The 72,089-nt window shown below is 38.8% G+C and overlaps 4 protein-coding genes across 4 annotated transcripts in view; all 4 read left to right on the top strand.

Annotated features, from left to right (window-relative positions):
- Positions 1-5,515: 5,515 nt before the first annotated feature.
- LOC149070633 (uncharacterized) lies at positions 5,516-6,886 on the top strand. Its single transcript, XM_089248888.1, has one exon. It carries the CDS (start codon positions 5,516-5,518, stop codon positions 6,884-6,886), a length of 1,371 nt encoding a protein of 456 aa, XP_089105014.1.
- A 14,108-nt stretch (positions 6,887-20,994) lies between these two features.
- On the top strand, positions 20,995-28,097 carry LOC149070634 (uncharacterized). The gene is made up of 2 exons (XM_089249123.1): positions 20,995-21,155; positions 27,296-28,097. The coding sequence occupies exons 1-2, from the start codon at positions 21,144-21,146 to the stop codon at positions 27,890-27,892; spliced, it is 609 nt and encodes a 202-aa protein (XP_089105249.1). The 5' UTR covers positions 20,995-21,143; the 3' UTR covers positions 27,893-28,097.
- Positions 28,098-33,185: 5,088 nt separating this feature from the next.
- Positions 33,186-42,746, top strand: LOC149070635 (uncharacterized). The gene is made up of 3 exons (XM_089249119.1): positions 33,186-33,293; positions 37,121-39,899; positions 42,533-42,746. The coding sequence occupies exons 1-2, from the start codon at positions 33,258-33,260 to the stop codon at positions 39,824-39,826; spliced, it is 2,742 nt and encodes a 913-aa protein (XP_089105245.1). The 5' UTR covers positions 33,186-33,257; the 3' UTR covers positions 39,827-39,899; positions 42,533-42,746.
- Positions 42,747-60,338: 17,592 nt separating this feature from the next.
- Positions 60,339-72,089, top strand: part of LOC149070636 (uncharacterized) — a 23,222-nt gene continuing 11,471 nt past the window's right edge. Inside the window, exon 1 of the mRNA XM_089249106.1 lies at positions 60,339-60,511. Within this exon, the coding sequence (XP_089105232.1) occupies positions 60,440-60,511 (72 nt within the window). The 5' untranslated portion in view covers positions 60,339-60,439. The remainder of the gene's footprint in view (positions 60,512-72,089) is intronic.

The raw sequence follows: 72,089 nt of genomic DNA on the forward strand, positions 1-72,089 counted from the left end.
GGGATTTCTTTTTTGGCCCGTAATCTCTAAAAGGTGGAAGAACCTTGATCTATGATTAAGTGATTAATTCTATTAATAAGTAAGAAAAACTGAGACGCGAATATTCGCGTCTTATATCACTCTCATGATGGACGTAACACTTGAAAATGAGATGCCCGAGTATACTCGGGAAAAAATCTTTAACCGCTATTAAAAGAAATAATAAAATAAAATATTTAATTAATTAATAATTTAAAAATTAATAAAATAAATTTTCTGCTGATCGGAGGTTGCGGAATTCTGTAATACAATATCAATTCACACTTTTCAATGAAGGCTACACAAAACGATAAAATGTTCTCCGTGAAATATTTTGTTTCTTGTTGAGAAAGATTGTGCAATGCATGCAAAGCGCAGGATACTCTTCGATAAAATTAAAAGTATCTGATGGATTTTGTTAATAATTTTATCCAAGACCAGAAATTATGCATATATATATATATATTTTAGAATATATGTGAGGTGAGAGTTTCATAAAAACTAAAACCTCAAAGAAAAAAAATTTAAAAAAGTTGAATTTTACGTGTCTCAAAGGTATAGGCAGAGAATCAAATTTATACAAATTTCAATATACAACGTAGATTTACGTCACAAAACGGTGTTTCCTCATTGTTGCTACATGAACCTTGAATTTTATCGTGACTCAAGCACCACGCCGAAATCCACTCAATCCTCGAAAAAATATTATGGACTTGTGGAGTATTGTGGATATATATGGGCACTGAGAGAGAGAGGTCCCAGCACGCGCATCCTCTCTGGCCCTCGAGTCGTCTCGCGCGCTCACGTGTCTGTCCGAGATTCTTATGTACCTGTATAATATTCTAGTCTTCGTCTTTTGTAATCGTCGGTCACTTAAGTTATCGCTCTCAAGTTATTTAATAAAATGCCAATTATTTTTTTAACTTGCGCATACTATTTATGTCACGGAATATTCAATGACGTCAAATAGCTAAAAATTAAATGGATTTAAACTAGGCATCTATAGAGTGCTAGCACGTGGTGAGATCATTATAAACCAAGATCTCGAGACCTGGAAGACCACGAGTGACCAGTTAACATGACGACAGAATGCGAACACTGGTTCTACAATAAAAACGCTCTGCATTTAATATTCCGAGAGAAATTGTTCGTATATGAATTCACACAAAGTCGGCTATTTGCAAAAGGGCAACATGATTCGTGTGTTCAAAACATCCGCATGCAGTCGGTGGACTGGACTACGTACACTCTTAAATGATGAAAAGAAATGGAATTTATAGCCGCACAGAGACGGTTATTATTGCTATTGGCATATGATCTAAGAAAGATCCATAAACTTTTTTCAGTACACAGCAAGGTGGGAGTTTTGTGATGGTATAAGGAGCGTTTGGTTATGATGGGCAAACCTCTTTAATGGTTCTCAGAATTCAGAAATGTGTCAGGAAACACTTGAAAGCCATTTATTACCATTTTGGAGAAATGTTAGATGTTTCAAGCTGGACTTTCCAGCAGGATCATGCTTCCATTCACATCTCAAAGTCAACGAAAAAGTGGTTCAGAGCTAAAAGCGTCTCGGTTCTGGATTGGTCAGCCTTCAGGCCAAACCTCAACCCCATAGAAAACCTATGTGGTACCCTTACATGCGTAAGGGTACCTTCTATGCGTAGCAGAGGAAAACAATATTTTTCTGTTTCAGTACTGAAAAATGCAATTGAGAAAGCATGGTGTGATTCGTCTAGATTTAATAATGTAAAACTTTGTGCATTCGATGAAAATACGCGTATCTTATATATAAATGTGAAAGTATGTATGTATGTATGTTCTTTATACAAATCTACAGTTTTAGACGGATCGTCGCCAGATTTTGCATATATACCAAACAGGACCGGGATTGAACCGTAGGTTACTTTAAAAGTTTATCAGAGCTGGGCCAATGCCCGAAATGGGCAAAAAACTGTCGGGCAACAATGGTTTTGGAGCCTCAACAATCACTTACGGAAAGTTTACTTTGGTTACCGTGGTTTCCAACAATGCGTTTCAGACGGGAATATATGCCTTTACAATGGTTTGTCACACCTTTAATTCTGTTATTATAACAGTTTATTCCTTTATAACGGTTTGTCACTTTTCCAATCCTCCCAGTAATTGAAGAAAACCCGGGAAGTACCGGGTATTTCAGCTAGCCTATATACAGGGTGTTCTGTAAGTGATACTGCGGCCTTTATCTTATCAACTGCCCATCGTATAGGTATAGTTTCAATTTAAAAAACTCTGGCACAAAATTGACACTCTGATACGAAGTTAAAAAGTTATCATTATCCACCAACATGCGAGTTCAACTGCAAAATGACTCAGCACTGCTATCATTTTCACGTCAGTTGATCAAACTTGGCAATGGAAGAATTCCCGTAGACTCAAGCACTGGACTCATTCCGTTCCCAAATGGATTCTGCCAGTTGTTAAATTCAGTTCAAGAACTTGCAGACAAAGTCTTCCCAAACATTCAACAAAATCACCGAATCCATGAGTGGCTTTGTGAGACAGCGATTCTGGCAACGAAAAATGACAGTGTGAACAAAATCAACGAAAAAATCCTAAAAATTATTCCGGGAGACTCCACATCTTACAAATCGATTGACACTGTCACAGACACAGCGCAGACAGTGCTGTATCTGTGGATATTCCGGGTGTGCCACCACACAACTTGACCCTCAAAGTCGGAACCCCTATAATGCTTTTAAGAAATTTGGAGACACCGAGACTCTGCAATGGCAACAGACTCTGCGTGAAGAAATTGCACACTTACATGATTGAAGCAGCGATTCTAACTGGATGTGATGGAGGAGAAGACGTCTTCATTCCACACACCCCAATTATCACTGAAGAAATGCCATTCACTTTCAAGCGATTTGTTCCCGATTCATTTAGCTTTTACCATGACAATCAACAAAGCGCAAGGCCAGTTGTTAGTAGTGGCAGGTATCAACCTACTTGAGCCCAGTTTTTCACACGGACAGCTTTACGTCACCTGTTCGCGTGTTGGTAATCCTAAAAATTTGTACATCTACACACCAGATGGACAAACAAAAATATTGTGTATCCACAAGCGATTGCCTGAAGTTTTTAATTAAAATTATATTATTAATATCATTAATAATAATAATTAAATTAAAATAATTAAAATTAATTAAAAAATGAAAGTAATTTTTTCTTACTTAATGCAGAAATATTTTGATTAAGAAATAATTAATAAGCTATATAGATGTAAATTTTTTACAGGGCGGGCAACGTCGCCGGGTATCAGCTAGTCTTATATATAAATGTGAAAGTATGTATGTATGTATGTTCTTTATACAAATCTACAGTTTTAGACCGATCGTCGCCAGATTTTGCACATATACAAAACAGGTCCAGGATTGAACCGTAGGCTACTTTAAAAGTTCGTCAGAGCTGGGCAAATGCCCGAAATTGGCGAAAAACTGTCGGGCAACAATGGTTTTGGGGCTTCAACAATCACATTCGGAACGTTCACTTTGGTTACCGTGGTTTCCAACAATGCGTTTCAGACGTGTATATATGGCTTTACAATGGTTTGTCAAATCTTTAATGCTGCCATTATAACAGTTTATTCCTTCATAATGGTTTGTCACTTTTCCAATCCTCCCAGTAATTGAAGAAAACCCGGGAAGCGCCAGACATTTTTCCTTGCCTATATACAGGATGTTCTGTAAGTGTAATGCGGTCTTTATCTCATCATCCGCCCATCGTAGAGGTATAGTTTCAATTTAAAAAATGCTTAAAAGGCGTTTGAATAATATTCGCTGCACAAGCTGGACGCATGACGTCACTAACAACAGAGAACAACAACTACGGCGACAAAACTGAGAATAAAACTGTTCAATGCCATCAGATGAACTCAATGCTTACCTCAAATCATCAACACTCTGGCACGAAGTTAAAAAAATATTATTGTTCACTAACATGCGAGTTTCAACTGCAAAATTACTCAGCACTGCTATCATTTTCACATCAAACTTGGTCAAACTTGACAATGGAAGAATTCCCGTAGATCCAAGCACTGGACTGATTCCGTTCCCAAATGGATTCTGCCAGTTGTTAAACTCAGTTCACCGAAACCATGAGTGGCTTTGTAAGAGAGCGATTCTGGTACCGAAAAATGACAGTGTGAACAAGATCAACGAAAAAATCCTAAAAATTATTCCGGGAGACTCCACATCTTACAAATCGGTTGACACTGTCACAGACACATCGCAGACAGTTCTGTATTCTACAGAATTTCTGAACTCTTTGGATATTCCGGGTGTGCCACCACACAACTTGACCCTCAAAGTCGGAGCACCTATAATGCTTTTAAGAAATTTGGAGACACAGAGACTCTGCAATGGCACCAGACACTGTGAGAAGAAATTGCACAATTATATCCTTGAAGCAACGATTCTAACTGGATGTGCCAAAGGGGAAGACGTCTTCATTCCACGTATCCCAATTATCACTGAAGAAATGCCATTCACTTTAAAGCGATTACAGTTCCCGATTCGTTTAGCTTTTTGCCATGACAATCAACAGAGCGCAAGGCCAGTTGTTAGTAGTGGCAGGTATCAATCTACTTGAGCCCTGTTTTTCACACGGACTGTTTGCATGTTGGTAATCCCAAAAATTTGTACATCTACACACCAGATGGAAAAAGAAAAAATATTGTGTATCCACAAGCGATTGCCTGAAGATTTTAATTAAAATATTTAAAAATAAAAGTAATTTTTTCTTACTTGATGCAGAAATTTTTTTGATTAAGAAATAATTAATAAGCTATAAGTATATACATTTTTTACGAGGCGGACAACGTCGCCGGGTATCAGCTAGTTTGATGTATAAAAAACATCAATCATTGTTGTAAACAAAAATCATCGATCATCGATCATAAAACATTTTCCTGCTGGGGCCTTTGCGTTTCTATTTGTATAAGAGGCTTTTGAGGAGGCGATATATCTCGTCACTGCCACTTAAAGGGTTAAATCTCGAACGCGGGAACGGCTTTCATCATCAACGGCATCAAAACATGGCGATCATATAAGTAACTAAAAATTGTTTTTCATGATTTCTAAAAAAGTATTTAAAATTTATTCTTAAACTTTTGTGGCAGAAATTTTTATAATGAGACAAATATTCAAGCTTTCTATTTAGTTTTTGTTATGTGGTATTCATTTATCACAGAAGAAAAATAATATTTGCGTTAAATAACTTTTAAACTTAAAATTAGTGTTGTGCCTAAACTTTTGCGGCACACTGTATGATTGATCTTTAAAGTTGGGTTTTTCTATTGCATTTACTACTGCGTTTTTTTATCGAAAAAAGAGGTTTATAAATAATTATGAATGTTGGTCATTTTTGCTCTGATATTTTTGCCTTTATTTCTATTTGCTTTCATATTTTTATGTCGATCAAGGATAAAAGGTTTCATTTTTCTCTCTTGTTGCAGATGCAGTGGGTGTTGTGTTTGGTGTTTGTGACGTTGATACACGCAGAGGAGTTATCCCAGGAGCAGTACGCGGGTGACGGATCTGGTTATTCCGTAGGAAAAGAATCATATGGTGGTGGATATGGGATTGGTCACGCTCACGGCTTTGGTGGAGGATACGGATTGGGAGGTGGTCATGGACTCGGCAAAGGCTTCGGACATGGTTTGGGAAAAGGATTGGGCAGTGGACTTGGCCATGGATTCGGTAAAGGAGCTGGATTAGGCCATGGCTTTGGTAGTGGTTTGGGACATGGTCTTGGGAAAGGAGCGGGTATTGGACACGGACTTGGAAAAGGGATAGGAATCGGGAAAGGTATTGGTCATGGACTGGGCAAAGGAATAGGCAGTGGCATTGGCCATGGATTCGGAAAGGGCGCAGGCATCGGTCAGGGTTTTGGAAAGGGTGTAGGTATTGGTCATGGCCATGGTTTCGGAAAGGGCGCAGGTATCGGAAAAGGCATCGGTCATGGACTTGGAAAGGGAGTGGGGATAGGGAAAGGTATCGGACACGGTTTCGGTAAAGGAGCTGGCATCGGAAAAGGCATCGGTCATGGACTTGGAAAGGGGGTGGGGATAGGAAAAGGTATCGGACATGGTTTCGGTAAAGGAGCTGGTATCGGTCATGGATTTGGTAAAGGAGCTGGTATCGGTCATGGATTTGGTAAAGGAGCTGGTATCGGTCATGGATTTGGTAAAGGAGCTGGTATCGGTCATGGATTTGGTAAAGGAGCTGGTATCGGTCACGGATTCGGAAAAGGCATAGGCCATGGATTCGGTAAAGGAGCTGGTATCGGTCACGGATTCGGAAAAGGAGCTGGTATCGGTCACGGGTTCGGAAAAGGAGCTGGTATCGGAAGTGGATTGGGACATGGACTAGGAAAAGGGATTGGAATAGGTCAAGGTGTTGGTTACGCTTTCGGAAAAGGCTTAGGCTATGAAGTTGAGAGTGAAGGCCTGGGAGTGGGACCATCAGGTGGTTACGCCAGTACAGGAACGGATCACGAAGAAGGAGGATACGAAGTTTCCAGCCAGGAAGGATATGGAAACGGTTTACCTATCGCCTCGTTACAGCCTGTGCCAGGGTATGGCAATCCCAGTTCTTATACCGAGGACCACCAAGATTCTTCGGGATACCAATCTGCCGGAGTGAAAGACGGCGCCGGCTACGACGACGAAAGTGTGTCCCATGGCTCCGAAGAACAGGGGCATTCGGCAGCAGGGTATCACAGCGGTGAGAGTGGAGAACAGGGTTACAAGAACGCCAACGACGACTCTTCAGAATACGCTGTCAACAATCAACCAGATACTTACGATCTCAGGTGGCACATTTAAAGCTGAAAAGTGCGAAAAGCCTCGCCTGTATGGTTCGAGCTGAAGTAGAATGCAGACGTCGGGACAACGCTGCGCTCACGGTGGCTCTGGTACCGTTGCCACAACGAAAAACAGCTACAGCTCGATGGCATATCCACCTGGAGCCTGATTTAATTTTACAGTGGAAAGTAGATTTCCTGGCTTGAATTCTTCAGAAGCAAAGACGCAAAGGAATATTCAAGACCCAAATGTGGCTAGAATTCGAAAGATCTGTTCGTTCTGGAATTGAAAAATCATGTCGAGCGATGAAATGAATTCTTATAAACGATTTGTATGTCAGTCTAATAAATTATTTTTTCTTGTCATTCATATTTGACTTATATATAAGTTACGTTGGGGGTAGTATAGTATAGTATAGAACCGAGCACGCCCAGGCTCTGTCGCTTTTGCGATATAAGCTCATTGATCGTGAGATCATGGGCGTGCAGGAAAAAAACTCAAGCCGGCCGGGACCAACATCCACACCCCCACACCCAAACCCCGAATCCCAGGGCACATCACCGCTCGACAAGCCAGGACAGCACCGCGCGTGCAATTACCCCTCAGCCCCACCGACGTGGCCCACAACGCCCCAACACGCCCCGCGAAAGGAGACTCCCGACCATTCTGACGAACCTCCACCCCGGACACGAGAGAGAACCTTCCACAGGACGGGGACACCACCCCCACCAAGAAAAACACGGACGCCTCGCAACAAGGGCCCCAACCGACGCGCCACTCCCGACCACGCACGAAGCCACCCGACCGCCAACACCCATTCCCGCCCTCCCTGCAACCCCCCGCACCTCCGGACGGTCCGCCCCCTCACCCGAGGAGCCACATGCGGGCGCGACAGTCAAAGCCGCAGTTTGCCAAAAGACATGTGCCACATCATCAAAAAAAAAAAATAAAAAATACTAAAGATATATTAAATTGGTCCTCTGCAGCCATTGCCGAGAGAGGTATTCCGTGAAGTGCTGTGAACTTTGACTCTTACGGGTTCTCCGCATCATCATCTTCGTCGGCGAGATCTTGTTCTGCATAATCGACTCGTCTGTTGACCAGTCTGACAGATCGCCTTAGTTGGCCCCTGTTTGCTGATGTTGTCTCCTCATCTGGGTTGTTATCTTCATCCAGTTTGGCTTTTCCTGGGTGATTTTTCAGGAATCTGACCCATTTCCACCAGCTTCCTTGTAGATTCAGGTCTATCAAGGATTGCTTCGATCCAGGCGGTCTCGTATTGTTCATCTGGAGCCTGGAAGTGAAAAATCCTTGTGTTCACAGGTTGTAGCGTAATGCCATATAGAGCCCGTCGACCCACAACTGCACTTGTCATTCGGGATCAGTTTGAACCTCCTCAAATATGCCGAAAATGGCCCGTGCCCTGTGATAAACATTGTCACTTCCCTTTTCCAATTGCTATTTTTCAGACCCACAGTTTTCAGCACCTCGTGGGTGGAGCGACCGTTGGCCTCCGGGTTGTCCCATCTAGTTTGCCACTTCCCGAGGAGGTCCGCCCTTAGCATCGCTTTGGCCGCTGAGTGTGGTAGCTTGACCGTGAACCATTCAGTTCTGTTTATGGTGGCATCTTTTGCCATTTGGTCAGCTACCTCGTTGCCCCAGGTGCCCTCGTGGGCTTTGACCCATGAAAGTTGGATCTCTGGATGTCTAATCAGTACGTTTCTGGCCCGCCTGACCATTTCGTGTTCTGATATAGGGCTCCTGAGGGCCAGTAGGCTGGAAAGGCTGTCCGTTCTGATGTGTGCAGGGACTCCTCTTATTGCTGCGTCCTTGACTGCTTCCAGTATGGCCAGAAGCTCCGCCTGGAAAACTGTGCTCCTGGACTTCAGCTTGGCCTTCCAGGTAGCGATGATCTCCTTGCCTGTCGTGATGACGTATGTGGCCCCTGTCGCCTACTTTAATCTAGACCCGTCCGTGTTGTAAATTCTGTTTTGAGTTATGTGAGCGAGTTGTTCCGCGGAGATCTGCCCGTTCGGCAGATCTTTGCTCGGGTGTGTAGTCCAACCCTTCATCTTGGCGCTGAAGTCACCTGGAGACAGCGTCTCTCCGTCTATTTCTATGGACTTGTGCAGACGTAAAAGCCTTGCCGCTTTGGCTTCGTATTCGAAGCGAAACCTAAGTGGGGGGATGCCCAGGATCACTTGGAGGGCGTTCGTGGGCGTCGTATTATTATAGGCCCCCGAGATGTGTAAGAGGTGCGGCCTCTGAAGTGAGTCTAACCTGTCCTGTCTTACGTTGGGGTAATTCTCTTGGAATTCTCACGGCATTGTTTCGGTGCGCTCAAATCTGCAATCCTGCCAGTACACAACCACAAGTGTCTCGAGTCGAACGATCCGTACATTTATGATTCGAGTTAAATTTTCCACTGACGTCCCAGAGAAAAACAATAATCCTAGCTCCTAGGATAATGGTTCACAACTACCTCACATTGTTCTCCGTGGGATTACTACTGGTTCAGGGGGAACTTTAGGCCTCAGTCCCACGAGAGTGGGCTAGAGGACCCTTGGTAAGATAATTAAAGTTAAAGATAATAAAAGTCTTTGTCAGGGTCCGCGGTCGTCTCGGGCCTCGGGGAAGCAATAATTTTTATGGATTTCAATACAAAGGCAGCGGAACGAGCGTCTTCCTTTGTGAATGACCGAACAAGTACGAATTACTTCACGCCGGCTGTGGTTTTTGCGTAGACTTTTATTAACTTTAATTATCTTACCCAGCGTCCCCTAGCAAACTCTCGTGGGACCCCTGCTTTATGGTCCCTTCGCATTATGACTGGGTCCAGTCATCCTCCTCGGGCCTCGGGGAAGCAATAATTAATGGCTTTTAATACAAAGGCCATAGAACAATGACGAAACGGGAGGTTTTTCTCCCCCACCAAGCGTCTTCCTTAGAAAACTTCCAAAAAAGTACAGGTTTTCTTGACGCCTGTTGCGGTTGCTGATAGCATCTGGCGGTTTATGTCCAACAAAGACTTTTTATTATCTTTTACATTAATTATCTGAGGAGGATGGCTGGACCCAATCATAGTGGGAATTAGGGGGACGTCCAACGATTCCAGCGTCGTCACGCGGGGTAGAGAAAGGTAATAATATGTATGTTCGACATAAACCCCAAAATCCTTCAGGACAGCACTAGACAGCGTGAATAAATGCCGGGCTCCTTCGGTTATTTTCAAAGAAACACGCTTGATGTGGGGAGAAAAAATTCGGAGAGTGTCTAATAGGTTCAGTATGTTTATCTGCAGAACAATCTCTTTTCTATTCGCCTCTATCGTTTTTGGACACCATCCTCCGCTACCCATTTCGAAATGTCTGAACGTTCCCCGTTGTTAGCTAGATGTATCCTCCCGTCCCCGTCATTATTTTATGGCCTTTGTATTGCATGGTAAAGCCATAAAAAGTATTGCTTCTCCCGAGGGCCCTTTCACATATACACCGGTTTCGTCCGGACGGAAAAATACCTCCAGTTTGCACTCCGGTCGTTGTCTTTTTTTAGTCGGTAACAGTAGTTTGTACGTCGTTGGACAGACTGCATCGACATCACCGGACGAAAAAAATCTGTTCTCCGTCCAGGTCACCATTCTTTCTTCAGTTTACTGCCCTCCCCACTCCCGGAAAAAAACTGGCATTTTTCCGTCTGGATGTAACTGGTGTGTGTAAAAGAGTCCTGACTCCAGGCATCGTTGAACGCGGCCTTCAGAGCAGTGTTTTTCAACTTTTTTCAGCCCATCGGCCCCACTTTGGACAATATTCTCTTCTCTTGGCCTCCTGTCTTATCCAGAGCCTTCTGCCCTCCTCCAAGATCGAGACCCTTTCTACTTATCGAATTCAATTTAATCAAAACTTGATTTATGGCTAAAAAAAAATTATAAATCAGATCGATCTTCGGAACCCGGACCAGACACAAATCCAGAGGGGGAAGGTGATCGTCCCTCCCGAGAGCCGAATTAAATGGGAAAAATAGGTCTGTGCACAAAATATGGGACGATCCACCGAACTTAAAATCGGTGTTTCCGACACATCACTTTGGGTTACGCCTACCTCCTCTTCACTTCCCGGGGGAGAAGCTAGAGTTTGATGAGCTTCCTTCTTGGGGGAGTTAGTTACATGCATAACCGTCTCAATATTATGGGTCTCCGAGCAAAGTGATGTTCTGGGAACTCATACCTACATAAGTAACAGCTTACATATTTCATACTTACATTATGAAATCATAGTTTTAGATTTCATCATGTAGGCCCTTTATAGATATGAGGCCCCGGGATATTGCCTTATGAGCCCATATGTTCAGATGACCCTGGTTCTATGGACATCCCTGTTGGATTCTGAAAAAGAAGTCAAATTTCCCCCCCCCCCCAACATATTTCACAAGAAAGCTTTTGCTTCTTCACCCCTCTCTCTGCGGCTCCTTAACCACTTGTGGTGGCTCTCTTTTCATTTTATTTTCATCCGTGGCCCCCAGAATATCCCAGGACAACAACAGCTCAGGATTTTTCAAATCGCAATCTGAAAATAGAGACCATCATATTCTCAGAGTTGTACCACCACCACTATATAGCAGAAGGCCTCCACGCGAAGCTCTTGACGTCACTGAAGAAGGTCATCTCGCCTATAGCCATTGCTGTAGCTGGCCGACGCATTCGTCATCTTTACCCCTTTTTTGTAGTATATGAAATGGCTATAGGTGAGATGACCTTCTTCAGTGACGTCACGAGCTTCGCGCGGAGGCCTTCTGCTATAGATGGCGTTGAATGTACTCACCGGCACGAGTTATTGAGAGCAACCTGGTTGGGTCGACTTCCAGACATGTCACTACCCCCCCCCCCACCCTACGTTAGGTTCATGTTTTTATGAAAAATTATGCACTACCACAAATCTCACGAAGAGCGCATTAAATAATTAATTTACGTTTCTTCATCGCATGCAAGTATTTGTCTCCCGCTCTCTCGCCGCCCATTTCGTTTATTCAGTCGAATCAGTTTCGGTGAACCACGGTGCAAAACAGAGCGTGCATTCAAATCACTTTCAATTAAGACTCGAAAAGATTTAAAAATTATGGTTATTATTCAGGACCTTCCAAAGATTGATCTGAATACTCATTGGCTGTTATCATTGAAGTCAACAACCAGATAATTTTTGTTTCTCTAACGCCCAGAGCGAAATAATAGTTTTTTTTTGTTCGCTTCCGCAACAACAACGTCTAAAAAGTGTCGAAAAGAAACAATTTCTCGTAAAGAAACAACTATTTTACTACGTTAAAGTCAAGTGACGCGTGACTAGCCTTCATATTAGTTGCATTGAATGCGATCCATTCCGTGGCGTGTGGGAATTTCGAGACATTCCTAATACGACGTGTACAATTTTCTTCTTCAATCAGAACTCGTGTGAAAGCGACAGTCAAATATTATATTCATCAAATAAGTTGTTTTTTAATTGTATTTTTCATGAAAGTATTAGATTCATTATTACTTAGAACTGCGAAAAAAACATAACGGACAATAGACGGAACTGATTACATAGTTCCTTGGTCCTAAACCAGGGGTCCAGTGAACATGGATGACAACAGAATTAACTCTTCAATGTTACGAAATATACTAGATATTACTCTGAAAAATGGTTTTCATTCCAATGGGAACAGTTAAATTTCAGAATATAAAATATGTACAAGGACATACACCACGGGGGACGTCTTCAACGCATGTCCCGTGGGCCACATTTGACCCTCGGCGCATTTTGTTGTGGCCCACTAGCCATTTTCAGTAAATGGTTGAAAACATTGAAAAACGAATGATTCTGGAATAAATGAAAGAAATAATGTTAAAACAAAATTGATGAAAATTCAGAATTACTGAAAGGAATAATTTTAGATTTTTTCGAGGCAAATAATTTCAGGATTAGTGAAAAAAATAACTAAATAAATTCAATGAGAGAAATAATTTCACAATCAATAAAAGAGTTATTGTTTGATTATTCTTTCAATGAAGGAAATTATGTCAAAATATATATTGAGCGGGAAAATAACTTCGCAACTATTGAAATAAATAATTACAGAAGCACTTAAAATGATTTAGATTTGAATTAATTTCAGAATTAATTAATTTAATCATTAATTAATCAAAAACATTTTTCAGAATTAGTGAAAAAATATTTCAGAATTAATCAAAATTGATAATTAATAAGAGAAAAAATTTCAGGAGAAATAAGTTTCCCTAAATATTTTTTCTCCCTGTTCATCAACTCAGGGCCCCATTGGTCAGTTCTATTTAGATGTCACCAAATTACATGAGTTGGTGGGCCGCGTTCTTCGTGGGAAGTTTCAAATTCGTCCGCCGTGTCTGAAAGGTTGAAGACGCCTGAGATATACAGTATTCCCCTCCCCCTGCCCACATTAGCCGGCATGTCGGGAAACCAGCTTGCCGGAAAATTCGAGTCACATTTTGGAAAAATTCTTAAAATACCCGGACTTGAATCGATTCAATTTCCTGATTTGAACCTTGTTCGCAGCAGTTTAGGATCCCGTTGTGTTTTAGGAACTACGTTGGAAATAGTTCGAATTTCACGTTTCCTTTTGCTGCCATTAGTTTATTGCAAACGTCGCGTACTAAGCATATTCATTCCCGCAGGTTACATGAGCTAAGTAGGAAAATTAGGAGACTGCGAAGTGGCTTTGTATTCGTTGATAATGTGTTTCAGATTCATGGCAAAAATGTTATAGAATCACATTGCGAAACATGATGTATCGTAACATTAAAGCGAAAACATATTTCTTGAAAATAAATATGCAAAAAAACAAAAAAAAAAGTAGGTTTCCTGTGGTTCCCAACTTCCAGGCGCAAATGCGGGTTGATCTCCCCGTTGAAAAGTCTCGCCAAAGAGAGCAACAGGCCCACAACGATAGTTATTCAATCATTACAATTCACTCATAATTAGAAAAAGTGATGGCAGATGGCTGCACCACACACAACAAACATTACACAGAAACAAACTTCACGTCAGGTTCATAACACGTACACGCACATTCCAGCATGTACCAATTCGTTAAAGGTTCCTCAGAGGAATATGGACGAATTGCATGTGTGGTTTTTATATAGTAGTAGTAGTATCTGTATTTCCGTATAAGAGGTCATTCAAGTATTACGTCAGCATCGAGGGGGAGGGAGTTTCGGATTTGCTGACTTTTGCTGACGGGGGGGGGGAGGGGGTTTGAAGGTTGCTTACGTCATCAACTACCCCTTTTTGAAGATATGAAACATTCTAAGCTGCTGACGAAATTTTGCTTACTGGGGGGAGGGGGGTTCAAAAATGGCTGAAGATCTGCTTACGTAATACTTGAATGGCCCCTAAGGCTGGCGATAGTTACGTTACAGCGATGAATAAAAGCTTAATTTTTCTTATCGTTCTAAAATTGCTGGACAAAACACGTTCGCTACAGTGAAAAATATCAATTTATTCCAATTCGCGCATTTATTGAGTATGTAATATATGCAAGCTGATTGCTCAATGCCCATTGTCGCATTTTACTGGTGAACCTAGAGGCATACTTCCAATTGGGAAAAGCATCCAAATAACGTGTAGATCTCAAATGCGTCATTCATGCTGCGAGGGGTTGTTTAGTTATTAAAATGAAAAATTATCTTTTCATACCTTGTCCCCAAAAACCCAATTAGAAAGTTGTTGTCCTATCAATCCTGAAATAGTTGAATAAAAAAAAAAAGGAGAAAAGGTGGGAAAAAACAGCATAAAGATGAGAAAAGAAAAAAAAAACGCTTTTCGTTAGTTTTTGCTTTTTTTTCCCAACTTTCCTCCGATTCTTGAATTCAAATATTTTCACTTTCACATCACTTTATTTATTGTTATTACGAGACAAAAAAGGCGAAGAACCAAAGAAACACGTCAGGCGATCCTATAGGAACCACGTACTGGTGGACGTATATCCATATTTCAGCGAATATTTGCACTTAGAAACATGGGAATATTTTTTTGTTGGCCTCAGGAGAGACAGGGCAACAACTTTCTAACTGGGTCCTTGAGCACAGGGCGTCCGTATGAAAAATTATTTATTTTATTTTATTTTTTAATAACTATACTAGCCCTTGCAACATGAATGACGTACTTGTCTAAAAATGTACTAAAAATGTACTAAAAATTTTGGAAATTATCATCAAAAGGCAGTTTGTGAAGTGGATAGACGAGAATAATGTATTGTCGGATAATCAGCATGGGTTCAGGAAGGGGAAGTCATGTGTAACTAACCTCCTTTGCTTCTATGATTACGTGACTAAGGCTTTGGGTAAGAGCAAAAATGTCGACGTTGTTTACCTTGATTTCCAGAAGGCATTCGATCGGGTCCAACATGGCAAACTCTTGAAGCGTTTAAACGAGATTGGAATAGGGGGCAACTTGCTGAATTGGATAGAATCGTGGTTAAGAGATAGGTCGCAACGAGTTATGGTGAACGGGGAATTCTCTGGTTGGACAGACGTCACAAGTGGAGTTCCTCAGGGAAGTGTCCTTGGCCCCATACTTTTTTCACTTTTTATCGATAAACTCGATCAGGGTATCGATGGAATTACTAGCAAATTCGCAGATGATGTGAAGCTAATGAGGGTAATCGGAAATGAAAGCGATAGGGAGTTGCTCCAGACCAACTTAAACAAGATTGCAGCATGGGCAAATGAATGGAGCATGACGTTTAGCGTAGATAAGTGCATGGTCGCTCATTTTGGTTCGAACAACCCACGGTTCTCTTACGAGTTGAATGGTGTCACTATCCCGGATGCAACTAGGATCACCGATTTGGGAATTCTCATTGACGAGCGACTTAAGTTTTCTGAACATTGTTCAGCGGTTGTCAAAAAAGCGAATAGAATGCTTGGTCTCATTTTCAAAAAGGTCTCTTCGCGTTCTCCTAAAGTCATTCTTCCGCTTTTTCGAGGCTTAGTTCGCCCTGGACTGGAGTATGCTGTAAGGTTTTGGAGACCATACCTACAGAGGGACATAGACTTGGTTGAAGGGGTGCAGAGAAGAGCTACGCGTGTCCTTATTGGCACACAGGGCTTGAGTTATGAAGAAAGACTTCATTTTTTGAATATGTTTACATTGGATGAACGCAGGTATCGAGGAGATATGATCGAAGTGTTCAAAATTTTCAATGGGATGGATAGGATGGACCATGAACTTTTAGTACACCGCCAATCGACTGCTTTTACAAGGGGACACCAGTATCGATTGGTGAGGGACAATGCAAGGTTATGGTGTCGCAGGGAATTTTTCTCCAATAGGGTTGTTAATAAATGGAATAGCTTACCCCCGGAGGTAGTAAATTGTAACACAATTGACACGTTTAAAAAGAAATACGATAAACATGTTGGGGTAAATCGAGAAGCTATCCATTCTTAGAATAAGACAACCATAAGTATTCTTTATGGGCATTGTATAATATTTTATCATGTGTATATATTGTTTGTAATTTGTGTTAATTGCATTTTTAATTGGGTTGCTGTATTTTTGAAACATATGACAACCATATTTTTATGGGCATCTTTTTATCAGCCACCTCGTTGGGCATTTTGCCTGTTGTGGCGTTGTATTTGTATTTGTATTTGAGTTCTGTAAGTTATCTGGATACTTTTTCTAACTGGAAGTATGCCTAGGACAGGGGTTCTTAACGTATGGGTCGTGACCTAAACTTGGGTCCCCGGGGCTCCCGAGTTGGATATTTATCAAAATCTACTAACAACCAGGGACTCTGAGCTATGGGGTCCCGACTCAAACGTGATTCGCATTGGCTTCCGAGAAGAGCCATACAAATCCACTTGTAGCCAGGGATTCTTGAGCTATGGATCATGACCCAACCTTCATTCGTAGGGAATTCCGAGTTGGGCCGTAGAAATCCGTTAAACTAGGGACTCGAGCTATGAGTCCGTCCTAACCAGGTAGACTTGATTGCCAGGGGCTTCCGAGATGGGTCGTACAAATTCTCTTACAGCCAGGGGCTCTTGAGATAATGGATCACGACCCAAACGTGATTCGCGGGAGCTTCCGAGATGAGTCGCGAAGCTAATCTTATTGCTGATTTTGGATCACGAAGTTGATCTTTTTGCTGATTTTGGGGCACGGCTGTAAAAGGTTAAGAACCCCTGCCCTAGGACCACTGGATCGCCAGCACAATGCGGCAAGGGGTATTAGAAACCACCCTGTAGATTGATATCGATCTTCAGAGTGTATCATTTGAATCTTATTGCTCTTCCACGCATTTCGGGAATCAACCAGACAACTGCATTCTCCTCGGTAGTATAGTGGTGTTCCTGCCTGTCCGGGGTTGAATTTCCCGCTGGGGCGAAAAAATCCTTTACTCCCGAGTGGTGCAGTGGTAAGATGCTCGTCTTTCACTGTGAAGGTTACCGCCAAAGTCCACGGGTTCGAATCCGAGGGGAAAATACAGAAAACAAGTTCTTTACAAATACAAATACAAATACAATTACAACGCCACAACAGGCAAATTGCCCAACGAGGTGACTGACTTAAGAACATCATGGATCCCCGAGCCCCTACCTACTACTGCTACACCACACATGTACCCCCCCCCCCGCGGAACCCCCCAACGAATCGGTACATGCGGGAATGTGCGTGTACGTGTAGTGCAACCTGACGTAAAGTTTGTTTCTGTGTAATGCTTGTTATGTGTAGTGCTGTCATCTGTCCCCAGTTTTACTAACTATGAGTGAAGTGTTATGGTTGAATGATTTACCGTTGTAGGACTGTTGCTCTCTGTGGCGAGACATTTTTAACGGGGAGATCGGCTCGCATTTGCGCCTTGAAGTTGGGAACCACAGAAAACCAACTTCAGCCGACCACCACTGTGGGGTTCGAACCCGGATCCTCGCATCACGAGTCCGGCAATATAACCACTCGACCACCACAGCGGAACCTGTGGTTACCTACGGAACCTGGGGTGAGCACCAACTTCAACGGATGGAAATTGCCGTATGGCGATGTGACCGGAGTTGGTGTGCGCTAAAGTAAAGACAACAACATTATATGTAAAATATTTGGTATCCCCCCAATTTTTACGGCTTGCCATCTAAAGCGGGGAAGTACTGGGTATGTACTTACTGAACGCCACGAAAATTAGTCAAATGGATAGGTGGGGCGTGTCCCTGAATCAGAAATAACTGCCTTGAGAGAAAGAACAGAGATCGAGGAGTCAGTTGTAGCCGAGCCATGATCTCAACAACGACTATAAAATCACATTGTCTGAAAATAGCACTGGAAAATGGAGGTATAGCTTCTTTCCTCGAATCTACCGAGAGGCCATCAAAATTCATACAATCAGGGAAACGAGGCAATGGAGCTTCGCAAGACGTGGATTTTTACTCTGAAGAATAAATACATGGAGATCCCATATAATGCAATGATCGTTCCCGTCGCCCGCCCTCTGGATCTGCGCCTGAGTGAAACGCAGACATCCATTCGTTAGCTGCGAATCGAACGAGGGCTGGCGGATTCATGGCAATGTGTCGGAGAAGCGACTTATCGTGTAAGTACATCGGATCATCCCTTATTTTATGGGACAGACAAAATTTCCCCATAATTATAAGGCTCTTGGGAGGAGCGACCAACCCCATCGCGCTTGTCATCATTCCTAGTTTTATTTCGGGCGCTATTTTTTTTTTTTTCGCTTTTTCACCTCGGATTTGGTGCCCTTGTGTCTTACGAATAAGCTTGGTCTGTTAATGAACTGAAAAACATTTTTAAAAGGTGTTACGCAAAACCTATAGCTGCCAAGCGGCGTTATCACATCCATCACATATGATTAATGTGTCCTCCTACACGTCAGACACTGCAGAAATCTGGTAGTTTCAAATGGAGATTCTCACTTAGAATTTATATTTTCATGCAGCGTGTCGCAAAAGTATGTAGAAAGCATATTTTTTCGAATAAAATGAAATAAATTTGAATGAAAGAAATGAAATTCCTACAATACTTCGACGAATTGTGTACTTTAAAGTATTGCGATTGTGTGTGATATGGCGAAAAACTTCACATAGCGAAAAATTTTGGCGATGAACATAAATTGGTCATCCTTTTCTGTCGATATTTTTGGGCCGTCCAATTTGTTCCTTTCCGATATAATTGTGTATTAAATTTTTTTTTATGTTACTCTCCTTCATACTTTATTAAAAAAAAAAGTACTCATTCTGTTTATATTTTCAAGACGTACTATAATTAGCTGTCAAATCTCAAAATCCCTGTTCTATAGAGATTTTGAGGTATGGAAACTTGGGAAAATTTTGAGCTCCGGAATAGTTTTGTTTTTAGCGATACGGAAGTATGGGAGTTTTAATTGCACTCATTAGCCATTACCCATTCATAACTGAAATTTTTATGCTAAGAAATGAAGTGGCAGAATGTGTTGCATACAAATACAAATACAAATACAAATACAACGCCACAACAGGCAAAATGCCCAACGAGGTGGCTGATAAAAAGATGCCCATAAAAATATGGTTGTCATATGTTTCAAAAATACAGCAACCCAATTAAAAATGCAATTATCACAAATTACAAACAATATATACACATGATAAAATATTATACAATGCCCATAAAGAATACTTATGGTTGTCTTATTCTAAGAATGGATAGCTTCTCGATTTACCCCAACATGTTTATCGTATTTCTTTTTAAACGTGTCAATTGTGTTACAATTTACTACCTCCGGGGGTAAGCTATTCCATTTATTAACAACCCTATTGGAGAAAAATTCCCTGCGACACCATAACCTTGCATTGTCCCTTACCAATCGATACTGGTGTCCCCTTGTAAAAGCAGTCGATTGGCGGTGTACTAAAAGTTCATGGTCCATCCTATCCATCCCATTGAAAATTTTGAACACTTCGATCATATCTCCTCGACACCTGCGTTCATCCAATGTAAACATATTCAAAAAATGAAGTCTTTCTTCATAACTCAAGCCCTGTGTGCCAATAAGGACACGCGTAGCTTTGAACACTGCCGCTGTTTCATTGAAAATGAGACACAATGCCTTCACAAATGTGAAAAATAGATAATTATATTTTAATAACCTTAAGCATATTTATTGGATATGTGTACCCGATTCTTCTGTACATGCAAAACATGCAATTTTTTTTAAATCAATTTCTATTTAAATTCTTACAATAACGCGAAAAAAGGAATTCCCCCTTAATTGAATTATTTTAAGAAACATAGAAAATGAAAATTTCTGTACTATTATTCTACTATCTGCGGTGGACCGGATAGAACATCTAAGCGGGCTCCTGGTTTGCCCATCACTATCTTATGAGAAAGACACCGCAATTCTAATTACTTCACTAATTAGAACGAGGCACGTGTGGATGTGGCATAATTTAAAACCAATGAACATTTTTTAATCTAGTCCAAAAACAATGGCACAAATCTCTTGTTCTTTTTCGTCATCGTCGCATGACTTTTCTTTTTGTTTGTAATTTCTCTTTGTCAGGAAGAAGGAAAGTTTAAAAAAAAAAGATGTCCATGTGTAACTATTTAAACCAACCTTTTGATCTCGAACAACGCAGAAAAAAAAATAGAAATAAAATCTCTAATTTTAGTTTTTCGAAGCAGTTTGTTGCTCCACCCTCATGTCGCATCCTTCGCTAAGATATAAATCTCTCGAGAAGACAAGATGGATCAGGGAAGCCTCATGCCCGACACCAATTTCTTTCATGTATTTTTTTCCCCGTTCATGTTATACATTCATCCGACCCTTTTTTTAATTCCTCGTGGCTCTAGTGTGACAAACTGATGAGTGACCTGCGGCCATCTAAGAGATGAGCTCATATATGATCATACTGAGTGTATAACTCTCTCTGTCTTTTAACCCCATAACGAAGAACAAACAATGTGACAAATCGTTAGGACAGTTCTAGGAAAAATTAAAAAATAAAAAAAAAATAAAAATGTTTCAAAGGGAAACCTGGAATGCAAAGCGCCGTGCGAACCCGTGATAAGGCGGAAGAGCACGAGCTCAAGAAGCAAGTAAATGGATGGAGGAGACGAAAAAGACGAGGGCGGGTTGTGAGCGACCCACATGCGGACAACGTTATCCATTCAAAACCATTAGCCATGCGAATGCTCACTCTAGCGTGGTATATAAGGATCAAATCTCTAATCCGAGCAGATCATCAGTTCTTACAACCATCAAGTGGAATACAATCATCATGAAGTGCCTGGTAAGTGTTTTCAACATTTACATCGAATCGCTATGGATGCTCTTAAAACAGTGTTTCGAGTTGTTTCTACGAAGACATCTTTACTCGGTTACCGGTATAATACGAACAAATTGACTTAATCAATAAGAATATGCCAAAAAAAAAAATAATTAGAATATATTTTCCTCATTAATTATATATACATTCCTATGGAATATGTTGGTCGGAGCATAATAGTGTCATGTAGCTAATTACTTCATTTCAAAGAAAGAATATTATTTCTATAGACGTCTTTCTATACACATTTCTATAGACATACTGATACTTTATGCAAAGTTTATTTGCCATCTTTGTATCAGTACGAGCTTGTGGAAATACTGCTACAGTGGAACCTCGATAACGCGTCGACTTAAGAGGATGTCAAGTTAACGAGGCTTTAGTTGATCTCGCCCTCACAATTTTTTAATATCATTTATGTATGCACATGTGCTTGTATATAACAGAATCATCTATAAATAAACAAAAAAATTATTCGTAATTTGTTATAGAGAGTTTCCGAATAATCTCGAATTAGGGGTAAAAAGAGTGTGTTCAAGTAATTCTTTTTACTTGTGAATGAGCAGTGCAAGTGTCAAAAATTAGGAGACTTTCCCATTCTCGTACAAAAATTTTGAGATTTAGCTCTCTCAAACACCTCTTGCTCAAAAATTTCACAGATATCATTCACACGTATTTGCGACTTTTAGTCCACAGAACAAGTTTTCAGGTTTCAAACAGTGGGAAGTGATCCACAGTGGAAAGTGACCCACAGTGGAAAGGAGAATCTTCCTCATGAAAAAAAACAAAACAAATGAAACGAAGATAGAGAATCATGAGAGCAATTTTGTGAAAAATTAAGAATTTAACCAAGGTACAGGTAATTTCGAAAAATTAGTTGTGATAACAAAGCACAAAATTGTAGTCGACTTAAGCAGGGTTTAGCCATCTTGCGTCGAGTTAGAGAGTTTTCTACCCATTGAATATTATGCCACGTATTGTGCTAACCATGATGTCGAGCTATCGGGATAGTCGAGTTATCGAGGTTCTTCTGTATTTTGCATTGAAATGCCAATCTCGGAATTTTAGGAAAAATCCAAAATACATTGCGCGCCTCCTCCATATTATTTTTCTTTCAAATGAAAAAAAGAAGTGAAATCTTCATTTTATCTGTTATAAGAGCAAGAAATAGTTAAGAGTTTTCAGTTTATATTTAGTTTTATAGTAATTTTTTTTTCCGAGATTTGCAATTTTGTAAATTACACTGGATTGTGAGATTCCGAGCGGGGTTAATAATCCTCAAGTGCTAAGCGTGCCATTCGCCTCTATGGCCATTTTCAAGGTCTCGGAATCCTCACTGTTAGAACCATCTGATCGTATCTGTCTTTTCAACTACAGATATTTGAGGAGCTTATTTTCAAAAGGGAAAACTTCCACCTTTGCTAGATTTACAGCGAAAGTAAAAAAAAAAAACCTCTCTTTTTTCCGGAATGGACTTCTTGTCAAAATAGAAAATAGCCCATCAGGTAGCATAAGGGAGCGGTAATTTAAATATTATTGTTCTTGATCAATATTCAAGGGGGTTATCAAATTTTGGGAATCTTCTATTTTGAATGAAAATTAGTGGAAATGTTAAATTTAAATTTAAATTTGAGCTGATCAACTCTGAAAAATTGGAAATTTCTACGTCACCTGTTGATTCCAGAAGGTTTTAACTAGCCCAGAAAGGTACCCTTACTGCTCTCTCGTCATTAATATAAGAAACACGATCATTCTACAGTGGAACCACCCCATAAAGGACATTCCCGTTGGCGGACAACTCCACTGACGGACACAATTTTGAATTCAATTTTGAATTAAATCAACGGGACTCAATGTATCTCACTATCCATTAACGGACACTCCTTGTTAGCGGACAATATTTTCGGTCCTATGGGTTTCCGTTATCGAGAGATGAAAATTGAAAAAGTGTATGAAAAAGGTGGGCATGTTCCCTTTTGATAGAAACGACATACTTTAAATATTGTAATTTCTACCAAAAATATTCCCGCTTGAATAATCGCGGGTGCATAATCAGACAGAGCTTATCCCAAAGATTCACAAACCGTTAAAAAGTGCATTTCGAAAAAAAGTGCAAATGTTCCCTCCCTTTTGAAAAAATGAGCTTTTCATTTATGGTGGAATATCGAGACTAGGCCGTCGTTAGGTTGGCCAGCAGCAATATTTTTAAAGCTGCTAAAATCGTATGCACCTTTAGATTCTACAAAACTAATGTTTCAGGTTGCTCCCACTGTGGTATATTCGAATGATGAAATTAAACGCATTGAATTTGGCGGTGTTACACTTTAATTTGTGTGCTTCTAAAATCCCCGTGGAACGAAGCAATGCGCCATCTATCAGAACAAGCACAGTATTTTAAAGTGCATCATACGTAGACTGACCATATTTCCTTGAAAAAAATACGGGAAATTCAGCTTCGAAATACGGGAAAATACGGGGCATTGCCAATTGTCGCCAAAAATGATGCCAAAACGTAAGCACAGTCTTTATATATATATAATATATCTATATATTCTAGAAACCTTGAGCACAGTCTCCAACTCATGCTAAAATAAGATAAGTCGCCAATCGCGAAAAATAAACGTCACTTCAAATTTCAGTGAATTGAAAAGAAAAGAAAAACAAATGTTTGAGATGAATATTCTTGTTTGTAGTTGTAATTATCGTAATGCAATTTCTGAGTTAGAAAGATAATTTTAATCGTTGATTTGAAGAATAAATAGTCAAGTTGACTTCGGTGAAAAACCGGGACATTTTTGCAAAAAAGTCGGGACAGCCAAAAAAGCAGAATAAACCTGGACTGTCCCGGAAAATACGACCCTAATCATACGAATCATACGTTAAAAACATCGGAATTTCTTAGTGCGGATTATATTCCGCTGTGCATCTCATCTAAGGTTATTTTTTTCGTCTGAGAGGTTGGAAAAAACATAATTTCAAAATTAATTTAAGATTTATAGATAACGTATAGCTGTGTTAGTGACAAAAATTGACGTTTCTTCTTCAAAAACGTAACAAACAACCCCTTCCGTTTCTTAAGTCACCATTTATTGATGTATGAAATTTTTACAAATGAATTATACGCCGTTGCGGACTATACGATAATATTTTTTCTCAAAGTAGCAAAATTGACATCTGCGGACTATACTCAGGAAAGTCGGAACAATAATGTATTCTTTACTTTCCCGGGGTGATTTGTCACGCACATTTGAATCATATTGCAAAAATTTTTCCAGAAAGGGTAGATTCTGTATCATTTTATTTTATAAATACAAATACAAATACAACGCCACAACAGGCGAAATGCCCAACGAGGTGGCTGATAAAAAGATGCCCATAAAAATATGGATGTCATATGTTGCAAAAATACAGCAATCCCATTAAAAATGCAATTAACACAAATTATAAACAATATATACACATGATAAAATATTATACAATGCCCATAAAGAATACTTATGGTTGTCTTATTCTAAGAATGGATAGCTTCTCGATTTACCCCAACATGTTTATCGTATTTCTTTTTAAACGTGTCAATTGTGTTACAATTTGCTACCTCCGGGGGTAAGCTATTCCATTTATTAACAACCCTATTGGAGAAAAATTCCCTGCGACACCATAACCTTGCATTGTCCCTCACCAATCGATACTGGTGTCCCCTTGTAAAAGGGGACTAATATTACTTGAATACAACTTTGGGATGGATTTGTTTTTGAGCTTCGAACATTGTTTTGGCTTGCTGAGGAAAGTTCGAACTCAGTCCGGTGTATTGATGATAACTCAGGCGAAAAAATATATGCAGTCAACGCTTCTTAATGCGATCACATCGGGACTTCAGGTTTTAGTAATAACCAAATAACTATACCCGAAAAAATGTTCCGTTTGCCAGTACTTTGACCGTCCATCCCGTTTGGTCAAACTTGATGTATCGTAAACGGGTATCGTTTGAACAAGACAACTATTTTTATTTCCACATAATTGGTTGCAAAATGTTCAATCGTTCCATTTTTTTGGTTTTATTCTAAAACGGAGCTTCTTTTTTGCCTTTAAGATAAACGCTGCATTTTTTTATCCAGCCATGTGAGGTGTTAGAATGAATCTGTCGAGTGTGTATTACGAATCACGATACTTTTTATAATGTACGTTATGTTTTATACATTCCCTTAAGATAGTCTCTCGGAAAGAAGAAATTTGAATGTAGCCAACTGAAAGAAACTCATCAAGAACTAAACGGAAAAGACTTTTTGTCGAACATTTGCCTTCACTACAGGAAGGCTATTGCAAAAAGCGGCTCCACACGTACATGGATCGCAGCCAATACTACGGGCCGATCGCGACATTAAGTTTGTCAACAAGAGGTGAAGGAGATCATCTTCTCCTCCTGCATTGCCTTGCAGCGTGATAACTATAACTTATGGAGAGAAAAAAAAGTTTAGTTAAACCTTAGCTTCGAAAGCGCAAAAAAACTTTGGACGGGAAAAAAGTTGATAACATTATGCGAAGTCCTTCTAACTACAAACGTATTTCTTCCCATGTTATGATATTGGTCTGTTCCGTTCTTTACAAAAGTGATGACAATACCCGGATGATAATATTATCCATGATTATAATAGGTGGCGTCAAAGCTGTTTCAGAGAAATAATTTTATTCCCATTTTAGTTGTTCAGAATAAAGTCGTATCGGTGATAATCGGATTGCCAAGTACTCGGAGGAGCCCTTAGGGCTGCTCCAGGTTAATAAAAAAATCAGTAAATTTTATGAATTAAAAAAAAGAGGCTTACGAGAGTGTCTCCGCTGTAGAAATTATACATTAAAAGGACTCTGCGAGAAAAGTTGAGAACCGCTGATATATACCGATACCTTCAACTCCCTGAATCTCAACATTTTATGAGATTTGATTGACAGCATCAATCTATGGCTCCAGTTGATTTCTTTAGACTTCGAACTTCATATTGCAATCGCAAGTTAAATAAGGGCAATAGCGGATCCAATCAAATTGGAAATGTCTCACGTTACTTATTCATCACATTTTATACCGAATTCAGTGTTAGTTCGGGTTGCTTGTAACGGATTTGCTACTTTGAGAATCCGTATCATTGACCAAAGATTAGTGATGCATCTCTTAAGAGAATCGGCGATTTTATGGAAAATAAAATGAACAAAATTTGAATTTTAGAACTTTCGATGCCTTTGAAAGGTGGTCATTGAACATGCAAGAAAAAATATGCAACTATTCAGAATCTCGTCCATTCTGACAACTAACCTGAGGATTCCCATTTCATTTTTAAAAACTGTTAATATCTCTACATAGAGTAAGTAAGATGTCACTTCACTTGTTTATGGAAGACGTGTAGGAAACTGGAAGCATATATAGGCTCTAAGGAAGAAAAATCCCGCTGCTTCCAAAGTGTATTGGTAGTGAACTCATCCGGATTGCGAGAGGACGGTATGGCTCGATTCTCTGTTTTTATTTCCGAAAATCATAACATCTAGTTTCTTGTAAATCTTGTTGATATCTGATTGGTATGCATATATCTATCCATGTACCATGATTGGTATCTAACAATAGCGGAATTAAAGCAAGCTCTGAAAGCTCCACTAGGCAGCACGAATATTATTGACGGAATGCATTCTATCACACACATTCGAGAAAACAATAACCTTTTGCACTATTGACCTTAATATGCCAGAGCTTCTTTGACTATTAATTAATTTTTGTTAATTGCATTTTTAATTGGGTTGCTGTATTTTTGAAATATATGGCATCCATATTTTTATGGGCATCTTTTTCTCAGCCACCTCCATTTTGCCTGTTGTGGAGTTGTATTTGTATTTGTATCTGTATTAATTAACCTGATCCTAAATCAATGGCTCCCGAAAGGTGAGCCGTAGCAATTTACGATATCGTGAGATTTGTTATAGATTGCACGATATATTATGGGATGGATTATGTTTCAAGTTCTAACGGGGAGTGTAATTATAAACTGTGATGTCGCAATAATTTACTTTTTAATACCTCGTACCTGATACATTGAGCAATAATTTGATCATGTTTGCAATTACAGGTAGCAATCTTCTCAGTCGTCCTGATGGCCAGCTTTGCCAACGCTGGAGTGATCCATCACGGTCTGAGCCTGCACGGTGCTGCTCACTTTGGTGACGGACACATCCTGGACGGTGGCCACATCGGTGGTGGAGGAGGTGGTGGGGGAGGAAAAGTCCTCATCGCACACGAGGTTGGTGAACACATCGGCGGCGGCGGCGGCGGTCACGGTGCTCTAATTGGTGGAGGCGGACACGGAGCGGTCATCGGAGGTGGACACGGAGCGGTCATCGGCGGTGGACACGGTGCAGTCTTCGGCGGTGGACACGGAGGGATCGGCGTCGGTGGTGGTCCACACGTCGTCACTGTGCCACTCGTGAAGCACGTCCCCGTCGTCCGAAACATCAAGGTGGTCAGAAACATCCCTGTCGTAAAACACGTCCCCGTCGTACAGCACGTCACGGTCCTGGCACACGAAATCGGCAACGGGGGTGGCTTTAATGGAGGAGGAGGCCTCCATGGAGGTGGTGGTTTTCACGGGGCTCTCGGAGGAGGCAAAATCCTCAACGGAGGTGGTGGACACGGCGGAGTCCACGAAATCGGCGGTCACCATTACTGAGCTCACGCGAATGAAAACGTTAGAAAACCCATAGCTGGATCCCAATGATTCGCATCCGCGCGCTCTCGAACGGCGGAGGATCGGGTGTCCGGAGTTGGACACCATTGTATGATATTATTTGTACAGAAGATGTGCCATGAAATGTATAAAGGAAACCTCATTGTACACGTGAGACGCATTATATGTATTAAAAAAATACCATCACAAAAGACAAGCTTGTCATGTCGTTTTTTTCTTCTATGTCATTATTCCTTAGGAAAGTATCATGTTAATTTACATCGAGTGATATACGTACATAACTCATACATCGTATTCCAGGTTCCTACTTTTTCATGATGTCGAATCCAGTTCTAAGCCGGCGTAGGTGCAGCAGGCAAAAATTCTTATTCAAGCTACCTTTGCAGCGGCAATCCCGAGATATCTCGCCTAACTTAATCTGCTTTATTTCGGCAATCCCGAAATATTTCGGGTTCCTAAAACTCACATTTCGGCAACCTCAAGCCCCGATACCGGTGCACGTTTTCTTTTCTCCTTGTATAACATATTTTCCTTCCCCCAACCTATCAATCAACTACTAGTGGGCGGAGTCAGCTTTTGTTAAAAAAAGTCTGACAACAGAAGGGGAGAGAAAGGATGTTTTTTCTTTCTTTTCTAGGTAGCTATATATGATTAAGCGTGCAGCATAAGTAATAGAAAATGCTAGCTTTTTTCTCTTCCTTGTTCTATTATTATTATGTGTTGAGGGGGGGGGGGGGAGTATTTATCGGATCGCGCGCAATCAAAAAATATATATATATTTGAAAATAGGCGGAAATTTCCAGAAGGTTTAGTGATTTCTACTGTGGCAGTTATAATGCTGATCTGTAAAATTCAATAAACCGCTTAAAGGGTTAATATCATTACGTACAAGTCAAGAAGAAATCTAAATCACGTGCAACGTAGATGACGCACGCATTTGATACATGAGAAAATTAGGGCTGCACCTTGGAGCTACAGAGCAGATTAGCTTCCAGTTGCTGATAGATGCTGATCTTTCTCCATCGAATTAGCTCAACTGTGCCCTTTGAAACTTTTGCCTAGTGTAGTACCAGTAGCGCTGTTGAGATAATGTAAATCCTAAAATAAACAATCTTACTGTAGAAATCCGAACACATAAGGCATTATATGTCCAGTCGAGTCACATTATTGTGACCACCTACCATTTGACATCAGTTGCATGTAACTAATGAAATAAAAGATATACAGAAGACTGGATGTTGTGAAGATATTTATTATTTCAGATGTTAATTTTTTAAGGAAGGAAAAAACTCATTTCTGCCTCTACCGGGAGTCGAACCCGGGTCCCTCGATTGCCGGACGAGTGCTCTGACCACTAAGCTACAGAGGAGATAGAGATTTTCCTTCGCTAGAGCGTATATATGCCGAACGGAACCGTGCAATGGACGGTGAAACCGATCAGCTAATAGCTCATGGACGACGAGCCACCAGATGGCTATATATATGACATGAATGTCGCTCTCCACTTGTTAATACAAGATATACAGAAGACTGGATGTTGTGAAGATATTTATTATTTCAGAAGTTAATTTTTTAAGGAAGGAAAAAACTCATTTCTGCCATCTTGTATTAACAAGTGGAGAGCGACATTCATGTCATATATATAGCCATCTGGTGGCTCGTCGTCCATGAGCTATTAGCTGATCGGTTTCACCGTCCATTGCACGGTTCCGTTCGGCATATATACGCTCTAGCGAAGGAAAATCTCTATCTCCTCTGTAGCTTAGTGGTCAGAGCACTCGTCCGGCAATCGAGGGACCCGGGTTCGACTCCCGGTAGAGGCAGAAATGAGTTTTTTCCTTCCTTAAAAAATTAACATCTGAAATAATAAATATCTTCACAACATCCAGTCTTCTGTATATCTTGTATTAACAAGTGGAGAGCGACATTCATGTCATAATGAAATAAAGCAAGAGACGCGAGCTGACTTGGTGAGATATAGGCATTCAGTATGTTACTTTGACAGGTTAAACCAGCTACTTACCATGTTTAAAAAAGAAGCCGATAATCGTGATGATCACGTTATATGTCTATAACCGGGTGGTTTGTTGAATAATAAGTTTGTTGATTAAATGAGACGTTGCTCATGTAATCAACTCGCTAGACAAATAGCACAATTACGATTAATTATGAAATAAAGACAGTGGTCCACCATGTGCAGTTGATGTAAAAGGTGAACATCGTGCGTGAGAATGTGCGTAGAACCGAATGAACCACACAAAATCGTTTTTTATGAATATGAGATGGTGGTCACATTAAAATGATTCAACAGTGTACGAAGCAAAAATACAAAACTGCTAGTTTTTTCCGCAAATAGTATTAAAATACAACTTCTCGATAACGGACAACGCCATGATACCGAAATTTTTGTCCGCTAACGGGGGAATGTCCATTAATACACAGGTTGCTCCAAACTGTTTGCACAGCAAATATTTCTGCAATCGTTGACTTTAGAAACACGGCTTTTAATTGCGAATAATTTTTAAATTATGTGCGGGTAGTTAAAATTTCAAAATTCGTTTGAGGGGTTGTTCACATTACGAAATGAAGAAATTCTCTTTTGATACAGTCTTAGGCCGGGATTACGCTATAAAAGTTTTGTAAAAGCTCTTTGATAAAACACGAGAAATTCAACCATTGATCACGTGAAGATCACCGGTTGAATTTTTTCGAATGTAACCGATGCGCTTATTGGTTGAATTTTTTCAGTTTTATAAAAGATCTTTTATCAAAATTTTATAGCGTAATCCCGGCCTTAGTTATGGATATCCAGATCACATTCTGAAATTCCATTTGCAAAAAAAATTCATATCTTTAAATGCAATATTTATACATGCTGGGGGGGGGGGGGGGAGAGATATCAAATTTATAAAATCACTATGTTTCGCCAATTTATCACTGTGTTGGCAAGTTTTCATTGGCTCAAAAGTTGCCAGTTTTAGGGACTTTTCGCAAATAGAATGAACACAACTATTTTATTCAAAATAAATAACAATTACGTTTTCCAAATAACAATTACAATTGCAAAATTTTTACAACTTTGAATTTAATTTACGCTTCTCAGTTTGTGAACTACATCCCCCCAACCGTTGGCGATAAATGCTGAGAACTTCAAAGTCCAATATCTCCATTAATATAGCATTTCTAAGTGAAAGCAATTTAATAAGTTGAAAGGGAAGTTTGTTTTGTTACATTAGCCTATATAAAGTGAACCGGAAACAAAGCATTCGACTGTAAAAAAAGAGGAAACGAACAGAGATGTTTCTGGAAATGAGCTCGAAATCTTAGGATTAAAACATTGCGATTAAGATTTATATTTGTTGATTTTGTAGGACAAGATGTCTGGGAAAACATTTCAACACTTCGCGAGGATCTAAATCTCTCAAAAAACACACGTATTTATCTGACGCATTCAACCATTCATCCTGCAATTACTGTGTCGGAGCAATGTCGTACATGGATCGAGAGCAATATTTGCGTGAAGTCAGAATCGAATGATTATCACTCGGAAAATATAAATCGATGAGACGTCCGTCGTCACCTAAATTCAAAAAGACATTACCCTGATGACAAATCATGGTTCTAGTCTCGAAGAGACACAGAATGACCACTCGGAATTCTTGAAATTCACAGTGACACAGGAAATAAAATAGTACAGTGGCGTATTTATAAGGAATAGGAAGATTATCGGGCTACAGCCCAGGGTGGCAAGTTCGGAGCGGCGGCAAATTTGAGAAATGAGTAGTCGCGTAATTTTAACATTCCGCAGGTGAAAAAACTACCTCTCTACTTAGAGAGTGAGGAATTAGTTGAGTGAGTGACCACACGAGTGACCTAGAGGATTTGCAAGCGTGTGAGTGAACAAAAACAAGCATGAGTGGCCAAAAGAATGACCTAGAGCGTGTACAGGCATGGGAATGACCAAAAAGTGCTAAAGCGTGCGCAAGACCGGAATGACCAAAAGAGTGACCTAAAGCGTCTGAAAACCCGGATGTGAATGATTAAATCAATTCAGCTTGTGACTGATTAAAAGAGTGACCGTAGAGAGCTGGGGACCAGGTCATTGAGCGACCAAAAGAATGATCCAGAGAGTGTGTGAGCATGGAGTGACCAAAAGAATGATCCAGAGAGTGTGTGAGCATGGAGTGACCAAAAGAGAAATCTAGGGAGTGTGCAAGCATGTGAATGACCAAAAGAGAGATCTAGAGAGTGTAGAACATGTAATTGGGCTTAGAGCGTTTGCGAGCATGTAAATGACCTCAACAGTGTGCAAGCATGTAAATGACCTCAACAGTGTGCAAGCATGTAAATGACCTCAACAGTGTGCAAGCATGTAAATGACCTCAACAGTGTGCAAGCGTGTAAATGATCAAACGAATGACCTATACCGTGTGAGAATGGAGAGTGTCCGAAAGAGTGACTTATAGACACAGACACGTATACATTCATAAAATTAATCGTATAAAACGTATTAAACGTAATTTTTTCATTAATTCCGAAATCATTTTTTTCACTAATTCCGAAATTATTTCTTTCATTAATTCTAGAATTATTCGTCTTCATTCGACCATTTCCTAAAAATGGTCAGCGGGCCACCACAAATAGTTTCGAGGGCCAAATGTGAACCGCGGGCTCTGCACTGAAGACCCCTGCCGTATGTGGTGGACAATCCACCATACGGAGGAGCTGATCATTTTATACGGAACGAAGAGAATTAGAACTTATATCAAAGTGAATGATGTTAGATTCTCTTCCTTTTGGCCAAGCTGACGGTACTTATCTATCTTTTGTGTGTGTGTGTGTGTGTGTGTGTGTTGTATTTACAACCTCCACACACTTTACCTTCACTTTCACTAAGAGGAAACTCCAAAAACAAAACCGCGTCTTGACACTCCTAAGCCCGAGGGTTCACGGTTAGCAAAAAACCACGTGGCCGTACATAATGTTCGTGTTACCTATAGATAGTAACCGAATAAACGAACCGGTTACGCACATACCTGTTACAATACATGCTGTGTACAAAATCGAGAAGGGAAAGGGGGTGGGCAAAAGAGAAATGTATTCATTCATGGGAAAGTGATTAATCTAATATGAAAAGAGAAAAAAGTGATTCCAGAGGGGGTAAAAAAATAGTGGCGCTTCTAAATTAGGAATCGATGTCCGGTGTCTTTTCGATTATAATTAGAGTATCGGCAATTACCCAATCTTGTATACAGGAAAAAGTATATAACAGAAATAGGCGGTGGCACTCGCAGAGAAATTCATTTCGTCTCGGGTTCTTATCAAAACAAGGTGGTATCGCAGTTCAATGGCGGCGATGAACAAGATGGCTCCTTTGGCAATGGTGAGCTACTCTTTATCACTTTTGTCTGTTCCTCTCAATTATCAGTGCATCGTGGAAATTGCGAAGCCTTCGAAAATTTACACAGGTATTGCATGTATTACGCGGTGTGAAAATTAACTTCTTCCTACCCTTCATCTATATTTATGCATACTATGCTTGCTTGGATAAAGCGAAAGAAAATATCGTGTATCTCCGATGCGATGCCAATACACTATCGAAGTCTCTCCCTATGCGTACAGTAAACTGGGTTGACTTGAGTACAGATTTTGGACAGTTTTTGTATTATCTTCCTTAGGCCTGGATTACACTATAGAAGTTCGACAAAAGATCTTTTACAAAACTTGAAAAATAACCAATAAGCCTGTTGGTTACATTCGTTTGAACGTAACCGATACGTTTATTGGTTTTCAAGTTTTGTAAATGAACTTTGGTAAAACTTTTATTGTGTAATTACTCTTAGGAATTAACATTTTTTACTAAAAGTTTGCACCACTAGAAAGAAAAAGTTTTTGTTATTTGTATATGCATGATAATATTTTTGTAACCTATTATAATGGAGAAAAATGAATACAAAGTCGTGCCCAAGTCACTCCATTTGAAGGGATTGACCACTCTATGGCCTTGATATTTCACTTTTCGAAGCGTATACTTCCATCTCATCAAACTAGCAATGTTTAGGAACAAATAAAAAAAAAGTATAAATACATAAATTCTGTTTTTATTAAAAATGTAAATACAGGGAATTATTCTTTTTTGTCTACAATGCAAATCTGCTTACTCGAAAATGCCTGTTTTGGTGTTAATCTTTAAATGTATAATATTGACCTTTGAATAAATAAAAATAATAGTAATCGTTGCGTAGTTTCAAAGCGGGGTGTGTACGATCTTTCAATATTCGGTGAATATCCACATCAGCCCTCGCGTATACGAAAAAACTTTTTCACTGAACGGGACAGCGTGTGTGTCCCGTGTGCTAAACCTTTTAATTAGTGAAATGTAGAGCCTGTTCTGAAAAGTCATTTGCAAAAAATTCCATGTTTGAGATATTTGACATTCAAGTTTTCAGCACCAACGATCGAGGGTGTGATCAAAAATGTAAATTCAAAATGCGAAAATTCTGTTAAAAATGTAATTGTCGTTGTGAGTAAAAAAGTTAAAATATTTTCACTCTCTTCTCAATAATTTTAATACTAAAGCCTTTCCAGCATTGAATTGCTTTACAACGAAACGACTTTTTTTTATTTGCGTTCCTCGTGTAAGCAGTGATTGGGGCAAACTTTAACAGGTGAAATAAGACACCCCAATACAAGTATTTTTGATCATAGAATGTGCGGTCGAATCAAGATAGCAAAGGCGGTAGGGGATGTTTTTAGAGAATGTGCTCAACGGCACTTTTTTCATCAAAAGAAAATATGTAATATTCTTAAGGGGATTTGCTGCGGGTATGTGCTATCAAACCAACCATTGGAGGGTGCATATCCAGCTTCGGATTGGATTAGAGTTTGTTTTCTATTAGTGCAAGGACCCTCAAGTAAATGCTGCTCCAAACAATGATCATCCAGGGCCGTAACTAGGATTTTTGCCGCCCACACAACTTTAAAGTTCAACAATTTTATAACGGTGTTCTTTGTTCTCATCTAAAACGACCGCCCCTTAAATTTTGCCACCCCCCCCCAACTGGTTCCAGTTCTTGCTCTGATCAAGATGTATAATGACGAGGTAGGATTTGCGTTATCCAAGTTTCACCATGAGAAGGCCTGCTACATTAAAATAACCCGGCACCCTTTACACCCTTTCACCATACAGTGCATACTGTTGCCGAATGGCAACATCTACTTTAAATATGTTTCTTTTCCCATTGCCAATTGACAACTTCATGTTTGAGTCATTCATTATTCCCATTTTTCATTTTAGTTCGAAAGCCGTTCATAGATGGCACTAAAACTCAATTAAAAGAAGAAATATAAATCATCAACCGGTCAAAAAAGCTAATCATGCCCCGTGGGGTCAAAATGATTTATTTGCATTTCTTTTTTTCCTATTTTCTTTTTTTTACGTTGAAGTTCAACCATTTTTTTTTCTTTCTATGGTTTGAATCACGAAGAAGGTCGTTGTATATATATTTGGAAAGTGGTAATACTTCAATACATTTATTCTACATGCGATTTTACGTCCCTGTACGTCCTCTATAAGACCCTGTATAAGCATGAATGAATGAACGCCAGAACTTTGCCACTGGACTTATCCCGTTGCCGAGATCTCTTCCAGCCCAGCTTCGTAGCAGAATCCTCAACACTTTATTTTTAGTAAAAAAAAAAAGAAAAATAACAAACATACAAAATTTTTACAACGTATTTTACCCGGACAATTGCATACTGTCGCGATTAACGAATTTTTCGGTGATTGCAGATGAGATGGGGACCCTGTATGAGCAGTACAATTCGAAAATATTTTTCACGGCTTTCTATATGCGTCATTAATTATGGAAAAAATTATCAGTTAAAAAAAAAACCATGCATTGTAGGGTTAATGGCTGATTGCACTTATTGCAACAAATCCGTCAGAAAAATATATTTGCTTTTGGTGAAGTGCTGTTGTGCACTCATTAAAAAGCCCTCTACTGCCTTTGCTATTGCGATTCGACCACACCCGAAAATACTTGTTTGGGTGTCTTATATCATCTTTTAAAGTTTGTCTCATGAATTTAGATCACCCTGTAGACGCAGTTCATTTTTTTAAAATAGGTTGGAAAAACCAAGGTCTCTGCCCCATACCCTGGTGCAAAATGTTCAATTGAGAGTGTGAGCAAAGCAGAGGAGAGGATATGTTTAACACGCTAGGAGATCGGTAATTAACAAATATATATATCTCTGAGTTCATATGTAAACAGTAAAAGGGGGCCTTATGTTACATTCTCATCACCTGTGTTGTGGTGGCAGCAGGACCGTCTTAAGAGCATCATGGGCCCCCGGGCCAAGTGATTTTTCCGAGGCCCTACCTGTCAAATTCCCGAAAAATTCAACTACTTCTGGTTTTTTCGAAGCTCCCTCTTCTCTTGAGACCCCCGGGCCGTGCCCTGGTAAGCCCATGCGTTAAGACGGCACTGGGGGGGGGGCAGATCGGATCGTTAGACGGTAAAAATGATAATAAAATAGTATTAATGAATAAACATTCATTTTTTTTAGTTAATCCTTAAATGCATGATTTTTTTTTTCCGAGCTGATAATTCTTTGTTATAGTTACTGACACGTATAGAAAACCGGGAAAATCCTTTAGAAAAATCTATTCCGAATTGTACTGCTTATACAGGGCCTCAAAAACCGCATATAAAGTAAATGCATTCAAGTAACACTACTTTCCAATTATATAATTATCTTCTTTGTGTGTGATTCAAACTAAGTAAGGAAAAAAATTCCGATTCCAAACTTCGAGGTGAAAAAAGAAAAGAAATGCAAACGAAACATTTTAATAAATTAGTGAAATCCCATGCTCTGCGAGCAAAGAGTTGTTGGCGTTAATTGAAACATCCACCAGCAAATTCAAAATATAAAATCGAAATAATATGAACTCATCTTATGAGCAAAAGCATCTCTAAATTTTTATCTTCAAATTGGCTGCAATAAAGAAGTTTAAAGGACCCTTTGAACCAAAGGGATCATTAAGGGTCAAACCTAGTAGTTTTAACCCTTGTTCCATGGTATGTTTCTCCTACCTATTTAAACCTTATTTGTAATAAAATGGTATTTAATGCGTTGTATATATAGCATATTTATTTTTCTCTCATCCATTGCTGCGAACTTTATTTTACGCATATCTACTCGTTACAGATTCTATGGACGGTGTGCCTATCGAGTGGAGTCATGTCCACGTTCGACGTGGATTTTTCAGCCCTTCTATCAGATGATGTATTATCTTCTTTGGGGAACCTGCATTCTGATTTGGCAGAACTGCACGATTCGTTTCCAAAGTTCACGTCGGAATCACTCGGTGACTGGTCCGGATCTCACGGGCTGTCCCACTCGTCAGTCGATGGCATTTCGAACGCTTACGACTCGCCAAAGCTAGCCGGTTTCAAGCCTGGCCCTTGGGACAACAAACCTTGGCAGCCGATCGTTCCGCTTCAGAAGAGCTACTTGGAAAGCAAAAGTCCGTGGAGGCCTATAAAACCTTTGGGTGGCTATCTATCATACCTTAATGGCATCTACGATAAAGGGCTGCTTCCCGATTTCCCTAAACTTGACTTGACTTCTCTTTCGGTGCCATATCACATTGGTGGTCTGCTCTCTGGTGTGAAAGGAATTTCTTCTCTGCCATTAGATGCAGTCTCCGTTGTGTCGAAACACAAAGGCATCGAAGAATTGCCCCATCCGCCAATTAGGCATTATGACGATGATCATGATATCGATGATCACCCACAACCCGTAGAAGTTCATCACGAACATGATCCAGTGCCCGTAGTAGCTCACGACGATCATGAACCAGTGACCGAAATCACCGACCATCATCATGAACCAGTGTCCGTAGTTGCACACCACGATCATGAACCAGCGCACGTCGTAGCTCACCATGATCATACAGTAGCTTCCCATCATGATCATGACCCATTGCCCGTGGTTACTCACCATGGCCATGAGCTATTGCCCGTGGTTGATCACCATGGTCACGAGCCATTGCCCATTGTTGCTCATCATCACGAAGAACTGACTCCCACCGTGGTTGCTCATCATCATCACCATGAGCCGGTTCCCGCCGTAATTGCTCACCACGGTCCTGTACCAGTGCACGCAGTAGATGATCATCACGATCATCATGCAGCAGTGCCTGTGGTACCTCATCATGATTCTCACGACGTAGAAGATTATCACATTGATCATGTTCACGATGATCATGTTCACGATGGTCATGATGATGATGATCATGTTCACGATGGTCATGATGATGATGATCATGTTCACGATGATCATGATGACGATGATCACCACCACCACCATCATCATCATCATCACTCAGTCCCCGCCGTTGTTCACGGTCCAGCAGAAATCACTCACGATGTTCATCCAGCTGCACCTAAAATTGTTCATCATGAACACGTGCATGTATACGACGAAGGCCCAAAAATCGTGCCTCACCCACCACACGACAGACGTTACTTCAGAAAGATCGTAACCAAGCGCCCTAAAATCCATAATGCTGTTCAATACGACCCAGCTCCTAAGGTTGACCCACCGTCGCCACCACCAGTTGAGCCAGAACCAAAGTACGAGGAGAAAAAGAAGCAGGTCTCAGGAAAAGGAGGAATCCTAAGAAGTCATTTTGAACTCGGGAAACCACGGCCTTTGAACGCTGGTAGTCCTGCACCACCACCACCACCATCATCAGCGCCAGCTGTGCAACCAAGAGAGGAAAAACCAAAGTTCGAAGATAAAAAACGGCCAGTCCCACGGAAAGGGGGAATCCTGAGAAGTCATTTCGAACTCGGAAGACCAAGCTCTCGGAACACTGGTGCACCTTCACCGCCGCCACCACCTCCCCCATCACCTTCCAGGCCATCTCATCGAGCTCAAAGTCATTTTTATAATCACAGTCCACCAGAAATCCGTCAACCTGCAAGCAGAAAACCAGCTGAACACAACGTTGCACCTCAGCCTGGAAGAGACAGGAAAGGCAGGGTATTCAGCTACTTCAATAAATATCCGAGCAGAAGTGCAGGCAAAGTAGCTCCTCAAACTCGCAAAGCATTACCAGCACACCCTCGGGTTGAAGAACAATCTCGAGTGCAGTATGACATCTCCAGTGACGTGAGATACGAAGATAGCGCCGAAGAAAGCCCGTTGTATGACGAGCCCGTAGCTACAAAGACGAAAAGACCGAGGTATGGCCGGAGACTCCAACCCGAGAAGCCGGCACCTGTACAAAAACATGAAGAACATAGCACGAGCGTCAAGACTAGAAATCCTATCAGAAGAGGCCCCCCAAAAATGAGACCCACTTTGCCATTCGAAGAAGAGCCACGATCTGGTAGGAAAAGGTTGAGCGCAGTGCCACGTAGACCTCACGTACAGAACTATGTACCAACTGATTATTATCAGGAAGGCCACGAAGAGCCCAAGAAAGACCCGAGTTACAACAGGCCGCCACCAAGCAAAATAAACCTACCACACGTGAACGATAGAAGATACTTTCACATCTATCCTGGTGGTGTCGGTGCCCCCATACACGGCGGTGGATTAGATAATTCTGGTAGGCAAGTACCCCAAATCAGATACGACTCTTCCCCGAAAGACACCGGTTTTAAGGAGCAGTCTAGGACTCCTTCGAGGGCGGAGGAAAGTAATTATTCTCAAGAAAAGATCGACGACGACAATCTGTTGTCTTCGAGTAACGAAGAATCCGTGCAGGACCTCGAAGAAGACATGTCCGCCGAGGAGCCACAGACGTCTTCTCTTGACTCTCAGGCATCCACAGTCGAAGAAAATAGTGCCGAAGAAACAGATGCCTTCTCCGAAGACGATGAACAGCCACCGGCAGAGTGAATATCCTCTGCCAAATGTTGCGAAGTCGCAAATTTTTAGTCAAAATCCAATCCGAACAGGGAGGCTCTTCAAGGTAATGTTAGAACTAACCCTTTTCCAGTGTTTTTTTCTCTCGCTCTTTCTATCAATGAAATGAAATGTATTTTTTCTTCTTCCCCTCATGCAGAAATTCACTAACAGTGGAAACCGTATTCTGGGGAAATCAGGGGAAAAAAAGATAATTTTTAGTTAGACTAGATATTTTTTATATGCTTGCAAGTACAGTAGAGTATCGATAATCCGAGTCATTTCCCGTAAGTTCTTCGAGGTTCCGGATAATTCGATGCGTTGGAATTCTTCAGAGAATTACTTCTCATACCTCTCTTTCTGTTTTTCACAAGAGAACTCGCTTTATTTCATTTTGTTTGGTTCTTCGGACGAATTCGAGTAATTTCAGTTTTTAACCCCTTTTCAATCACGGACGTAATATTACGTCCGAATGCCTGTGGAATAAATTCAGACAAGTTCTTTGGGCTTTCTTTTCTCTCTCTTCACCATCGCGAAGCTTTATAATAACCCTATGTCAACTGAAATGTTTCTTTTTTCCCCCACCTTTCTTTCTATATACGACTGTTAATGATTTTTCCATATATATAATGTATCTTTATACTACTGTATATACGTGTAAGAGCGAAAGAGAACATGTAGGGTGAGGGCGAAAGAGGACTCTAAAAAACGCTCTTATATATTATAATGTTTTCGCGTTTTTTATATTTTTTCTTTTCCCCTTTTTCTTCTTCTAACATGTGATTAGGTTAGGAAAGATTAGTTACCAATAGTTACCAGATTTATCACCGATTCGTCAAATAGAGAGAATCCAAATTTATTGCCAAAAACTCGTATGTGAAATGGTTAAGGATCTTGATCCCACTCCAGAATTTTTCACAACATTCATATCGGGTCTCAGGGACATGGGAGGCCTTGTCAGCCTCGGACTTGGCCACTGTGGAGCTTGACAGCCTTCCATCGGAGACTGGGCAGCCATAATCTTAATGCACTAAGTTGTTGAACCAAGAATAAAATAGGTAAGAGTAAATAAGTACGAATGCGTCGATTTGTTTAAGACACCTTCCCCGAAAAGCAGAAATCGTTTTTCGGATTCAGTAATCCGAGGTGGCTTCGGTCCTGTTCACCACGCAGTAGCGCATTCAAGTCGGTCGAGGCCCCTGGCGCAAAAGAAAATATTGGACCCCCTTAAATTAGAAAAAAGTGTAAAGTTTGGTTATTTCGGGGACCTTCATAAGTCAGGGCCCGTCGTTAAATCCGCCTCTGTCACCAAGGGTTATCGAGATTCTACCGTGTAGGATTTACTTGCACAAACAGGTTTAATCGATTCACTATCAATAGACGACGTGGTACATGGAGATTGGGTAAAGTCCATGAATGAATATTTCTTCATTTACAGTAAGTAGTGATTTCCGGCCGTTGTTTAAGTGTTTTTATCATTTGTTTCTCGTTTCAAAACAAGCTTTTTTTTTTTAAACGAGATATTTCAAATCTTCTTATAATAAGGACTGTTTATATAGGAGGCTGTAAATAAACTTACACTACTCAGACGTATGTAGCGCCCATTCTGATGAATTTGAATGAAACTTAGTATATAAGATATATGGACCATGGGGGAAAAGTTTAAAGATTCAAGAAAAAAAAAAAATAATTGAAAAATATTCGAATATAATTCGAAAGCCACAAAGTCACTGGGAAAAAGTTTGAATTATTCGATTAATCTATCCTGGATCCGTAAAATGACTACGAATTGCAACATAATCATCAGCACTCACACAAGGGATAATAATTATCAATTATTTAAATTTTATCATCAGTTACGGAACTTTTTCTCCAAATTTTAATAATTTATTAATTATGATAATTGATCTTTATCCGCTACATTATTCCACTGTTCTGGAATCAGCATATATATTACTGCAGAATTTCTTGACAATGTTCAAAGCATGATTTACGGAAACAGCACGATCATCCGCTATAAAACTGGTCCCAAAATTTTGTTTATCATTCTCTTATGCTATCAAGGAAATATACTTTCATTAACGTACTGCAAGCTGAACATTCCGACACTTTTCATACTCCTAATGCCGACAAAAAGATTCAGATGTTGCGCCTTGAAAAGCATAATCGGCATTAAGTGTTACTCAGTCTCGAGGTGCACCACTCCACCTGAAAAAAATGTCAAAATGGGCATTAAATTAGCAAAGAAAGAGTAGAGAAAAAAAGAATTTTCAAACTTTATTTGTTTTTTGAAAACTTGTTGTTTAACAACTTGTTTAAGAAAATCAAAATCTGGGGGGGGGGGGGGGCTTTTTGTAAAATTATTCCAAACACTAAATTTGCTCACACAAAAGTCACGATTTTTCAAAATACAAACTTCGGATTATCTGAAACATTCGAAACAAATTCGAATTAAACAAGAAATTTTGACATTAATTTAAATGGAAAACTCAAGGGGAGTTCGTAAGAGTTCGAATTAACCAAGTTGTACTGTACGAATCTTGTTTCATTCTTAGCACTCCAGAGCTCTCTGAAATGATGAATTCATTTCTCACTAACTCTGTACGTTTGGTATTCTTTATAGAACGTGAGATGCCCTGTGTAGTAAAGAATGTTTGGTGATAACGAGATAATATTTAACTTTATTTTCTGTGTTTGCAGGTGCCAATGGACATTTCATTCTACGTACGTTCCGACGTCATGAAGTAAAAGGAAGCCAAATACGTGTTGTAAATAATTTCTCTCATACTTTTCGATTTTTTTTTTCCTTTCAAATACCAATGGATTGTTCATGTGTACATAATGTACATACAATGTGTCATTTTTTTTCCTCATGTTTTTTTAAAACACAAATTAAAAGAAAGTACAAAAATAGCTTATCTTGCGTTTTTCAATAAAAGCTTCGATACATTTCAACATATCTTCAAAAACTGAAACAGATCAGCCCAAATAGACGAGTAATCAGTGCCGTCTTAACGCAAAAGGCTCACTCGGGCACAGCCCGGGGGGGGGGCCTCAAGTGCGGAGTGGCCTCGTGATAATAGGATCTCGTCACAATTTTTATAAGTAAGTATTCAAACTAATAGACACGTGTGTGTGTAGCCATTTGGAGGCTGGGGGGAGCTCACAAGCATCATCTTTCCGAGGGCATTCGATGCCTCCTGAAATTAAATGAAAGTACAAAAATTAAATTATCTTGGTTTTTTAATAAAGGCTTCGGTAATTTCAACTCATCTTCGGAAAAACTGAAACAGATCAGTCCGAAGAGACGACTATAATCAGTGTCGTCGTCTTAACGCATAGGTTTATCCAGACACTGTCCGGGGGCCTCGTGATAATAGGATCTCGATACAATTTTTCTAAGTATTTAAACTAGTAGGCACATGTGTGTGTAGCCATTGGGGAGGGGGGGGGGCCCACAAACATCATTTTACCCTGGGGGAGGCGCTTTTGATGCTCTTAAAACGGCCCTGCGACTAATTACCTACTGATTACTCATCGCAAGTTGATTGGAATGAGCTATCCGAAATATGCATGACCACACTGATAATAATTTAGTATAACTGTTGATTATATGCATCATTGGTTTTGGGTAATGAGGTCGATTAATTAGATGGGGAAGGGGGTGAGTTCCTTTGAGAAAGTTTTTGCGTGACCAGTTCCAGACTGATAATGATCATAGTGTTATTTGTCGTGAACTACTGAGATTAGGGATTAACGTTTCCGGGTTTTTCCCTCAATCCCGGGATCCCAGGAATTTCGCGGGATTCAGTTATCGTAAACATTCGACTCCAAACCCGTCTATGTGTCTGGGGGGGGGGGGAGGGGGAGGGGTTGAATCTCATCTCGCGGATTGCCAATAATGCTATTTAGTAATCTCTGCGGATAATAAGAAGTTATTGTAATCAAACTCTATTACTCTATAATATTCTCATTAATTAGAAGAATTTCCGCAGCGTAAACAATTTTATAATATTGTTATAAATAATGAAATTTTATAAGAAAAAATTAGAAAAATTTACCTTAAACTACAGAACAACCGAGTTTCCCCCCCCCCTTTCGGAGTAATTTCAATATTTTTATAACTTAATCCTTCTGACAATTTGAGGCGGTACTTTCTAGGTTTAAGAAAACCATTTAATTGAATTAGTTTTTAAACAAAGAGATTTGCCGTTGCAGAAGGGTTTCGCGATGTTCACTTACAGCAACCTATCAGTGGATGACCAGCTAACCCTTTAAGCGGCGCACAGCAGAAATCATTAAACCTTCCTGTGAAATGCCGTATCTTTTTTAATGAAAAGTTGGCTTTCTTCCGATTTTCAGCAAGTGCAGAGATATCGGTATGGGGGAAAAGTGTTCCACTGAGAAAAATCGAATTTACAAAATACCTTGGAATGTTAATGCTAAAATAAGAGGCTTTCAAGGAGGCGAGATATCTCGTCAATGTGGCCTGAAGGGTTAAATATATTGTGTGTAATTTATTAATTTGATAATTCATTTAATATTTGTATTAATATGATTGATTTAATTCAAAATTTATTGACAGAAGCTTCTGAAATGCATGCTTTTAGTGATGAAATTTTTTTAGGCATGCACTTCTCTCTCTCTCTCTCTCACTTGTTATTTGTAGTGCTGCAGATGGCAGCACTACAAATAACAAGCATTGCACAGAAACAAATTTCACATCAGGTTCACTACACGGACACGCACATTCCAATATATACCAACTTGATAGAAATTCCGCAGAGCAATGTAGACGACATGTATGTGTGGTTTAGTAGTAGTGCTGGTTTCTCGCACGGACAAACGGGTGTTCAGGTCCCGTAATAGACATTTCTTTTCGATATTTCGATTTTCTTACAAGAACGCCAACAAATATTTTAAATTTGTGACTTGGTGGGCATGGGCCCTTCATGATTCCTCTCTTTTTCTCTGCGTACGCCTCTGCCCCCAAAAAACGCAAACGCTATATATAAGAGGCCCCTAAAAATGCAGTTGTTCTTTATTTGTATAGAGATGCCATTTCTTATGGAAATATAAATGAGAGATTATCAAGAATGTGTGTGCATGTGGCGTCCGTTTTTCTGGGTTTCGGAATCCAGTAACTGCACGTCGAAGGCTGAAGAACAAAAGGAATACAGAAGCAATTCCGTTTTGATTAGTTTAGTTTAGGTTAGAACCGAGCACGCCCAGTCAAAAATTCTGTTTTCATTAGGAAAACTTTTAAGTTTTTTGAGTATATAGCCTATAGTCGAATCCCGTTTTAACGCATACCGTTATAGCAAAAATCTTGTTTTAACGAACACTTTTTTAATCCCCCCACATAAGTTTACATGGAAACAATGCAAAATTGATTCTTTAATTTAATTCCTATATACTGAAATTTCGTTATAACGAAGTGATTTCTCTGATCTCTTGGAGTTCATTATAACGGGATTCGACTGCATTAATGCCATCTGATGAATTAGACATATATGCAACACAAGCGTACGTCCTCATTTTGGAGTTTCAGAATCCGGTATTCTACGTATGAAAAATAATTAGCATGGCTAGATGGCCAAATAATTAGCATAGTTGCGGTTTTCCATGCTAATCATTCTTCATCCATGGGGTTACCAGATTCTGAAACTCCAAAATGAGGACGCACGCTTATGCCGCCATAATAGCGACTCATTCTTCTCCATTCGTAACACATGGCTCCACTCTACTTAAAGGTATCATTTGATCATTTTCCGCACACGAGGGCAAATTCGACCGGGACCTAAAATTTATCTTGATGAGCGAACCCCAAACGATTGCCACTCCGCGGTAGCAATCTTTTTCTGTGGCCATTTTGCCGTTTCTGTTGCACTCCCGCGTCAGGAAAGCTTCTGACAAGGACGAACCGGGTATCGAACTCGCGATAAACATCCTTTGGTGCTTTGGGCGAGTATCTTATCGACCTGGGCTACGCGCCCCTTTAAAGAATCAACAGCTTTCCAATCAAAACAGAACTATTATTACTAGAGCCAGGATTATATGCACAAAAAAGTGACAAAATATGCTCTAAAAATATAGATATGCACTTAAAAATGAAAAAATATGCACTTGAAAATGCAAAAATAAGCACTTAAAATATAAAATGTGCACCTAAAATACCAAAATGTGCACTTAAACTGCAAAAATATGCATTAAACACCCCAGAATATGCACTAGAAATCTTGAAAAAGTCAAAAATTCCGAAATATTTAAAAAAAAAAGAGAAAATATGCATTAAAAAAATCACTATGTAAAAAAAAGCAGATGTGTTTTTAAAATGCATCTTTTCTATTTCTTAGTGCGTATGTATCCACATTCACACAATAAATATCCCCTCACATATATATATATATATATATATATATACCGCATATGCAAATAACTTTTGCACATTCTTTAATCAGGCATTTTTTAATTTTCAGTTTGTTGCAGCTGCTCACAATAACGAAAATACCAGTAACAAAAGAATTTTGACACTATTTCTAAAAAAATTTCACACTTTGAGATATCTGTAGAAATAGCCTTACAATAAAACGGTTAATATTCATAAAATTCTTTACAAATATGTATTAATTCACTAGAGAGATTTCAACTGCGGGGGAAAAAACCGATATTATGGAAATATTGCGAACAATATTTATTTGATAAATTATAAAAAAAAATTGAGTGAGCTTAAATAAACCTTCAAAAATATGCACTTATACTGAAAATTCTTTGATTTCATGCATTTATATGCATTAATGCTAAAAAAGGCCAAAATATGAAAATGCATATGCACATATGCATTTGCATATTTTCCGGACTCTAGTTATCACTACTTTATTCGGTTTTTTTTCTCGGTGGAGGGACCCCGGGTCTCCTCGAAGAGTGTAAATATGTGTGTTGGGGGTGGGGGGGGGGGGAGGGAGGACCTCAAATATTCATATATATATATATATACATTGGCGTACGCAAGGGGGAAAGGGTTGGGGTTCTAACCTCTCCCCCTTGAGCCAAGATTAGTGTTATTTTGTAGGAACAAACGTACACCCCCCCCACCACTCTCAGAAGGAAAAAAAAATCTGAACCCTCCCTCGAGAAAATTCTGAGTACGCCTATGTACATATATACATAAGGTCAGTCGACTCCACCTTCGACGCTGGGCCTCCTGTTTCTCCGTCCATGGGTTGAAGACGATGATGATGCCAATTCATGTATGATTATACAATATTATATCACCATTGACTCTGAGGAGGGCTCATTCCCCCTTATCTCCACCTATTGGTAGAACGCTTAATGATTTCAAGAATGATTGTGATGGACGTCTAGCAACCTAATTCGTGGCCCCATGCATGTCGTGATGTTTCAGGGAATCGGGACAAACTACCGTAATAGGATCTCCAAAACCTTTCGTTTTTTTTTTACTTTTTTCCAGAAACGAATCAATCTTGTAATTCCTCGTACAAGATAGATTTGTGAAAATTGTTTGGTGCTGCCATCTGTATTTTTACTAAGTGAACTAGAAATAGATCGTGAGGAATCCCAAAATGACTGCCTGGAAACATTGATTTATCAGCCGTAGCCAGCATAGACGACCCTGGTCTGACCCTGGGGCAGGGACGTCTTAACAGCATCCTGGGCCTCGGATAAAGTGGTTTTCTGACTGAGGCACGCCCCCCTCCCCACTTAAAAAGACACGTTACTTTCAATCAGATCTCGTGCACAAGGCTCCCCTCTGTACTGGAGAAACTGGAGAAACCGCGAGAACCCTCTGTACTGGAGAACATGCCCGGTTGGACTTATTTACTCTTCTCATCGCCCCCCAACTCAAGTAAACCCATAGGATCCTATGTTAAATCAGTAGATTCTATCGCCCCCTTGGACCATTCCATCGCCCACCAGGGGGTGATATTGCCCACTTTGGGAAACACTGATTTAGACTGACTGTCTAATCACTGCTTTCTGAATCTCTCTCTCTCTATTTTTTGTCCTTTTTTCGAGAAGAAAGTCATTCATTTTTTGCAAGCGGACAAATGAATTCGCTAAATGAATTTGCTAAACTAAATTCTATTATTAAATGCTCAATTCTATCGCTAAATGCTCAATTTTACTGCCAAAAGCTAAATTTTACTGCCAAAAGCTAAATTTTACTGTCAAATGCTAAATTCCACTGCTATTTTTCAAATTTCTCTCATAATCGAAAACTTCCACCAAAAGGAGGAAAACTTCGAGTTATGGGAAAATAATAACACTTAATTAAATACGGAAAAAGTTCTGGGGTCGAGTGAAAACTTCGATTTAAACAGATATTCGAGTTATCGGAGTTCGACTTATCGCAAACTAACTGTACACCTTAAGATTTTAGAGAGGAGGGAAATTACTCTTCAAAAGAATTTTTTCGGATAACGTGGCTTTCAAAAAATTTTAGTTTTTCTATCCAAAGTTTCCAAAAGAAGTGTTTTGCAATATCTTTGTGAAATGTTATTCCTTCCAACTGTTCTCGGTTCAGAGAAAACCCGGGCAGAGAAAGGGAGCAGTGTGTCGCGCATTTACTTTTAATTTAACCCTTTATATCCCGACGGTACTTTAAAGTACCAGGTTAGATAATTTGTCTTGAACTAATTAATTGTCTCAAAAACATATTGTTTTTTGAACTAACACTAACAAATTCCGTGCTGATCCCTTGGGAATACGTGAAGATCACATTATTTATTTTGTCTTTAATTAGAACTAAAATGACCTACCAAATATTTTTACATGATAAATATTTGTTATTATCATTACATTTATGCTTTTATTTTAATTTATTACAATTTTCTTATTCTACTTGTCGTAACGCCGGATATAAAGGCTTAAAATACAGTCGAACTTGTGGTTAGTTTGAAATTTAAAGCCACTGGGGGAAAAATATAGAATTAATCCAAATTTGGAATTATCCAATTAATTTATCCTATACATGTAAAATGACTACAAATACATATATTATTAAAATTTTATCATCAGTTACGAAACTGTTTCCCAAATTTTAATAATTTATTAATTATGATAATTCATCTTAGCTGATACATTATTTTACTGTTCTGGAATCGCTGCAGAATTTCTTGACCATGTTAAAGCCTGATTTACGGAAGCAGTTCATGTTCATCCGCTACCGTAGCTGCGCTACGAAACTGTTTCCGAAATTTTGCTTATCATTCTTATGCTATCAAGGAAATATACTTTCATTAACGTATTGCGCTTAGTATTGACGACAAAAATATTCAGATTGTTAATAGTGTACCTCCATAGGTTGAATAACATAATCGGTATCAAGTGGCACGCATTCTTGATGTACTCGAGATGAACAATAGTGAAACGGGCATTAAATTATTAAAGAAAGAGTAGAGAAAAACAGAATTTTTTCAAACTTTTATTGTCTTTAAAATTTTGTTTTTAACAACTTCATCGAGAAAAGCAAAATTTATCTTTTTCGTGGAATTTTTCCCAAACTAAATTTTCTCATACAAAAATCATGATTTTGTTCCCTCCAACTTCGAGCTATCCAAAAAAAATACGAAAAAAAGTTCGCACAAGGTATTTTAACATTAAATTTGATGGAAAACTCAAGGGCAGTTCGTATGAGTTCGAATCCTCCGAAATTCAAATTAACCAAGCATTAAATGCATCGCATCTATACGCAATTAATAAAATTTCTCACGTCCACCTCTTCTTCAAAAATGTAGAATAGGGCTGCACAAACCTTTCGGACCATGATTCAGATATGAGGTATTTGTGCCGCTCGCGGGCCGTATGAAGCGTGGCCGTATGACCTGCATTTTACGGGATACTTTTGTAATTTTGGCCGTTCAAACTTACCTATAACATTTTTTGTTTTTTAATTTTTGAAATAAAAAATTAAGGTCATTTTCATGACTTATAAATTATTATGTAATAATTATGACTAAAAAATTATCACAAAAAAATTATGTTCATTTGAATATGCTCATCTCACATATTTGCGGAAATATATACATTTGTTTTCGTGAATTACGTTTTGAGTAGCAGCTCCTACCATTTTCCGCGACTCGCAATTTTTCAGCAATTTTAGTGATAGTTGGCAATTCAATGTGTCGTTGACCACTTTTTCGACCGTAAATGGGAACTTTACCTGCTTCTGATCAATTTTTTCAGCGGTAAATCGTAACTTTACTTAACAGATTTTTTGGCTGAATGAATGCATGAACGCCAGAACTTTGCCACTTGACTTATCCCGTTGCCGAGATCTCTTCCAATCCAGCTTCGTGGCAGAGTCCGGAACACTTTATTTTGTGTCAAAAAAAAAAAAAAAAAGAAGAAAAAAAAAACACGACATACAAAATATATTTATACTTTCTCATCGGAACAACTTCCGCGGACTGGATGTAGTCCCTTGGCGGGCCGGAAGTTTTGCACACCTGATGTAGTACGTCGCCTAGTCAATAAAAACAGATTTTCTCTAAAAATTGTTGTCATTAAAACAATAAATCGATTCATTTATTTTATTAGAATCCATTCATCAAAGAGAAAATAATGCTATTTATCCTACAATAACAAACATTAAAAATATGAATTCATGTGTCACACTCATTATTAAATAATTTCGAATAATAATCTGGTCATTTAGAATTTTTTCAACGACTTCATGCATATTATTTATAAAAAAAATTATGTTGTATCAGTAATTGCAAACCGTTCCATGACGTCGTGGTGAAACTTCTATTTATCTTACTGAGATTTTGAGTCGTTACAGAAAAGTTCCTGAAATTTCTACCAGGTAGCGTTTTAACCAGTATCATCATATTCCGCGTACCCCCATATTACTCTAGTCCACTACATTACTTCCATGACCGTGTGTGCATTGTTTCAAGAGTTATCCAAGTTTATGTAAAATTTCCCATGTTCTACATTTCTCTGGATGTTTATCACTTTTTGTTCCCGGGCATCCCAAAATGATTCGGAGAGGTTCCAAATCATTGTAAGAGGCTGGCTGCGCATGTATCTTAATATGCGAGATGTTCAAGTGATCATAATTCGTGAACGGATAAAGATGAAGCGATAGAACAAAGTGGCAAGTGTACTGAGTTGGGCACGGGCTACAAGATGGTGGCAACGAAAACGCCCCCTGGTGGACATTTATTGAACCTTTTTTTACGTTGTCTCCCCGAGTAAGTGAGATTCGAAAAAAATTACAGCATTAATTTATGGAGGATGATTCAGTGAGATGATAACATATAAAGCTTACTCGGAATGTGTACACTGACTGTACGAAATTGGACAAATATTAATGTCACAGTATTTGCATCCATTGTCATACAGAGAGTGCGGGAGAATAATAGAATAGGTAATTTTTACTTTTTCATAATTCCAATTTAAAAATATGTAATAGAAACCTGTATTTTAATAAACAAAATTTCGATTCTTGTAATTGCATTTGCAAATATATAGCGTTTTAAAATGCGGTCAAACTCGGTAATAACGACATCGAAGATTCCGTGAAAGTTTGTTGCTGCAACCGAGGGTGATTAATTTTTAACACCTTCTTTGGCTAAAAATTTTTAATCAGAGGCAATCAAATACAGTGTATGAAGTTTTCATTTCTTTATAATTGGGGTTACCATATTCGATCGAGAACAAATACGGGAAATTGGGATAACTAACATATGATATCGCTGATTCTCACCAAACGTGGTGCCAAATGTCCGCGAAATTGCCAAATATTTCTTATAAATAACCTTTCGCGAGAAATACAGGATACAGCTCTTCTAAAATGTATTTCACGGGAGCAACATGAACTTGGCAAATGTGTGTGAGATGAATATTTGTAATCATGTTCATTATAACCAATTTATAAATTGTGCAAATTACCTTCATTCCTAATTCTAGTAAATAATAAGAATTGAGGCGAGTTTCGATGGAAAATGGAACATTTTTATGAACGTTAGAGTTGGTAAGGGTAAGGAAATGTTTTATATAGTGATCGAGCCGGAGCGTCAAAATACGCACTGAATCTTTTATTCACATCAGGTATAAATTGAACAACAGACGATTGTGACCAGCTGTAATCTCAGGAACTTCTTGGGCAAACGTCATTGAAACTGAAAGGAACGAAAAATTTGTTGTTAAATCCGAGGTTGTTGCTTTTCATTGACGTTGTAAGCAAGGTTCATGAACATTATTTTTCATGTCAGTGGTTCCAATCTTTTGAAAGCTCGACCTCCTTTTGAAAAGAATTTTATTAGCGACCCCTCCAACTTTTCAACTTAAGTTAAAATTTAATGGATAGATTGCGCTGCACCGATAGTATTCATATGTATGTATACAGGGTGCATAGGTAACAGAACGTATGACATTTTACGGGCGAACCGTTGATTCTAGAGGTGTACTTCCAATAGGAAAAAGTATCCATTGCACGTGTAGCACTCAGATATTTCATTCATGCTGCAAGGGATTGAATAGTTATTGAAATTTACAAAAAAAATACTTTTTATACCAACCAATTAGAAAGCTGTTGCCCTGTCTCTCCCGATGCCAACAAAAACAATTACACGTTTCTAAGTGCAATATTCACTGAGATATTCGAATTCGAAAAATGGGGAGCATCCAGTGCTGATAAAACGGTTACGCTGTTGACGAGTCTGTGAAGCCATGAAAGTGAGCAGTGATATCAAAATATTGAGAAATCTAATCGTTCATTTGGTCGACTACATCACTTCGATAATGCAGTAGAGTCGCGATAACCCTAGGTGAACGGGACCCCGAGGCCACCTCGGATTAATAAAAAGTAGGATTATCCAAAAAACAATAAAAATCTGCTTTTTTTTGGGTGGGGGGGGGGGAGGACTTTATACTTACGCATTCAGACTTACACGTAGTTTGTTCTCAACTCAATGGCTTATTTCAGTGGTTCTCAAACTTTTTTCACCAGTTGTTCCCTCTCTTAGCCTTATCATCGTTTATCCACGGCTCTCAAGAATAGTCTGGAAAAGGATGACTTGAAAGCACTGAACAGGCACAAATAACTAAAACAAGGGTATGTTTAGAGCACGGTCCGCAGGATACTTGTGACCCACCGAACTCTTTGATGACTAGTAGGCCTATGTATTATAGCTTAGTGACTCCCGGGCCTGGCTGAAACGTCAAGTGTGGCTCGCGGTGTGTCAGTGGTTAATGTGCCTCTGCATTACACCTGGAGATGCCCTGGACAGCGGTTGACGAAGCTCCTAAGAGCCGCAACGCACACTTTGGAAACCCCAGGCTTAGTTCACTAGTATTCGATTTGACAAGATCAATGGCTTCTTTGTAAAGGAGGCTGTCAGGGGCTTTCATATCCCTGAGGCCCGATATGAACATTATTTTTTACACTATGAATTTACTAGAGAATGGCCTGTGAAAGTTTCTGGCATGGGAGAGGGGAAGGATCCACCGAAGACCCCCCAACAGCCTACTGATCACGATCCCTTTGAACTGAAATTATTTGCATTCTTTGAAACAATAAAACAAAATAAATACGTAAAGAGCTTTGAGAAGGCCATTCGAAAAATCCCAGCATCTCGGATTATCCGGGACCTCGAACTTTTGGGATTTGAATTTTCGGGACTCTACAGTACGAAACTCTAACAAAATAGTATGCCATTGAGTTCTCAAACTTTTCTACCCGTGGCGCCCCCTTTCCCTAATCAACTCAGTACATATAAGAAAGAATCACTTCGAAAAACTTTTGTCCGCGTCATGACTGCGCGGCGCCTCTGACAAAGTGACAAAGGTTGGTGTCTCACAGTTTGAGAACCCCTGCTCTGTGCAAAAATGAAATCAGCAACTGTGATACCAAAAGTAAATTTCATGACTAGAGTTTTGTTCTTCTGTTAATACTAGGACGAAATTATCTAAAAGACGTTTTAATCAGAGATGGATAAAGGTCGGTTGAGGCCCCGGGCGCAGAGGAAAATATTGCCCCCAAAATTAGAAAAAAGTGTGATGTTGGGGTTTTGTGTGAGCCCTCTACATATATAGAAGTCGGGGACCCGGGCACGCCAGCCTTTAAATCTGCCTCTAGTTTCAATGCAGATAAAGCAACGATTTACTACAATTTCGTAACCTGACAGAGCAAAAATTATAATTTCGTTTATAACGAGAAGCCCGTAAAAACGTCAGTTTTCGACGTGATTGTGACCTGTCGTTATAACGAACGTTTACTGTTCTGCAAGATTTGAGGAAATAGGAAGAAAGGAGAGATTCCCGTTAATATAAATTTTTTCGGTACGTAGGAAAAAGTGTCTATAAAGTTTTCTATGTCTTCCTTCAGAAGTGTCTCTTCGTGTCGCAGCAAACAAGCTCGAGTGTCAACTGAAAGACATCGATCGAGTTTAATTGATGTCGAGAAGTAGGTTCGCGTCGATGTTGTTTTTCCTTCAAATCGGTACTTCCTCAGTAATTAGTAAATTTGTTAATCAAATTTCTTTCTGCCGATGTCGCTGCTTCTTACATCCTGATCATTACGAATTCGTGATACGTTCATGGACGGCGGGGCAACACCCTGCCTTCTTTTTCTACGAGAGGAAGGTCACCTTCCGATGGCTCATTATGGATTCGCATTTACGTGCTCAACACCCGAAGCTACCCCGTTCGATTATTGATTTCAGGAAACGACGTAACGAATCATTTTTAATGAAAAAAAGACATTCGGCCTGAGAAGTCAATAGTAAGAGATATTCATATTCCCCCCTCCCCTCCCCCCTCCTAAATGGATTGCATGACATAATCCCATCTATGGTACGTTTTTCACAATCAGAAAAATTGGAGGAGGAAGCCTTGTTACTATACACTTTCTTTCAAACCCAACATGGCCCAGACTCTATCGACTTTAACTTTAGCCATTGCCCCGTCAAGGAAAGGACCATATGTTGGAAGTTACCATACTCAAATTACATGAAATAAAGAAAATACGGCTTACACATTATAATACAGCGTGTCCGAGAGAAAGATCTTTGTATTCGAAACATTAATAACAAAAATACGAAAAGATGAAATGAAATTCAGTTTGAGGAAAAAGAATGAAGAAATATAACTGATTTTTCTAGTGTCAATTTCCTGAGGTAGATGGCGCCAGCTGGCAAGCAGCTGGCGCCATCAGAAACAAAAATGGCGACCCCGCGGAAGAGCAGTATGTGACATACTGTATGTCAATATTGTGTGGTTACCGTAGGATGACCATACGTCCCGTATTTCCCGGGACAGTCCCGGTATTTTCTGTTTTTTTGGCCGTCCCGACTTTGTGGCAAAAGTGTCCCGGTTTTTCCCGTATTTTACACGAAGCCAACTTGAATTTTTATTCTTTATTGAAGGCAAAGATTGACATTATTTTTCAACTCATAAATTATTTTACGATAATTACAACTATATATGAGAATATTAATCTCCCACATTTGATTGAACGTTTGTCTTTCGTGGAATACATTGTAATCCTCTGCAATTTGCATCATTTCCCGCCATTGGGATTTGGCGTTGTTTTTGGTGATAATTGGCGATGTCCCGTATTTTCCCGTATTTGGAAACGCAATGTCCCGTATTTCTCTCGAGGAAATATGGTCAGCCTAGGTTAGCGGAAATTATAAAATTATATATTAAGTGCCAGGAAATCGTGAGAAGTGCTGCGCTAGAACTAGCATTACCGAAATCCAGTATTTATGACGTCCTCCACAAACCATTAAGGTTTAGAGCTAATAAAATGCAATTACCGCAAGCTTTGAAAGCCACCGTCACCACAGTGGTGGTCGGTTGAAGTTGGTTTTCTGTGGTTCCCAACTTCGAGGCGCAAATGCGAGCCGATCTCCCCGTTAAAAAGTCTCGCCACAGAGAGCAACAGTCCTACAAACAGTACAAATATTCAGTAACTACACATCACTCGTTTCACTTCTGAGATACAGATGGAAGCACCGAAAAATCATACACAACACTATATACGCGCTCAGACTGTTAGGTATACGCACTTACACTTCCGGCACAACTCACTAGGTAGTAAATTGCCTATGGCAATAGACCTGAGTTGTGCTCGGAAAAAAAAAAAAGCTTTGAAAGCAGATGATAATAAGTCACACCGATTTCATTTTGCATGCACTATTTTATTGTATCTTATGAGCCGTTTCTGTAATGAATCATGAGCTGAACGATAATTCTTAACTAATTTATTACGGAACAATATTTACAACTGATTCCTGGCATTTTGTCATTCCCTTGAAGTGTTGCCACCTGCGTACAACATAATACTGCTTATTTTCTGGTTTTGCCAGATACATAACAAGTTTGCTGAGGAGATCGAAGAAGATCAACTGCTTCACTGATGAATCCACATCCCATGTGTCTGGAGAGGTTAATCGCGCCATAACGTTAGGATATGGGGTTCTGAAAATCCACACATTTCAGTCGAATGTGAACGAAACAGCCCGAATTTCATGTTTGGTGTGGGGCTTTTACACGATACTGTAGTCGGTCCATTTTTCTTTGGGGGGAAGACGAATGACTGTGACGCGACCAGGATCTCCTTGAGTTGTACGTTACTCCACAATTGGAACATTTACAACAAAATGTTTTATTTCAGTGGACACGTACTATACGTAAATTATTCGATAGAGTGTTTCCCGAACGATGGATTGATGGTGGTGGAGGGCCAATACGTTTTCTTCCGCTATCACCCGCCATAACTCCACTGGATTTCTTTTGTGGGGTTATGTTAAACCGGGAGTACACTATAAACGTTTGATAAAATTTTTTTATAAAACTTGAAAATTTCAACCAGCAAGTGTATCAGTGACATTCACTCAAATGTAACCCATATGCTATTATAGTGTTATTTTGCAGGAAAAAACGTAACCCCCGTGAGAAGAAAAAAAAATTGAACCCCCCTTGAGAAAATTCTGCGTACGCCTATGCCCCTGTTATACCACAAATGTTAAAAACACTTGGCGGGAAATTGATCACAGACTGGACATTCTTCGTGCTACTATAGGAACTCGCGTAGAGCTATATTACGGTAACGTAAAAAAAAAAAAAAATAGTTTTTTTCATTCTTTTTCAGCCAACTGAACCAACTTTCACCTTTTCGTATTTTTGTTATCAATGTTTAGGTTCATGAAGATTTATCTCGGACACACTGTGTTCTTTCAGAAAACATCACCGAAAATTGCTGGACGACCCTTTCTACTTCTGCCGGACAAAGCAGACAGACGTAAACGAGCCTTGCGTTCCTTGGCCGCAGATTGCATTGGTCAACAGCCATTTTGTATCTGGCATGTAATACATTTCTTCTTATGTATTTTTGGTGCAGAATCCGAATCTGCCCTCAAAAAATAAGCTAACGCGTAAGAAACACATACTACAGATCACGAGGGGAAGAAAAAAAAAATTGAATATTTTTGAATTCTTGCGTGCGCGCACCTATTATGCAGTGAGCCCCTTACTCATTTGTATATATTGTATAATTTTTTTTCTGCATTTACTTTACATGTTTTTCTATGTTCTTTATGGTTTCTGTGTTACGTTACACAAGTTCTACTTGTATATAATCCCTGTATCTGTGCGTTGTTTTATTTTATTTCATGCATTATTATTATTCTCGTATAATAAAGTCCGCCACGGTGTAGCCCATTGGGGATATACTGAAATTGACCGACGGCGATAGAGCATGGCCGTGTTCGGTTTGAAAGAAAGAAACCTAACACGTAAGGTTTAATTTATATTATTTAAGCATAAGTTTTGTGTTGTTTGCTTTCTTTATTTTGTACTGCACGCCAGAATACATTAATGAAACTAAATCTATGATTATTCTGAACTGTTTGTAATTAAACATACTGCACAGCGAGTCTAATTTGGGAAGCACTGAATTAAAAACGACGGAGAAAAGTGAATAAGAAGATGTAAGACCTTCAGAACTGTACAGACTTGATTGTGACCTCACCTCATAGAATAGAGACCTGAATGATTCAATCTACAATTTAAAGCTTACGCTTAAAGCAGGCTGGAATTTGGAGTTCTAGGTAAAAAAAAAATGGAATCTTCTGCTAACTGAAAAAACGATTTCCAATTTTAGATCAAGATGTGACCGTTTTTCTATGTGGGCGTGAGTATTCCGAAACGAAATAAATGAACGGATGATGGAAATGGGCATTCGGCGTTGCTCACACAAGAGAGGGTGAATATTTATTGACTGAAACAAATCAGCTTTAAAGTAGTATTAGTGTATAATGGAAACAAACTCACTCTCCTTTGCTTCGTACTGGTGGTGGTGGAGTATTTTTACATTATCTTTCCAATGATATAATATATCATCGGAAAGGATAATGTAAAAAAAACGTTCGATTAGTTTGAGCTCAGTATAAACATGTTACTTCCACTTCATATCAAGTTTAGCCTAATGAAGAATGTCGTAATAGTCCTCTTAAGAAAGTTCAGTGAGGGAAAGCTAAAATAGAGCGTATTTGTTGGACCTCAAATCAGAAAACTGTTGAAAGCTCCAACTTTCGTGGATTCACATGATGCGGGTTTATTACAGGACTTTTTTTCTTTTTTCTTAATTAGGGAGACTGATGATGCAACATCAGAAACGGTGACACGACTACAGAAACAGACTGCTACCGCAAAGAGTCCCACATCGAGGAGTTAGCGTACCAACCTCTCGGGGAGTATAAAAAAGGTTGCCATCCGGAATCGGCAATAAATTGTAGGTCCCGGTCTAAATGAACTGATGATGCACTTCACGAGAGAAAAGCAGTGTAATTCTATTTCGACAAATCTAGTACATCATTTCAGTGCTTTTGCATATTCATTACATTAGTAGGGAAGCATCCATAAATTCTAGTGTTTTTGAAGTGAAACTTCTATAGCGACGTAAGAGTGAGGGGTACATAAGAGTGAAAATTTGTGAGGGAAAGTGCAAAAAAAAGAAATACGATAAACATGTTGCGGTTAATCGAGAAGCTATCCATACTTAGAATAAGACAACCATAAGTATTCTTTATGAGCGTTGTATAATATTTAATCACGTGTATATATTGTTTATAATTTTTATTAGGATTATTTTTGAAATATATGACATCCATATTTTTATGGGCATCTTTTTCTCAGCCACCTCGTTGGGCATTTTGCCTGTTGTGGCGTTGTATTTGTATTTGTATAAAGGAAATCATCACAAAAAGTGAAACGCTTTCTTTTTCCCGAAAACCTGTTCCGTAGAATAACTGATTGTGGGATGAAGTTTCGAGAAGCAGATGGGTTGTGGTGGTGGGGAGGATGTCAATAGACATTCGGCTGTGTAAGAAAATAAAGTGGATGGGGAGGTTGGTTCGGACAGTTTGTATCGGACAAAGACAGCATATTACCTTTCAGACAGCATATTCATAGGTGGAGATAGACTTGGAAGTCTGGAGGGGGGGGCAAAGGTCATTATTGCTGGGGGGGGGGCACGATGATGGTGATGCCAATTCATGTACATACATATACATTAGATCTGCTCACTCCACTTTTGATGTGCCCCCCCCCGTATCTCCGCTCATGCTCTACTTCCCTCGTGCCGCCACACCCCTCTGATAAAAAGCCCCCCCCCCCCTTATGATTTAAAGCCAAACCACGATTATCGCTAAACATTTTTATAGTGAACAAATCTACCACACATGGGATTTATTGTGGAGTTATTATGGCATTTAATTAAAATTTCTAAATTCAATAATTGAATTTTTCGACTCCGGTCTATGGCCATAAGCAATTTAACATTTAATAATTAATTAATTAATTAACTGTTGATTAATTTTGTTTCGCAATTATGTTCTTGGTGTGAATTAAAACCCTTCTAATTATAATTGAGTCGTAGAGTAAGTGCTACACTTGCCTCAGCACCACTTAATATTATACTAGTTCATTTACCTTTTTTTCTGCCTGATTTTTTTTTACTTTCTCTCTTTCATTTTTCTCTTAAATAAAATAATTACTCTTTTTTCGCATTAATTAATGCATTTTCATTTTTTTTGTCATAAATTGTAACAATTTTATTATAATAATTTGAACATATACAAGTATTTTTATTGTAACGACCAGTATGGGACTCAAGTCCCCTTGGTCGTCTTGTTTCTGTATTCAAATTTTGTGTTTCTCTTGTAATAAACTTCCAGGTATTATTATGTATATTATAAAAAAATACTGAAAGAAAAATAAAACTGTTTCTGATTTATTTTGTAGAGACGTCTTCGAATGTCTAATTACCGCTTCAATCTTTCTCATGAAATCGTGATAATGTCACGTGGAAAATAAATACAAAATAAAAAAGGATATCGATCAAAAAACACTAGAGCTTAAGATAAGATAACGTTGTTATAACAAATCACCGATTGTCGATCATGATAATGATTCTAAATAAATATGCCATTCATTATTATTATGAGCTCTTTTTTCATTTGTGGAGAAAAAAACAAATCGTTCGTGAACATTTCACAATGGAGCACTTTTGGTCGGTCGCTCATTCATTTGGACTCTGAATGAATTTCGCAACAACAACAACAACAACAATGAATGCATGTTGTTACGAAACTAACGAAACGCAGAAACATATTTTCCCACGATTTCAATTTTCCAAAGTGGATGGTAATTATTTGTTCTAGTCATTATTCGATCTTTTTTCTTTCTTTTCTCTCCGTGTTATAGTGAATTGGGTGCTATCGGGTGTGGTCATTGTATGTGTACTGTGTGCGTCTCTCGGTGTCTTTGTGGTCGTTTCAATGGTCATTCATTAATTCACGGAAGTGATATATGGACACTTTTCGCTTCCTCGTTAACGAAAAAAATTGCTCCTTTTTAATTAAAATTAGTCATCGCGACATTTTGGACTACATTATTCCGATCGAAACCTCATTTAATTGACACATCGATCAATTCATGTTCATTTTTATTTTTCTCCTGCGCTGAAAGCGATCACCACGCCTGCATCTTAAAAGGATCGATCGACTCTCGATGGGCGTTTATCTAGTGAAAACGGTTCATATATTACTTTTGGTTTAAACCTACTTTCAAGTGTGGGAAGCGTTCCTATTGCGGGGAATATGATCGATAATCATTAGTGTTATAGTGCTCACACTTTGTGGATTCACAGAAAATTTTGATCCCTTCCTTTAAGTACAGAAAAGTTTCGGAAATTTTGGGCCCGTGTTAATGGTCTCACATCGGGCTTTTCATTACGAAGCACCAAGACGTTGATATTCCGGACCACTCGAATTAACATTGAAGAACAACTTTTGCCAAAGTTTCTGCGTCCGAGACAAAAATAGTTATTTCTTATGCAATTTGGTGTGCCGAACACGAATCTGAACCTAAAAAAAAGCTTCATTGGCTGCGGATTTCTCCGAAATCACACATTTAATACACATATGAAAATGCAATTCATTGAAACACAACATAAGTACATAAAAAACAAAATAAATGTACAGAAAGAAACCAAATAAATGCACAGAAAAAAACACAAATACATGAAAACTTCAATATGCAGGGTGCATGGTTACCAGCACGCACAGACGCGTATGCAGGGGGCGCTCAGGGACTTGTTTCCCCCTCACCCCCCCAAGCCAACCAAAATTTATGGAAAAAAAGTTTAATATTTCGGTGAAAAAATTAAAATATCAAAAGGATTTTATATGGTATATAATCCTTTATATGGACCCTTTATATGGTATATAAATCAATTTTTGTTAATTTTAAACGCTGTTTGAAGGGTGATAACTCAAAATTTCTCGGGAAATTTTTTTTTTGCCTCCGCTCAAGTCTTTTAAGCCCCTCTCTGAAGGTCGGTCGTACTTACGCCCCTGAACACGCACCGCAATTTACTAGCGAACTGCGTTGGTCCCAGCGGCATACTACCAAGTAGAAAAGTATCCAACTAACTTGTAGAACTTAGATGCGTAATTCATGTTGCGAGGCTTATAGTTAGTAAAACGGTGTTTTATATCCGCATTTATCTTATTTCCCCCCCCCCCACTTTTCTCTTTTTTTGAATTCAAATATCTCAGTTAATATTGCACTTAGCAACATGGAATTTTTTTGTTGGCAGTTGGACAGTCAGGGAAACAACTTTCTTATTGGGTTTATGAGCACAGGGTGTCCGTATGAAAAGTTAATTTTTTTTTATTTTATGCAAATGCAAACACAAATACAAAGGCACAACAGGTAAAATGCCCGACGAGGTGGCTGAAAAAAGATGTCCATAAAAAAAATATGGACGTGTCGACAATTTATCAAAACAACATCAAAAATACAGCAACCAAATAAGAGCAATAAAATCCGAAAATCATGATAAAATATAAATGTACTGCTCACATAAAAAATATAGTTGTATCTTATGTAAGTATAGATAGCTTCTTGATTTACCCCAACATGTTTATCGTATTTCTTTTTGAACGTGTCAATTGTGTTAGAATTCACAACCTCCGGGGGTAAGCTATTCCATTTAAGTAACAACCCCATCAGAGAAAAACTCCCTGCAGCACCACAACCTGAAATTGTCCCTTATCAAATTTATATCCCACAAGGGACAGAGCGGGAGCCATGTTTGGTGTTTCAACAGCTCAAGCCCCGTATGCCATCATGAGCACGCGTGGCTCTGTACTCCCTCCTCATCTCCTCATTGCATTAAAAATGCCGAACTTTTTTTTATTGGCCCCAGGAGAAACAGGGTAACAACTTTGCAATCGGGTTTTTTAGGTTGATTAAAAGGAACTCGAAATTTAATTAAGGATGAAGTCTCTCGAACAAAGCGATGCCTTATTAGTGGCCGTGTACGAAATTGAGTCATAAACTGAAGTGGGCATGATTCGATCCCTCTCGTGTTGGAATCAGAAAACAAGTGTCCGTCCTAATTCCAAAGAACCATTTATCTTCGAGTCGATTTTCTCTCTCTCGTAAATGTTAATTACCTCAATCTCACGTGTAAATGAAACATATTATATACTGAAATGTCTCTGCCGCATTAACGTGGTTTTCTTTGTCTCGTCCGACATAAGCAATGAGACATTTTGTCTCTGTTGTTTAACCCGGAAGAAAAAAAAAATGACCTGAAAAAATAATAAAAACATGAGAGAAATGGGATATGAGTGTGTTAAAAAAAATTATTATGTCGCAACACCCATCATTTATAATATTATTAAACGAGAAGTCATAAATTTTCTTCTCTGACACTTTGGTTGGACATCAATGCAAAATACGTTTTGCTTTTTGCATCCGAATGATTGAATTGATCTCAACCTTTCTGAAAACAAGGACTAGTACGAGTAAAGTGACTGAAATAATTTGACGGACTACTTGTGTCCCGTATTACAGGACGTTCCTGTAATTTTCGTTGTTCCGATAGTTTTTAAATATTTGTCCCACTTTTTCAATGATGCTTATTTGAATTAGTAATATTTACTAAAGTCGTGAATACACAAACAGCATTTTCATAATATACATTATGTTATGATAATTATGTGAAAAATTAAAAATATTCCTTTCACATATTTGTCAAGTTTAACTTTTTGTCCTCAATTGTTTCGGTATTTTAATTACGATTGGTGATTGTATCTAATTATGACAAGGTTTTCAAAGACAATTGCCAATGTCCCGTATTTTACACATTATTACATATTTAAGATTCCAGTTTAAACGGAATTTCATTTTTCTCAATGAAATATGGTCATCTGATCATTTGAATATTTTTTTCATACATTTTGAGATGCATTTTTGTTGCGTAGCAGCCGTTTATTTTCACACCTTCAACAATTTTAGCAGTAGTTAGCAAATTGCACATAGAGCAATAAATTGCAATTTTGGACAAAATTTAGTGATGTCCAGTATTTAGGATAGCAATTTCTTGTATTCTCCTCGATGATGTATGGTGAAACTAAGTATGCTGGTACCATTTTTTATTTGAACCTATATAGATATTATTAATACCAATTACAACGGGGAAATAATTTTATCAAGTCTGCCTGTGGATCACCTATGCCATAGTCACGGACTATAGGTTGAGAAACGCTGAAATAGATTAATTCAAAAATTCCAATAGCACCAAATCCCCACACTTCAAAATCAATCGAAGTGTGGGTGATCTGCCAGTACTGTGCACCGATGGCTCAACATGAAGGGACTGTACGCAGGAGTACAACGGGTTTGTGCTCCACTAACTGTCCAATCAGAGAGGGCAAGATTAAGGTGGTGTCGGTAGGTGTGGTGGTGGTGGTAAAAGTTTTATTAGGATGTCCAGTAAGTCCTAATTCGGCGTTTATCTCATCAACCGTTCATCGTAGAGGTATGATTCTAATTTAAAAAGCACTCAAAATGTGTCTGATTCTTAAATTAGTCTGTACAGTGCATGCGAAAATATAGTGTATCATAAAATAAAAGAATCTACATTTTTATACAGTCCTCTGCGTCTTCTAAGTTCCAATAAGAAAGGTCTTGCCCTTTTTTTCTGCGGCCAAAAAAAAAATCCATGTTTCTAAGTGCAATATTTGCTGAGATATTTGAATTTAAGAATCGAAGAAAAGTTGGGAAAGAACAGCATTAGTCGACGGACACACCACGTTTTTCTCACATTTAAGCTGTTCGTTCCAAACTTTTTCGCGATTTTTGAATTCAGATATCTCAGCAAATATTGCACTTGGAAACATGGATTTTTTTGTTGGCCCGAGGCCGACAGAAAGGAAAGACATTGCAATAACATTCCGATTGAAGATTAGAAAACAGGGAGACGATCTAAAAATTTATATTTTTTTTATTTTATGATACGCTATATTCCCACTGTCAAAACTAGGACAGAGTGATTCCTGAACACATTTTGAGCATTTTATAAATTAGAACCTTAACTCTACGACGAATGGTTGATGATATATAGGCCGAATTAAGATTTACAGCACACCCTGTATAAGCCATCGCGTGCTTAACTTTTAGAAGCCAGTGTACCAGCCAGCTAGCGTCATTCCGGCCGAACCCTGCAGTGTTGTGCCCGAGTGGCATGGTGGTAAGATGCTCGTCTGCCATCGTGAAGGTTGTTGTAAGGGTCCCGGGTTCGAACCCAAGATAAGATATTTTCCCGAACGAACTCGAGGCGACCACCGCCTCACATAGACAGCACCTTCACTTCCAACCCATCTCACTAATGGCAGTAAATTGCAATATAGCGATATGGCCAGAGTTGGTGTTTGGTGAAGTAGCCAGCTAGCGTGGTGGTAAGATGCTGCGACGGCGAACCCAAGGGAGGATATTGGTAAGATATTTTCCCTAACAAACTTGAGGCGACCACCGATAGACAGCGTCTTCATTTCCAACCCATCTCATTAATGGCAGTAAATTGCAATACAGCGATATGGCCAGAGTTGGTGTTTGGTGAAGTAGTGTACTAATAGCTCGGAATACCGTGCTTAATGTTTGCGCCAGATTCCGTAACCTTGGGGATTCCATCAAATATAATACTGAAGAAACAACAATTTAAATTGACTATTGGAATAGTGTTTTAGGGTAGTGGTTCCCAAACTTTTTAAGTCACGGAACACTTTTCAGGTGAAAAGTTCATCGCAGGAACGAGTGGCACTCGACTTGGGTCTGCAGCTAACATTCAGTTTTAAATATAATATGACCATAGGTCCCGAGTTCAACAAAAATGCTCCGTTTGTGGAAAACGAAAGTAATTTGATTAAATATTTTTTTTATTTCGTGGAATTGCCCATCTCTTAAACTGACAACATTTTTTTTTTCCTTGCGCCAATTTATATTTGATCGTAAGAATGATAGATAATTTCCCCTGTTTTTTTTCCAACTGTTACTTCCTATTTCTGAGGGTTACCGCAACTTTTTGCGGAAAGACGTGAATAGGGTTTCAGAGGTTCTGGAACAATCCGGAGACCATAGAGTTACTCACCTAGTGTTGCCTAGGGTTAATCTGAAACTAGTGGAATGGGTCAGAGGAACATTGTTTTTTTCCACACCGTTGTCCGTTCTTGACCTACCTGAAGCAGTTTAAAAAACAAGCCACAACAAATGTTTATGCGGGGTAGTGGGCAGCCCATTTCATTACGCACCTGCCTGCTCGCACACAAGCTAATTCCACGTGGTGAAACTAAGGGTAGAATTAATCGAGGAGCGGTAGTGAAGGATGGTGAGGGTCCAACGATCATCCAAGACCGGAGGGGGGGGGGAGGGAGGGTTTCACGATATTTCTTGAGGGCAAAATGGAAAAAGTTCATGATAAACGACCTCCACTTGCGAGGAGAACAGATCATGCCGCAGCCCTCACTCAAGGAACGTTGCCAGAGCATAGAGGTACAAAAGATTTCACTGACAACGATGACAACTTCGACTTTCTCGAAGTCGTAAAGTCAATGCGCAGCTACGAGGTTGGAGCCCTGTCAGCCTATTGGGAGACATATTCACGAATTAAGACCTTTGATTATAACCAACAATAGAAGAAAAGCCCCCGAACTCTGACTTAAGCCACTGCACGCAAATTTTCCAAAAAAAAATTTTTTTATCATTTTTAAATTTTTAAATACTTCTCTAATTGTGTTCAAGGATTTGTTCCACCTTGCACTAGAAATATTTTAAAAACATTTTAATACAAACTGCTTGATGGCGTTATATATGCTAATGTTTTTCGCCAAAATGCACTTTTCTCAAAACTAAATTTTTTGTTAGATATCGAAAACATCGAACACCACACACTCAAATGTCTTCAAACTTTGCCTCAACACTATGGTGTTACCTACTTTAACACTAGGATTTTTTTATCCACAAAATATGGATAAATTTTGGTGATTTTTAAGTTGAAATTCGAGAAAAAAAAACTAACAATTAAAATCCTAAATGCTCAAGTTAAATTGTATAAAATATTCATAGTATTTGAGGGAAAAAAATTGAGTGCCTAAAGTGAATAGAAAATTTTTTTAAATGTTCCGTGAAAAAAGGATTTTTCCCATAGAAAAGCAGCAAGCCAAGATCGTGCACCAACCCCCCTGAAACTGAAATAACCAGGATGCTAATCGGGGTGTTCATCCCAGTTGTCAGTAAATATCTTCTGAGTAGGAAATCATGCATCCATCTACAATGGTTTAAGTGAGAACCATGAACCCCCCCCCCCTCCCTCCGGCACTAGAACGGGGACCCGAGACAAATCTTATTATTTTTGTTCGTTATAAATTCACTACAGAGGAGGCCCACCAAACATCTCAGTTCGGGGAGCCTGGTTTCAGATTGTGGGAGTCATGGGTGAGCACCGAGATGCTCGCGGGGAAAGGAAAAATTTTATTTTTACATGAAAAATTTCCTCTCTATTTTTTTTCCAGATACTCTGGGTACATTCTTTTTTATTTTTTTTATTTTTAATTGAAACGAACAAACAGCAAATTACAATAAACAAATATATAATACAATATACTAATACAAACATATGTTACATGACACAAAACACACACACACATATAATACATACACTATGTAGCCCCAAGGGACTAAGCCCTTGCTTTAGGGCTGATTTCACCTGCACAGACCTGTTGTTTCTCTGCGCGTAGAACTTCAATATTTGTGACAAAATAATACACAATACCTTACGATGTAGGGGATTTTTCTCTGCTCAGAAAAAACACTGTGTACAGGGATGCAATCTCAGTCTCTAAACGACTGAGAATGCATCAAACGACGATACATTGCAAACTTATTCACAATGGAAAAATTATGCCTTTCTTTGTTAGTTTTGTCCCCAACCAATAAACGGGTGAAAATAAAACTTATCAGTAAATTGTACTTTCTAAAAACAGTACAGTATACATTATGCTACATATAAACATCATTAAATCATTAAACTAGAGCTACTGACGTCACCTATCAAATGAAAAATAAAACTGTTGTGATTCTTCGATTGAAATTGATGATCGAATTTTGAGTAATGCGTCGCATAGAAAAAACCAATAATATAATATGATATATTGATAAGTATTTTGTGAACTTATTATAAATAATATTAGTTTATATAATATTAGATTATTATAAGTAATATTAATTTAATTGTCAAGTTTGCTTGAAAAATTTAACAGTTGTTGTTTTTGTACGGGAAACTAACGTGTGTGTGTTAGTACGATGCGCAGGACATAGTGCAACTTGGATTTTTTTGTAATTGAGATCAAAGGGATTCTTTGATGTGCACTTCTTTCTGTGGAAAGTACAGACTGGAAGTGATTCTACCTTATGTTCTTTGTGATTACAATTGCAAAAAGTCAAGGAAAATGTTTTGTGCATCTTACTAACGTTAATTTATCGTACACAAACAACAACCGTTAAAATTTTGAAATCGACTTAACAATTTAACTAATATTATTACTTATAAAATATTTATTAATGTGCAGTCGACGCTCGATATAACGACACCTCCCCCTTCATTCTGTCGAAAACGAACGTTATATTGGGAGGGTCGTTATATCGAAAAGAAAACATATATGACACATATATGAAAACACTTAGGAAATTTCTTGCCGGTCATTGTAATGGAATGGTCGCGCTATAACGTGGGGTTGTCGTTATAACGAGCGTGGAATGTATCGTAAAATATCGAATTTCTCTATGCGGCACATACACTCAAAATTCGGTCATCAATTTCAATCGAAAAAAGAATCACGTTACATATTTTTTTATTTGAAAGGTAACGGCAGTAGTTCCAGTTCAATGATGGGACATATTGAACATATTTTACATTGTATTTTCTGTTATTATTACACCGTATATTTTCTATACTCTGTGAACTTATTTTCAATATTTTCGAGAGAAGTCACATTTTTACTGATAAAATGTTATTTTCACCCCTTTTTTGGTTGTGGACAAAAGTCACAAAGAAAGACATAATTTTTTCATGGGGAAATAAGTTTGCAAAACATGGACGTTTAGAGTTTGAGAATACATTTTACCATATCAAAAATATTGCTTTCGTTGATTCAAAGAGAAGGTAGCTCCCAGCTTTAATCTAGTACGAATATAAATTTTGGAAACACTTGGAGAAAAATTATTTATTTATTTTCCAATCTCTTCGCGGATCACCAAGAAATCTTTAACGGAGCACAGGTAGGTTGGGAATACCCTGTTTAAGGGTTGTATGTATCCAAGAGTATGATCATAAAAATATTAAGCACGGCGGAATGACGCACATAAAATTCGACGAGACGATTTGAATTTTTGTTCGTGTCGCTTTTGTTATTAATTACATAGTAATTGCCTTTTAAGATGAATCCTGTGTTTGATTCGGCCATAATCGTGATTTGGAATCCAGTCACGAACTTGATATTGTATTTGCTCGCATGGGCCTGAATGTTTTTATGTTTTAAGACCTCTCCAACGTTCTCAGCCTTAGGGTATGCCAATATTTTTTTGAGCCTCACCCAATGTCATTAAACTCGGGTCAGATTAAACCTCTGAGATACCGAGGTAGAAAAAAAATATATATATATATAATATGTTTCTTTTATTTTTCCTGAGTTCTAATACCCAGTAGCACCGTTAATGATGGGTCAAAACGATGGTCACGTTCCACGAATGTTGCGAAACAGCAGGAAGCCTGCCAATGACTATAATGATAACCACAAGAGCATTAAGCTTTGTACACTGATAGTTTTTCCATTTGAATATTTAGGGAGTTGAGAAAATGTAGAGCATTTCCAGTGATTTATTTCTTACGTACCTGCCTTATTAAAAAAAAACAACTTTTTTCATTTGAGATACAGCGAATCGAAGAAGAAAAGTGGAAAGTCCTCACGGTAATGAAACTTTTTTATGAGGTATGTACAACAGCCCGTATGACGTTAGTAATAGGTTTCTTTGATTCAATGCACCTCGATGCCAGGATGTCACTTAGCTGTGATCGATCATTTGGAACGAAAAGGAAAAAAGGCGTCAATTGAAAAATTCCGATGGCTATTTGATGAATTATTGCCGGAACTCGCGTTTGGATCAATCTGAAGGTTGAGAAAAGTTTCGTCATGAGATTGGAAAAAGTTCACGAATGCACTTTAATTACATATAATCGAGTTTATCGAATACAAACCTAATAAAACATTGTACGAAAAGAGCTTTCACCACGTTGCCCTTAAACATTAACCCCCCCCCCCCCATTTTCATGATTGTATTGTAAGAGTACATAAAAACAATATTGAACAGATTACAAGTAAAACAGACAGTAATAAAAAAAATAAATGTTGCATGATAATTATATCATATTGAGCAGGGCCGCCCTCACCAGACGTGGGGTCCGGTGCGAACATAATAGCTGGACCAGAAGCGTCTTGCCAATTTCGGGTCCCCTAAGCCCCGATTTATAAGTTCTGTGGTAGAAGGGAATCGGCATCCAAATATTCATGTGTACTGTTATTACAAAGCATACAGGGGTGCTACTATTACTTAACCGAACATGCACCTCGTACACATTCCTCTACGGAATTTCTAACGAATCGGCACATGCCGGAGAGAGAATGTGTGTTCTGAGTGTATGCTTGGCCCTAACGTATTTATGTTGTAGAGTTGCACTTGTTTCGTTTTCACGCTGCCTTTCATATTCTCTAGTAAAGATGGGCATTTTCATGTTTTGTCAGTATCATGTTGTAGATCTGCCTGCTGTCTGCGGAGAGACTTTTTCAAATGGAAGACAGGCTCTCACATTTGTGCCTCGAAGTTGGAAAACCGCCTTCAGCCGACCATCACCGTGCCGTCAACGGGATTCGAACCTGGATCCTCAGGACAAGAGTGCAGCACGATGCCCACACGACCACACAGCGGTATACAGGAGCGCTGAAAAATATTCATGAAAAAATATAGACACAATTAAATGTAAATTAACAAAAAAAAAAATAGAAATTTCTCGACCTGAAGAAAAATTTAAACTGATGAAAGAAAAATACACTGTGATTCTAAAACAAATTTTAATTAGGACCTAATCAAAGTTGGGAACTAATGAAAATTCAGAATAAATGAAATGGTGAAGGTTCAAAGCTCCAGAATTGGTGGAAATTCGGAATGTGTGAGTAAGAAATAATGTGAGAAACATATATAAAAATAATTCTAGAATTATTTCCTTCCAGATGAAAATGCAGATTTTCCAGATTTGTGAAAATTTATAATTACAGAATTGATGAAAATTCAGAATTTATGTAAGAGATTATTACCGTAACTGTGCGGGATCCCCCTAAAACGCGGGGCCCATTGCGACTGTACCTACCTGTCGCGTCGCACACCCATAAGGGTGGTCCTAATGTTGAGCTTCACAATAAATAACTTAATTCTGAACTTTTATTCAAAAATATACAAACGAAAATGCATGGAAGCATATCTAATAAATATAATACGCTGTTGCTAAAAAATATTCAATAATTAATTCCTTTAGGCCTGTTGGAGCGACTTTTCGGCCCCTTGAGGCTGCAAAGTGTTCGTACTATATGCATGGGTATTTGTGTATTATATGAATTGCATTTGAGTGAAATATGTTTGTATTTGTGTATTTTAGTGAAATATGTTTGTATTTGTGTATTTGAGTGAAATATGTTTGTATTTGTGTATTTGAGTGAAATATGTTTGTATTTGTGTGAAATACGTTTGTATTTGTGTGAAATATGTCAATCCAAGGAAACGGCAACGAAAAGTTCTTTCCCTAATGGACTTGTGGCGACCACCGATAGATGGTATCTAAATGCCAGGAACAATGCTAAATTTTATAACTTCCGATGCCGAGTTGGAAGAGTATGGAACAAATTACCACCAGATCTCGTGTGTTCATCTACATATCACAGATTCTGTCACTCTCTCAACGCTTCTGATCTTTCGACATTTTTAATGTGCTATGCATTTTAGTTCATGTCGGGTTTTATTGGTGCATATATGCTTGTTTTGTTTATATAACTTTTTTTTTTCCATCAGTTCTATCGATTATTTCAATTTGGAATTACATGTGATGATTTTTTATTTGTTTGTTTATTTTTTTTTGTGTTTTTTTAAATATATATATATATATACATGTATTTTATTCTGATTTATATATTGAATTTTATTGTGTAAACATGTTTATTTTATTGTTGTTTTGTGTTCGGGGATTTTTTTTTTATATTTTTATTATATCTTTTATGCATTTTTCTCTTTGTATATATATATTCGTGTGTATGAATGTGTACTGATGTTC

This window comes from Pholcus phalangioides, unplaced genomic scaffold (genome assembly GCF_987345545.1).
Source record: "Pholcus phalangioides strain wild (caught in Gottingen) unplaced genomic scaffold, Ppha-v1.0 ptg000021l_1, whole genome shotgun sequence".
NCBI lineage: Eukaryota > Metazoa > Arthropoda > Arachnida > Araneae > Pholcidae > Pholcus > Pholcus phalangioides.

Bases quoted from the DNA above. Each gene is read 5' to 3' on its own strand.
- LOC149070633 (XM_089248888.1), top strand. From the start codon at position 5,516: ATGCAGTGGGTGTTGTGTTTGGTGTTTGTGACGTTGATACACGCAGAG.
- LOC149070635 (XM_089249119.1), top strand. From the start codon at position 33,258: ATGGCGGCGATGAACAAGATGGCTCCTTTGGCAATG. The intron at 33,294-37,120 runs GTGAGCTACTCT...TACTCGTTACAG, and splicing joins AGATGGCTCCTTTGGCAATG to ATTCTATGGACGGTGTGCCT.